The sequence below is a fragment of the Python bivittatus genome, unplaced genomic scaffold, assembly GCF_059951505.1.
Source record: "Python bivittatus isolate LINGU-HERP-01145 unplaced genomic scaffold, Pbiv_v1 ctg000430_np1212, whole genome shotgun sequence".
NCBI lineage: Eukaryota > Metazoa > Chordata > Lepidosauria > Squamata > Pythonidae > Python > Python bivittatus.
Genome location: NW_028277071.1, coordinates 3325183 through 3397271, shown reverse-complemented (window position 1 = coordinate 3397271; position 72089 = coordinate 3325183). Strand labels below are relative to the sequence as shown.

Below are 72089 nucleotides of genomic sequence, written 5' to 3'. Positions count from 1 at the left end.
CAGTCTGGGAAGATTCTTGCTAGAGGTCATAGCTAATAAACACTGCTGAACTCAATCTGCATGGTCTCCTGGAGTTCCTTGGGCTAGGCCTGACATCAATCTTCCCAGACTGAAAATTAGTTCCCACAGTCATCCAGTGAAAACAAGTGAATTCCTTGGGGAGGTGCCAGCCTCATCCTCTTATCTCTTCCTCGCCCCTCAGGAGACGAAAGAGGATGTTTCTCTCCCTGAGTGTGGCCTTCATAATTCCATTCCATCACACCTGGATGTTTCAAAGTCTTTGTTCTGAGATCGAATACTCCCTTTGGATGCTTGAAATATTTGCAATTGATAGAATTATCCCATGTTTCATTACACCATTTTGCCAAGAAAACGGTTAATCTTGCACACTGTTCAAAATATTTCAGTGATATTCTTAGATATATTCAATCTGTTTTAGGACAAATGGTGGTAAATATATCTCTTACCCTCCTGTGGAAGGACAGACAAAAGGAAGATAAAAACTTATACAAACTAATATAAAGTAAGAAAAAGAAAAGAAAAAGAAAGAAGTCAGAAAGAAAGCTAAAAGTGCAAGAAAAGAGTGAAAGAAAAATAGAAAATAAATTAAAAAATACAAAGAAATGGCTTCCAATTTTATTTACAGCAGTTATAAGTACAATTATAAATTTACCTCTTACTCTAAGGTTACAGTATAACTCTCTTCTTTCTATAATCTATCCTGTCGAATCATCAAAACTAGAAATTGTAAGTTAATTTTTTCTGTTTTATACAAAAAGTCCCTAAGGGGGTTCCAGTCAAAAATAAATGAAGATATTATCTTTTCTCTGAAGAGAAGCTAAGAGGGCCTTTGCACAGCTTCGTGTGGTGCATCAGTTGTGCCTGTTCCTGGATCAGGAGGTTCTGCTCACAGTCACTCATGCCCTAGTCACCTCCTGATTGGACTACTCTAATGCGCTTTACATGGGGCTGCCCTTGAAGAATATCTAGAAGCTTCAGTTGGTGCAGAATGCAGCAACATAGGCAATTATGTATGCTCCTAGAACATCACATGTCACACCTCTGCCCTGTGAGTGACATTGGCTGGTAGTTTGCTTCTGGGTCCAATTCAAGGTGTTGGTTTTAATCTTTCAAGCCCTTCATGGCATAGGGCCAGGCTATGAGGGACCACCTGTTCCCAATTACATCAGTCTGTCCCATTACATCTGGCAAAGAAGGCATCCTGTAGTTACCAGCTGCCAAGGACTTATATTTGGTGGGTCCCAGGAGGTGGGCCACCTCTGCCATGGCACCTGGCTTGTGGAACATTCTACCCCCAATGTTCAGTTGGCTCCATTCCTCTTGATCTTCCGTAAGTCCCTCAAGACCTGGTTATGTCACCAGGCCTGGGGATCCCAGGGAACTGGAGACATGTTCAAATGGCTCTCTTACTGAAGTGGATATATTCACTCTCTCCATGCCTGGGGTTTGTATATTTTAATTTTAATAATATTTACTTTTTAACACTGACTTTTTATATATTTATATGATTGTTTTCATATATGTGCTGTTTTTATTGCGAGATGGGCAGCTGTATAAATTTGATTAAGAAATAAACAAAATAAAAAATGTTTGAACTGGAGACCAGTAGATATTATATTGAAGCATAAATTGGTTTATCAACCATTCTGGAGGCAAAGACAAAAGTTGGGAAAACTTACAGCACATTATAAGTTTATGAGGAATTGAGCATACATATGGTATTTGATTTGATATAAACTACAGCAAGTATTGGACTGGATATAATGCATCATAAGATCAGTGAAACAATTAGGGTGTAATTATGAGGTACTGGGGCCAGGACTGCAAAAACAGTGGAGTTTCGGAGAAACAAAGAAGTAGTATTTCTACATACACACATACACACACATACACACACACACACACACACACAGAGGGATGCAAATTGCACACTGTACATATATTTCATGAAATACTACCTCTTTGCTCCTTCACAACTGTGTGCGTGCATGCACACAGACGCACACAGACACACAACACTGTGCATATATTTCATAAAATACTACCTCTTGGTTCCTTCATACATGCGCACACATAAAAAAAATATGAAATAATCACATATAATTTGTTTTCTGTAGGAAAATATACAATGTTCTTAATTCCACTTAAATAATAATACTGTGTAAATTAGAAGGTCCTAGGGATCTGAAGGCTTTATACGTTGTAACAAGCACATTGAATTCTACCTGGAAGCCTAGTAGAAGCCAGGGTAACTCATGGAGGACTGATAAGAAATTACCACAACATGGCAGGTCCACTTGATACAAGCTGTAGTTTTTGATTGATCTTCAGTGAATGTATGTATCTTTCAATGAAACAATGTCATGGAATTATATTTCCTCTTTCTTGCCTCTCATTAACTGCTTTTTATTGTTCAGATCAGGCCTTAGTAGAATAACAAAGCATTTGCGGAAAAAGATGCAGCCCAGTAAGCCTGCACTGGAAGAGAGTATGGAAAAGATCTCCACAGCCACCATGTATTTCCCCTTGGTGCTCAGATACGTAGGGAAAAAGGACAGCCAAACGCTGCAAAAACACAACAAGCTGAAAGAGATAAACTTGGTCTCATTAAAACTGTCCGGTAAATGCCGGGCTTGGAAAGCCACACTGAAGCCAACAATGGCAAGGAAAAGCAGGTAGAGCAAGACACAGTAAAACATGAGAGTAGAGCCTTCGTTGCATCCCAGGATGATTTCCTCTGCCACTAAGTTCATATCAGCATCTGGGTATGGGGGTGAGATTACAAGCCATGCAGTGCAAACAACGACTTGAATGAGGGAGCAGGAAACAACAATGTAATTATCCAGTCGTTTGCCCAGCCATCTCCTCATCTTGGATCCTGGCACTGAAGCCATGAAAGCTAAAGTCACAATGATGGTTTTGGCCAATACAGAAGAAATGGCCACTGAGAAGACGATCCCAAAAGCAGTTTGTCGGAAAAGGCAGGTCACCTTTTCAGGGTGTCCAATGAATAATAAACTGCAAAGGAACGAGAGCACAAGAGAGACGAGGAGAATGTAGGTGATGTTCCGGTTATTGGCCTTGACTATGGGGGTGTCCTGATATTTGAGGAAGATCCCAAGCACCACAGTGGCAATGCAAGCAAAGACAATTGCCGTAGTAGCCAAACTGGTCCCTAAGGGGTCTTCATAAGACAGGAAAACGATATGTTTTGGAAGGCAGGAGTCATGGTTGCTGGTTGGATACTCTCCTTCTGGGCATGGAAAACAATCATCCATGTCTGCAAAAGAAATTGCTATTATTACAATATAGAAGTTTCTGCATTAATCAAGACGTGGCTAATACTGAATGAAGTAAGAAGTTTAGCCCACTGGGTCCTGGTTCCTACTTCAATGGGAGGCTGCCAGGGAGTTACGGAGCTACTGGCTACACTGAAGACACTAATAAACTACTTATGTAATAAATCAGTGAACCTGCATAGAATAGGACTCAAGTCAAATTGTTGTTTACTCTTGTGTCTCTTTGATTAATGTACTGAATATTTGAGCTGATACACATCTGGACCAATATAATTTTGTAATTGTTATGATTCAGCGTAAAGTTCATCAGATTAAATTAAGGTGGTATGTGAAGCCATAGATGTTTCTTCATGGGATATGGAAAATACAGATGATGAAAGCAACATTTTTAGAAGCCAACCATGCATACCAATGGTTGAATTCTTACCTTTTTGTGAATATATATCCCAGACATATTATCTAATGTAGCATTTTCAAAATACAACATGGGAACATATTCTGGAGGGGAAGATACTACAGGAGAAATTTCTGTCACAAATTTTCACAAAGATGTATTTAAAATTGGAGACAAGCCCATAATTAAATTGAAACACAGACTGTTGACTTATTGTATTGATTTAGAGGCAGGCATAAGAGTCTTTATATAGAGTTATGCAAATTGGAAATTGCCCATGATTGGACACACAAGTAAATTTATTTACTTATTAATTTAGTTAAATGTATTGGCTGCCCAGTTCTGGTGGACTGTAGGCATCATACAAAACTAAAAAACAAACAAACATAAAAACAGCTAGAAACATTAAATCAACAGGCAGCCCAGACTAAAATACTCTCATAACAAAATTCACAAAACAAAATGGGGACCATTAAACAGTGACAAACATCAATCCCTGGCCTGGTACCAAAGCCAGGTCTTCAAGGCTTTCCGGAACCCTAGGAGAGAGGGTACCATCCTTATCTCTGGGGGGGGGGGTCGTATTCCAGAAGGTGGGGGTCCCAACAGAGAACACATGCTTCCTCGGTCCTATGAGTTGGCAACATTTAATGGAGAGGACCAGGAGCACACCCACTCTGCTGGAACATACCGGGTGGGCAGGAACGACTGGAGATAAGCAGTCTGTCAGGTGTCCAGGCTCTAGGCCATACAGAGCTTTATTGGTAATAACCAGCACCCTGAATTGCTCTCAGAAGCCAACTGGCAGCCAATGCAGCTTGCATACCAGTGGTGAGACATGGGCACATTGAGAGGAGCCCATTGCTACTCAAACTACTGCATTTTGAACTAGCTTCCAGGTGGTCTTCAAGGGCAGCCCCATGTGGAGCACATTGCAGGAATCCCAATGTGAGGTGATCAGCAATTGATTGGATATGGCAGCCAGAGGGTGATTTAGTGAGGGCATAATTAAGAGAAAATGAGGCAGGGCTGCAATGCAGTGGTGGTTTTGAGAGAACAAAGAAGCAGTATTCCATGAATTTAGGGATTTTTTTTATTTATTGTTAAACTGTTACTGTTAAACTGTTCTTAGTTCCCAGAGCCTATGTTTAGCTAAATGTGTTTTTTCCTACTTTTATTAGAATTCCTTGGCTATTTATTTATTTATTTATTTATTTATTTATTTATTTATTTACTTACTTATTTATTTATTTATTTAATGGCTATGCTCACATGGTATGTTTTTACTCCAGTCATTTGGAAAGGAACTAGGGAGAGGATGGAATGTTTTGCTTTATTTCACTCATCCCCATCAGCACCAATTTTTCTCCTATATTACATAACTGAGACACTTTCTCTTCAATTATCTTCCACACAGGTTTCCATGGAATGTTCATTGTTATAAGCTGCACACAGCTTACCTTTCTGATTTGTCATCTTCCCTTCTGGACATGAATGGCACTCATAGCAGCAAAAGGGTTTTCCTTCTATCTTGGTCCTACTAGAGCCTGAATGACAATTGTCATTACACAGGGAACGGGGTCTTTCCTGAATGATGAAGATGAATAGATTAAGAATTACTTTGGCATTCCATGGGGGCATTAGTCCTTGCAAAGAAGACACACTTAAATGGATAAAAACTAGCTAGCTTCCTTTCCACCATACTGTGGAGATCTTTGTAAAATATTTCCATGGGCTTAAGCTTTTCTCCTTTAAGGTTTCGTGTACAATAACTTCAGCAATATTTATTTACTTTTAAATGATGTTGGCTGACATCTAATATGTTCTTTCTCATTTTTATTATTTCTGCCTTCTGATGTGCAAAAATGGAGTTCAATTTTATTCAAACCATGTGTTAGCTCCTACTTTTTCTATATCAAATGTGGTGGGTTGAACCCAGACATTGTGGGTTTTCAAAGAAATTGTTTTGATGACATGCTACAATTGACTGATCACTATGTACTAAAGACCAGTAAAGCCAGTTGGATTAATCTGCCTCACCCAGGTAGGCATTTTAAAGTCCTCTTCTTTTGATGAGCAAGATTTTTAGCTCAAACCACCATTCCCAAACACCAGAAAGAACAAACATGAACATATTTGAATGCCCACCCAGCAGCTGTTTTGTTTCTCCTTTTTAATTTCATTGAAAGAGAAATTGTTTGTTTACTTTAATCACCTGGAGAATTCTATTTTCTGACTGGAATACATAGTGATAGTATAAGAAACAGCAACAATCTGTTTAAGCAAATTGGATGATTTAATGTTAATGCCAATACCCTCTTGTTTCAATGAAGCCCACTAAACCAAACCTTGTACCATTTATTGTCTGACTCACTTATGGGATACAGGTCTTTCTCCAACTTTATGTTTTGTTTTGTTTTGTTTTGCTAGCTAGAATAAAGACAATGTAGAATAAATCCATTGATATTAAGAGGCATATATTCCAGCCTTCCTCACAGCTCCCCCATTAGGAATTTGAGACTTTGGATTAAGCAGCATAATGCCCTTCTTCTGAAGTTATTTACAAGGTTGTCAATATACTGTCATTGAAGACCAAATTGGAGAGCACATCCCAATTCAAAACACAAGTTTGATACTTCAATGAGACTTCACTGCTTCAGTAGCTGAACAAGGAATCACTTATGTACCTTCAAAATGTGGACTAAACGGTCCCCAGATCTGTACAAAATATATACCTGGTTAAATCTTGTGGGCCATACAATGGAGTCCTTATGAATGTTGAGTGATCTGGAAGAGAAAGAGTTTGGGTCTACCTCTCCAACTTTGACTTTTGTAAATGTGTTATTTGAGTATGTGACCCAGTTGAAAATATCAAATCCAGCAATTATATGCCCATTGTTATCAAAGGAAATATTTTCTCCAGCACTGTTTTTGAAGAAGGCACTTCTCATAAACTTGTGGAACTAAATTGGGGAGAAGGTAGAGAGACAAGACACCATGAGATATCGTTTAGAATAGTCCTTTCACAGTTTAAAACTGTGGGTAATGGTCTAGAGAAAAACATTGCTGCAGAGGACAAGCATTAAACATGCTAGAAATGGGTTTACACTGATAGCACTCATTCTAATTCAAAGAAAGGGAAGGAGAAGGAGAAGGAGAAGGAGAAGGAGAAGGAGAAGGAGAAGGAGAAGGAGAAGGAGAAGGAGAAGGAGAAGGAGAAGGAGAAGGAGAAGGAGAAGGAGAAGGAGGAGAAGGGATATGTGGAGAACGAGGCAGTGTCCAAGTGAGCTGTCCAAATAGTGTGGTGACACCATCAGAGAAGTCAGGGTGAAAGGTTTGGGACAGTAATTGCCTGTAATATAAAAAAAATTGCTCTGTTCAGGTATGTTGGGGGAGATGGGCAGCATATAAATTTAATGAATGAATGAATGAATGAATGAATGAATGAATGAATGAATGAATGAATGAATGAATAAAAATGCTCACTCTCTCTTTAAAGTCAGAAACTGTGATGGAATGGCATGGGACTGGAAGGGGGGTAAAGAACATGATCTTGTCTCCAGAGCAACGCTCTGGAGATAAGAGGCGAAAGCTGACGCACCCCTAACATTCCAGGAGATAGTGAATTCCTGTTCCTGGGAACTGCTGGCCAGTCTGAGAAGATTCTGTAAACAAGCACTAGCTAATAAACCTTGCTGATTGAACCTGCACGGTCTCCAGGAGTTCCTTGGGCTAGGCCTGACATCAATCTTCTCAGACTGACCAGCAGATCCCAGGAACAGGAATTCACTATCTCCTGGAATGTTAGGGGTGCGTCAGCTTTCTTATCTCCAGTGTGTTGCTCTGGAGACGAGATCATGTTCTTTACCCCCCTTCCAGTCCCATGCCATTCCATCACAGAAACCATACTACCAAAATATGTTGTTTTCCATTAAATTTGGTCAGTAGAAACTTTACAATACAAAAATAATAAAATATTAATAGTACAGAGGCTAAGCAACAGAAGAAAATGCCTCTGAAGCTGTCCTTTTACACTGTTTTATACAGTAACATAAAATGTCTATTCAAACAAAAAAAAATATGGAACTCTTTTGGGGACAGAAATATTGAATATGGATCTTTTGCACATTTTATCTATTCTTAACATTCCAGTTGTACCTATAAATATTCTGAAAAAAAAATTCTAAAAACAATAACAACAACAAAAGCCCTTGTTATTTCTTTAATTATTCATCCTAACCAGTCCTTCAGGAATGTATCTGATTTCCTTCGGAAGACATTCTAACTAGTGATGATCATTAAGTCTTGTGATAAGGACCTCCATGGATCAATTATGAGCTCAGAGAAGAAATGCTTTTCCTTTAGGTCTGTCTTCATTCTTCTTCCTGGCATTTACATTGGACAACCTCTGGTCATAATGTTGTATTGCTTCCCTGGGTCTGACATTCTATCATCTACTCAAGATAACTCTTCTATATTGTTCTGCAAAATACCTTCCATGGTTCTTCATTTAATCGACCTTGTCTTATCCATTTCACCTTTGCTCTTTGTTTTGACTGGGATGAAATCATTGCATGCAAAGCATATGCCATAATGTAAACTGCATTGTAGATGCTATAACTGTGGCCAGACATGCTTGTGTCAAACAAAGTCCCAGGTAGAGCCTCCAACTTTTCATCCCCAGAGCAGATATTGTCAGCCTCTTTGTCTAGAGTGGAATCTGAGAAATCACAATTAAATGCATCTTTCCAGAAGACTCTGATAAAGCCATCTCTATTTTCTGAGAGAGGGTTTCTTTCCTTCAGAAATTTCAAGAATCCTCTAGGATAATTTGTATGGCTAGCAAATGATAGAGCCCCATGGAGGAAATGTATGTCCCAATCTCTTTGAAACCCAGGAGATGCAAAATCCATCTGGGCAATCATAATCCACACTCGGCTCTCAGCTGTTATATCATAAAATTGTGCAAAGTGGAAAATTAATCTTAAGATACTGATAGTATGTATTTCACCTTGTATAATAACAGTATTGGCAGTACTTCCTGTGACAAGATGTGAAGTTCCAAACCATTCCATTGCTGTTTCAACAATGTCACTTGAAAAAGACATTTTGGGCATTGTTTCTAAGAACTCCACACAAATACCCTGTAAAGAAAATATGGGAAGTATATCCTGTTTAAAAATCTCCCCATTGTCATCATCAAAAGCAACCACACCAATCCAGGTCCACTTGAAGTGCAGCAGCAACTCAAGAATCCCCATATACTGATGGGTCCCATTTGGAAACATCTGGTGGAAGAAATCTTCTTTGGTTTTGTCATTTATTATTGGAGATGAGCCATATAAGATCTTAAGAAAGAATAGATAGAAGGAGATGAGACATCATGGTGATAAATTGTATGGTGTACTCATTTGAAAGATACTGGTTGTTTTGCTATATAAATTTGCCATGCAAAAATTATTGCTGATTCACTGTATACATTTTTAAAAATCCCACCTTTGAATGCATGGATTGTACTGGACTGAATCCAAAATGGAACCAAGATAATACAAAACCATATGCAATCTATACAGTCTTCTGAGATGCTGGTGGGGAAGCTAAGGATCAATATTATTCTTTTAATTCAGCAGCAGATCTTATCCCAGCCTTGGTTCTTCTTAAAATGATCATCCTGCATATAACATGAACATTTCTGGTGGTGCTGACTTCTCTCAGTTGCTGAGATGTTACTCCAATATCTGGGCTGCCAAGATCCAGATAACCATTTGATGGCAGCAAAAGATTATGGTTTTCTGTGTTTGTTTTTCTGTATTTTTGTTACTACCTACTGCTTATCTGGATTATGCAGCTCAGATATGGTAAAACTATCTTAGAATTTAAGGTGAGGCAGTTGTGAAGGAAGAAGCAGGATAATAAATTTGATAGTATGCTCACTTGAAAGATAGTCTCCTGGAAATGTTTTGGTTTCCCTCCCTGTTTACATTTCTTGTTGCAGTTTTATATATTTCTTATATAATGGGGAGTAAAAGAAAATGTGCCTTCTGGAGAAACTATTTTTGAATACTACTATGTCAAGAAATACTAAGATTTGTAAAGTCCCTCAAGGAAGGCTCTTAAGCAAATGTATTCCTGGGGTAAGAGGATGGGTTTAGGCATGGATAGTTCAATAGAGAATGAACTCATGATAAATGCATCATGGCCTAATGGCTAATGTATAAAGTATTATTATTAATAAAGTGATCACCCTTCACATATAGATTAAACAACCACTCTGCCAGTTCTTCAGGAAAAAGCCATATAGCTAAATAAGGAGATTGTCCATTTTCTAACATCCATGCCCAAGCCATACTTAAAATTTTAAATCTTGTTCTTCCTCACTGTCATTCCATGCGTACAACTTACCTGTGGAATTTTGTAGGTGCTGAGGATGTTTGTCATGTGGAGACAGACTTCAGAATTAGGTCCCCCAATGACTCCCACGATGCCACTGTGACGATCACATTTGTAATTAGGGATGAATTTGTCCTGCGTGGAGAGAAGTTCCAGAGAGGCAAGATAGGTCCACCTTGCGAAAAAATAGCTGTTTAAGATGTGGAAGCCCAAACTGACATTGGGTAAGAGTTGGGGATTCTCACTGATTTCCTTCACAGCAAATTCCAAGGCCAGGATGTGCTGGTAATTCTGAGTAAACATCCTATAGGAAAAGAAATTGTTTCAGTTAGGTCAATTTTCTAAATGAAAATGCTCATTTCATCTAGACATAGTGCTATGAAAAATCAATCCATGGAAAACAAGGCACTTCATGTCACCTCCATGGAACAATTAGGAAAATATTTTCCCATACAAAATGAGATTTGAATATTATTACATAATAATGTCACTCTCACTGATACACATGCTCACTTTCACAAACCAATTTGTAACATGCTATATTTTCTTTAGAGATATTATAGTGGTACCTACTAAACATGAAAGCATTATGAGTTAAAGAGCATTAACCTCTTTCATTTTTGCAAACTTTGAACAATATAACCAAAGCAGTCAAACTGGTTCTGTCTTTACTGTAGAGAATGTCTATAATTTAGGGCAGAATGACCTTCTTCCCGTTCCAAGAGACACATTCCATTAGGATGTATTTTACTGTCTTACCTTTCATGGTCCAATTGTTTCTTTCATAATATTTTGTTTTGTTTTTGGTGCCTTTGAGTCAGTGTTGACTCCTGGCAACTGCTTTTTCTTGGCAAGGTTTTTTGGAAATGCTTTGCTATTGCCCCCTTCCTAGGGCTGAGAGAGAGAGTGACTGGCCCAAGGTCACACAGCTGGCTTCGTGCCTAAGGCAGGACTATAATTCCCAGTCTGGTTTCTAGCCTGGTGCTTTAACCACTACACCAGGCTGGCTCCTTTCTCATAATCTACATTCTGTGTATTTTTTTCATGCTTCAATTGGATTTAGTGAGATATAGAGTTACTATTGTCATTATGGGGACTAGACTTCCTATCAAATTTTACAATTTCACCCTCATTCCTCCTATTTCTCTTTTGCCCTCTCCCTAGCATACATTCATCTATCACTGAGCTTGTGAAGTAAATGAAAAGCAGCTAAGACTACTTTTGTGCTGCTCTGAAAAGCAGCTGAAGAGTTATTCCCCATCACTCAGGAAAAATAAGATATAAGAGTCAGAAGACATGGACAAAAGCATACACTTGCATTGCCTAAAAGGCTGAAAAGGTTTCGCAGAGCATTCTGTTGCCTTTTCACCTCCAAGTTGCAGCTATAAGTGAGAACCCTACAAATAACTTGAATGACTTGGGAAGTTTAGCTGCATTTTATGTGTTAAACCTAAACTACTTACACAAGGTCATCAAAGCGCTCCTCAGAAGGCTGCTTCTGAAAGCTGATTGGACTTGAAAAAATGTAGATCTGAGAGAAAATGCCCGCAATGATGAAATTGCCTGGCTGGTAATACTTGTGGAGAATAGAAAGAGGGTCACCAACATGACATTTAGCAATAGAAACCGTACTTGAGGCATGAGGCAGAGCCCCTATAGCCATCATCAGTGCCACAAATAACATGACTTGGTCTGAGAGCGTTCCTGCCTTCTTCCACCATATCTGTTCCCTTATTAACATTTAAATACCACTCATTCCAGTGACATAGCTCAGCTGATCTAAAACCAGACCTGTGCAATATCTACCACTAATAATGACAGTAGCATAGCTCTGCCTGTCACTAGCTTCAATTCTTGGTGAGACATGAAGTATTAGTATCTTTAACTGTTGATTTATCCTCCTGTCCCGAGGGAATGTTCATGCACCAGGAAGAGATAGCATTAACCATGGTTATTTCATAATTATGGTCAGATCGGGGAATAATGACCAATTTGACATTTTGAATTTAATAAAAAAAAAAAAATCAGAAGTCAACGTGTTGATGTTTATCACAGCTCAGCTGGTATCTCCCAAATCCTACTTTATGAACTCATGAGAAACACTAAGTGTGTAATTTCCCTTATTAAGGTAAATCCAGAAAAGGAAAAAAAGGGGGAGGGGACATATTTATTTTTTTGTTTCCATTTCCCCTTGTAGGATAAATCTTTACCATTTTGAGTTTGGGACAGTATTCAGTTTGGATATATGGAGCTCAGGTGGACCATATCAGCAGTCTTATTGCAAACATCAAATTAATAATACTGTCTCAAGACATATGAAGGTCTTTGTGTTTAGCTATACTTAAATATATATCTTCTATCAGTGGTTAATTGACACAGGAGTTGTTGGCAATTTCCTCGAGCAACAAAAATGGATATCTGGATTCCCATGACTTCCTACTTAGATGCACAGGATTCATTAAAGGCCCTAACAGACGATGCCATTCAAGAAAGCTGAGTCTGAGGATACCCAATCAATCAAATGAAATCAAATTTATTTATGGTCAATGCCCAGTAATATACATATACATGCACAGCAATATAAATACACAGCAACAATGACCAAAAGCCATAAAAGCAGTGTATTGGCCATATAAAATGCAAAAAATCAAAACTTAAAAAATAAGGGAAAAAATCTAGCTTTTTTTACATATCCAACAAGCATGATAAAATGACCCTTTTTGTTGTTCACATTTCCAACATTAATTTGACATGCCTCTATACATTCTAGACAATTTCTAGACTCCAGGGGCCATGGGTTTTTTGCAACAGAAGTAGGTCATATGTACAAACTAAATCCAGAAAAAAAGGAGTCAGCCATTTTGATCTTCCACCCCTCAGTACTCCAGAACACCAGGGAAGTCCATTATGGTAAGTTCTTCGTTAATCCACTGAGTGTCTAAGAAGTTGAGCAGGTACCACTAGGCCTGTGTATGCCCATACTAATGGGAGGACTGGAGGGAGAAGAAATAAAGTTGTCCTCAGCAGAAAGAGTTTGTGAGGAAAATAAGTTCTTAGAGGCTTCAGATGAATGGAGTGCCTTAATAAAATTGAAGTATAAATGAATGTGCAGCAACCTTGAAGCTGGTTGTAAAGAGTTTTTCCAGCTGGTGTGAACTTGGCTGGTTGTAAAAAGCTTCATCACAAAGTGTTATCACAAACATCCCCATAGCAAACAATGTTTTAAAGGAGGATGTGTTCTTCCTGTCATTTGGCACCTTGAACTAATTTGTTTCTTCTTCTTACTGATGCTATTGTTTTCTTTGTAGATAATAGATAAGACGGGGGATGCAGCGGCGCAGCGGCTTAATGACGCTGAAAGTTGCCGGCCAGAAATGGTCGACGCTTCAGCGGTTCGAGTCCAGCCTTCGCGTTAGCAGGGTGAGCTCCTGTTTCCTCCCCAGTTCCTGTAAACCCAACAGTTCAAAAACTCATGTGAGTAGATAAATGGGTACTCTCACTCCGGTGGGAGGAAAAATGCTGGCGGCGCCTTGCAAAAAAGGAGTCGGGAGCAGTTGCCGGTAAGCGCAAAAAACTGCGCATGCCCAAAAAGGGCGCGAAGCAATGGAAACCCCGCCTCCTGTGTTCGCCAGCTGGGCTCTGCTCTAGGAAGGAGGCTCTGGCAAACCACTTCCGAAAAACAATTGCCTTGAAAACTGCAAGGAATCGTCCAAGCAGTCACTGGAGAGTCGGTAACGACTGAGCGCAGATAAAAAAAAAAAAAAATAGATAAGAAGAGGGGCAGAAAGAAACTTGAGATTTGTTGTTTACTTATGTATGCCTGCATCGTCATATGAATATGCATGTGTATGCATTCTTTTCCCTTCCTCTTTTTTGAAATGTATAAATATCAAAGTATCTCTTTTGCCTGTAGGGGAATGTCTCCCCCTTGTCAGGTTCAGCCTGGCATGGCACACGCCATTCAAGCTAGCCGCCATTCCGCCTAGCTAATTTCAAATTGCCTAGTCAGTTTCCTTGCCTCAGACACAGGTGATCGAAAGAGGAAGTGCAAACTGCAAGTAAACTGCCGACAGGTGGCGGCAAGCAACCCGCGGCAGGAATCACTTTGCAACAAATGGGACTTCCCCCAACTGCTGCAGCCAAGCAGCCAACAATGAAGACAAAGAACTCTGCAGCTCAAGCCAAGTTCAACCGCCCATCAAGAGCAATTATTAGTCGCGCAAGCAAGGCAGCCAAAAACAAAGGACCCTGGCTGAACCTGCCATCGGCTCGAGGCGGGGAGAGCCGAAGGCAGGCAGGGACAGTCAGGGGTGGTCAGCAGGTAGGACTTGCAAAGCGCAGGAAACAGGGAGGCTATAAAATGCTATGTAACCTGTGCCAAGCCAACCCTGGCTTTGTTTGTAACCACATGCATTACACCTGAGTAAATTGCTTTTGTATGAGCCTGCGTCTCATGGAATCTTTATTCAGCAATGAATGCGGCAACTCTTACACCACTAATCCTTAGGGAGATTCCCTCCAGGGTGCACAATCTAATAAACCCTACAGTGAAGCCTTGATTATTTTGCATTTGAGTCCTGCATTTTGATTCCACAAGTTAATTCATGTCCATAAATGCCAGGCCTTGTCTCAATGGAGATCATAGAAAATGAACTGCTTTCTCTACTGCCAAGGTTGAAGATAAGACAAGGGAATTTGCATTCAGCCTGGAGAGGCATTTAATGGTTTACAGCCTTAGTGGAAAAAGGTTTCATATTTAAATCTGTGAATACCCAAGGAGGATAAATATCCAATGATGGGAGGGAAACCTATGTTCTTAAGCACATTGATTGAAATTCTAAAACACTGAAAAAGAGATGTATTCTTTCTCAAGTTGATACAGCCCTTATATAACAATGCTCCCTTGGAATAAAACTGTTTAATTCTTTGAGGTCCAGGCAAATTCTCATATCTTCATCTTTCTTGTGAACTGTGACCATGGGATGAAACTATTCAGTTGTGTTTATTTCCATTATGCCCAGGCCTGTTTCAATTCTGTTCTCAATACTATTGTACATCTCTCATAACATATATTACTGGCTGTGTATCTTTATTAAGAGCAATGTGATGAGTTTATAGGGACCGGAGGACATTCAGCACCAATAAACTCATATTCATATATATTTAACCATAAAGGAATGTCCCTCACCCTCTTTCCTGTTATGGTTCTATCTTCATGATTGATGATTTGTAACTTTTATCCTTCAGACAGCACATTTTTTTATGGCAAACAATAGACCACAAAAAAAAAACAAAAAAAAAAAACAGGTGTATTATTACTCATAACAAGGTAAAACCAGGAAAAAAGGAGAAGAAAAAAAAAGAAAAGCAAAAGACCTTTAGGACATGCCACCTTGCAGAAGGAACAGAACTTTCAGTTTGCAGTTCTAAATTAGGCCAATTTTTGCAGTTGTGATATGTTTAAACTCAAGTGTGGAATGTCAGTTATCCACGCATAAATATAATCATCTCATTTATCATAATCAAATAAGAAAAAGCAAATGGTTCATGTTTACCTCACCATTTCAGTAACATAACTAGGGTCTTATAAAGGAAACTGGGCACACAAATATCATAGGATGAAGAAACAAAAGAAAAAAGAAAAAAGGAAGAATTATCTGGCCCACATAATATTTCCCATTTTTTTCCATGTATCCTTGTGAGAAGATGAGGACTTACTTCCAATCAAATGAAAAAAGATTATGAGCTAGTATTGCAACACTGATGAAGGTGCATGAAAGGACAATAGGCTGGACACATAGCCTTGCTTTCCTGTGTTGGTCTGAGGGTGGGGATAAACCCTGGATCAAGGATCAGGCTGGCAACAGAATGGGAGATGCATCTGTGTGCAAGGCTTGTGGAGAAGCTGGAGTCAAGCACTGGGTGTGCCTGGATCAGCAGTTATCTATGCCCCTATTCCTTTGCCCATGACTCTCATGATTCGGATGGCTTGGAAAAAAACAGACCAAGCACCAATGGATGACTAGGAATACGACACTATAATTTGTGTATTGAGGTCATTTTATTTAAAGCTGCTATAGATCAGCAAGTTAGTGTATTCTCTAAATTTTTCCACTAAAAAAAATGAGAAAGAAGGAAAGAAAATGAAAACACTGTTTCAGGGGAATAGGTGGTTCATTGTTTATATTTTGTTTATTAGAGTTGCGGTGGATATCTCTGGTGGGCCATCATTTGTTTGGACAATTTTAATTGGGGGTCCAAGGTAGGGGACTTAAGTAAGTGCCTGAAGCAATCAGAAAGGATAAGTGGATTCCCATGAATTGCCATGGCTTTAACCTGAACCAGTTCCAGTTTGTGAGTGGTCTTAAGTGAACATGTCTTCTATTGAAACAATATCATAGATTTATATTTCTTCTTTCTTGCCTTTCATTAACTGCTTTTTATTATTCAGATCAGGCCTTAGTAGAATAACAAAGCATTTGGGGAAAAAGATGCAGCCCAGTAAGCCTGCACTGGAAGAGAGTATGGAAAAGATCTCCACAGCCACCATGTATTTCCCCTTGGTGCTCAGATATGTAGGGAAAAAGGACAGCCAGACGCTGCAAAAACACAACAAGCTGAAAAAGATAAACTTGGTCTCATTAAAACTGTCCGGTAAATGCCGGGCTTGGAAAGCTACACTGAAGCCAACAATGGCAAGGAAAAGCAGGTAGAGCAAGACACAGTAAAACATGAGAGTAGAGCCTTCGTTGCATCCCAGGATGATTTCCTCTGCCACTAAGTTCATATCAGCATCTGGGTATGGGGGTGAGGTTAAAAGCCATACAGTACAAACAACGACTTGAATGAGGGAGCAGGAAACAACAATGTAATTATCCAATCGCTTCCCCAGCCATCTCCTCATCTTGGATCCTGGCACTGAAGCCATGAAAGCTAAAATCACAATGATGGTTTTGGCCAGTACACAAGAAATGGCCACTGAGAAGACAATCCCAAAAGCAGTTTGTCGGAAAAGGCAGGTCACCTTTTCAGGGTGTCCAATGAATAATAAACTGCAAAGGAACGAGAGCACAAGGGAGACAAGGAGAACGTAGGTGATGTTCCGGTTGTTGGCCTTGACTATGGGGGTGTCCTGGTATTTGATGAAGATCCCAAGCACCACAGTGGCAATGCAAGCAAGGACAATTGCCGTAGCAGCCAAACTAGTCCCTAAGGGGTCTTCATAAGACAGGAAAACGATATGTTTTGGAAAGCAGGAGTCATGGTTGCTATTTGGATACTCTCCTTCTGGGCATGGAAAACAATCATCCATGTCTACAAAAGAAAATGCTATTATTATCCTTTAGAAGATTCTGAATTAATCAAGACATGGCTAAAAGTGACTGAAGTAAGAGGGTTAAGACAGTGGGCCCTGGTCAATGCTTTGATGAGAGGCTGCCTAGGAGTTGTAAAGCTATTGGGGCAGACTGAAGACATTAATAATCACTTCTGTAAAAAAGGTCAATGAACCTGCATAAAATTGCACTCAACTCAAAGTGACATTTACTTTTGTCCCTCTTTGATTCATCTACCGAATATTAAAGCTGATGCACAAATGGACCAATGTAATTTTTTAATTATTATGATTCAATTTAAAGTTCAGCAGATTAAATCATGGTTGTGCTTACAGCTATAAATATGGGAACATGGACTTATACAGATTAAAATCTATATGTGATTGGAAAGAGCCAATGTCCAAGCAAAGGATTTAATTGGATATAGCAACACATTAAGCGTAGGCAGATCCTTAGTTTGCAGAGTCTGTGATCGCTCATAGGATCTCCTCCTGGTTTTATCAACATTCCTTGGTCCTCTAACTCTTTTACCATTGAGATGAAGAAGGCTTCTTCTTTCTCAACTCCCTGGGAAGGTAATTAGGAAGAGGGTGGGAAGTTTTGTTTTATTTCACTCAACTAAGCCAGCACCTTATTTTCTCCTTCTGTACAGGCCTGGAACTCCTTCTCCTAAATAGTCTTCCATCCTGATTTGAATGGATTAGTTTATTCTATAAAGATAATATACCTTACCTTTCTGATTTGTAATCTTCCCTTCTGGACATGGAAGGCACTTGTAGCAGCAATATGGCTTTCCTTCTATTTTAGTCCTACTTGAGCCTGAATGACATTTGTTGTTACACAGGGAATGAGGTCTTTTCTGTTAGAAGAAGATGAAAACATTAAATAATCAATTTGGTGCTTTTGACAAACTATAACAGTACTGGTCTTTGCAAATAAGGTACACATTAAAGGAATAAAAAAGAACCAAGTTCCTTTCCACCAGACTGTAGCAGTCTCTGGAAAGTATTTCCATGGCTTTAATTTTTGCTTTTTTTTCTTAATTCATTGGAAGACATTAAGGTTTTATGTACAACAATATTTGAATAATTTTGTTTTCTTTGAAGTGCTTTTGGCTGACGTATAATAGGCTCTTTCTCCTTTTAATTATGTTTGCTTTCTAATATACTTCCTAGAAAAAGCAACTTGAATTTTACTCAGGGAATACTTTATTTGCTATTTTTTCTATACAAAAGGTAGTAGATCGAATCCAGATACTATAGGTTCTCAGATAACTTATTTTGAGGATGCACTATGATTATACTCAATGTACTAAAGGTTTTGAAGGCCAATGGGATTAATTTGCTCTACACTAGAATGAACTTTTGAGCAGCTAAGCCACCTTCTTTAGACCAGCAAAATATTTAAATCAAATCAACTTCCCCATTTCCAGAAAGCACAAACGTTAGTAATTTTAATTACTACTACCACCCTACTACCACCCTGCCATCTCTTCAGTGCTACTGAAACTCAAAAAAAAGTATCAGGCAAAGATGCATGGTGGTCCCACTGCTATTTAACTTCTACATTAACTCCACAGTGGCCATCTCTTATTACATGGACTTTCACTCCCCAGAATTTGCTGAAAGAGGTATTTATATTCCATCTTATGCAGTCAATGCAGTAATAATATTAAAAATATCTAGCCATACAAGAGCACTGAGGGCCCTAGCACAGTGTTGTAAGGAAGATCAGTGGGAAATCAATTATCAAAAAACTCAGCCTCATGGGATTTGCCAAAAGGCCCAAAGAATATTGCTGGAACATCAGTGGTCACAAGATTGAGCAGATGTCCTTTTTGAAATACTTGGGGGTACTCTGCATTCTGCTGGAATAGGAAAGCCCACGGTGACCACATTACTGAAAATGCACAGAGGAGTTCATCAGAAATCTTTCTATATCTGAAGTAAAGGGGCGGCCATAATATATCTGCAGCTTTCAAATTATTGGAAGCCAGGCTGTTACCACGGCTTTGCTAGGGTGCCCAGTTGGGTCACTGCTCTAATTCTGTACCACTGAAGCTTGTACATTCCAAAATTTTAAGAACAGGCCTTCAAGTTCCTAACTGTGTCTCTAATGCCACCTTCTGACTACAGACAGGCTTTGGAAGGTGGAGTTGGCCATACTTAACTATTAACTCAGACTATCTATCTTTCCCTTGGTTTTGTTTTTTTTTTTAATCATGCCTATATTATTTTTATAAATGACTCAAGGCAGCAAACATACCTAGTACTCCTTCCTCCTCCTATTTTCCCCACAACAACAACCCTGTGAGGTGAGTTGGGCTAGAAGAGAGCGACTGGCCCAAAGTCACCCAGCCGGTTTTCATGCCTAAGGCAGGACTGGAAATCACAGTCTCCTGGTTTCTTGGTGCCTTAAGCACTAGACCAAACTGGTTCTAACTGATGTCTTCTACTCTAGATGAAAACAGGTAGCGGTGACCCAGATCTCATCCTTGGGCCTATCTCCAGGTCTTCTACTCAGCTAGAGTTATGATTAGGCCAAACCACTTATCAAAAAGTGTGTAACAGTGTAGAGAGCAAGGGAGATGCCCTTGACAGAACTACACAAGAACCATTACCTAAGCAAAGAGGGCTGAAATGTTTTTTTAAGTCCTGAGAAGTAAGATCATATTTGGAAGTGGCCCAGACAAAGGTCTCCCTGATTCACTGGAGGATAAGAAGGAGGGGAGGGATAGCCCAATAAGATTTGCAAGATTCTGTTGTTATAGCCTATCTCCATAAGGTCGAGTACTCCTGTGAAGTAACTTTTCTGGTCTGGTCTACCTAGTGGGGCTGACAAAGAGATGGAGAGTATCAGTCTGACCTAGCCAGCACCCCAAACATTCTTGCCAGAGAATCCCTTAGGGCCTCTGCCTCCCTACAGCATACCTTAGTAAGCTGGAAGTCCCTAAGCACAGAAGGGTCTTCGCTCTGACACAATCTCAGGCCCCCCCTCAGCCATCTTTATGGACCAATACAGAAACACGCTCTGGAGCAGCAATGCCCTTGCAACTCTGGATACATGAGATTTGTTGTTCCTAAGCATGGGCATCTCTAGTCCCCGTACTACAGAGACATTAGCACTAGTCTCATCCTACCATTACTACAGAAATACACCACATACAGTGTTGCCAGCTTTGCCAGCAGAGCTCAAAATTCAATGGATGATGACTTCTGGGTTGTGCTCAGGACTCAGCACTGTAAAGTAGACTCTGTGTGCACCTAGTGTGCCATATTAGATAAAGATGTAGTCTCTGACAGATTGTGTTCCTAGATGCTCCCCTAGGTTCCCCTGTGTTCCCACCCATTCTTTTTAGGTTCTCACATCTGATATTTTTTCTACGTTATAAGTCTTATATGTGTGTGTGTGTGTTTACTTTTACACTTTATATGGCTTTTTTATTCAACTTTTTAAAGATGGTGATCTTTTACATCTTTATGCCTTTTATACCAATACCTTTTCCATTTTTATCTTGTTACCTGATCTTACCTATTGTACTTTTTATGTTTCTTCATAGGTGAACAAGTCAACAATATTCAGAATGTAGATTAAACTAACCCCAGATCTGTACAAAATATATACCTGGCTAAATCTTCTGGGCCATATAATGGAATCCTCATGAATGCTGAGCACTTTAGAAGAGAAGGAGTTTGGGTCTGCCCATCCAACTTTGACTTTTGTAAATGTGTTATTTGAGTATGTGACCCAGTTGAAAATATCAAATCCAGCAACTATATGCCCTTTGTCATCAAAGGAAATGTTTTCTCCAGCACTGTTTTTAAAGAAAGCACTTCTCATAAACCTGTGGAACTAAATTGGGGAGAAGGTAGAGAGAAAATGATGCCATGAGACACCCTTCGTAATAGTCCTAACACAGTTGGAAACTGTGGGTAATGGTCTAGAGAAAAAATGTTGCTGTGGAGGTCAATATTAAACATGCTACAGGTAGATTTACACTGATAGCACTCATTCCAATTCGGAGAAGGAGAAGGAGAAGGGGGAAGGGGGAAGGGGGAAGAAAAAACTATTGAGTGAGCTGTTGAGGCAGTGTGGTGATATTAACAGACAAGGTGGGGTGACACATTTGGGAAAGTAGATATCTTTAATGTGGTAGAGGTTGTTCTGTTTAGGACTGTCCACCCTCTTTGTTCTCTTTAAAGTCAGAAACCATGCTACTGAAATGTGTTCTTTTCCCTCAAATTGAAGTTAGGCAAATTTTGCAATACAAAAACCATAATATATTCATAGTATAGAAGATAAGCAGGTGGGAAAAAATGCCCCTGAAGCTCTATTTCTTTTTACAGTAATATAAAATTATGCACAGGCAGAAAAAAGAGAAATACACTATTGTGGGCACAGAAATATTGACTGAAAGGCTTTTATATTGGTCTGCAAAATACCTGCCATGGCTCTTCATTTAATCGATCTTGTCTTATCTCTTTTATCTTGACTCTTTGTTTTGATCTGGATGAAAATATTGCATGCAAAGCATGTGCCATGATGTAAACTGCATTGTAGATGCTATAACTGTGGCCAGACATGCTTGTGTCAAACAGGGTCCCAGGTAGAGCCTCCAACCTTTCCTCCCCTGTACATTTCTCCTCATCTGTCTCTTCTAGAGTGGAATTTGAGAAATGACAGTTAAATGCATCTTTCCAGAAGACTCTGATAAAGCCATCTCTGTTTTCTGAGAGAGGGTTTCTTTCCTTCAGAAATTTCAGGAATCCTTTAGGGTAATTGGTATGAATAGCAAATGACAGAGCCCCATGGAGGCAATGAATGTCCCAATCTCTTAGAAAACCAGGAGATGCAAAAGCCATCTGGGCTGTCATAATCCATACTCGGCTCTCAATTGGTATATCATAAAATTGTGCAAAGTGGAAAATTGATCTTAAGACACTAATAGTATGTATTTCACCTTGTATAATAACAGTATTGGCAGTACTTCCCGTGACAATATGTGATGTTGCAAACCATTCCATTGCTGCTTCAGCAACATCACCTGAAAAAGACATTTTGGGCATTGTCTCTAAGAAATCCACACAGATACCCTTTTCAGAATAGATGGGAAGTATATTCTGCTTAAATATTTCTCCATTGTCATCATTATATGCAACTACACCAATCCAGGTCCACTTGAAGTGCAGCAGCAACTCAAGAATCCCCATATACTGATGGGTCCCATTTGGAAACATCTGGTGGAAGAAATCTTCTTTGGTTTTGTCATTTATTATTGGAGATGAACCATAAATGATCTTAGGATAGAAATACATGACAGAAGGTGAGACATCATGACACTCAATCTTATGGTAGATTCAGTTGAATGGTAACACACTAGAAAAAAGTTTACTTTCCATTCTTTTTTGTGTTGCATTTTGCTGAACTTTTATGTATTTCCTATTATAATGGACAGTAAAAGCAAACATTCGTTCTGCAAAAATCTTTGTTGAATACAAGTATGGCAAGAAGTACTATGGTTTTCCAAGTCCTTCAATGAAGGCTGTTAAGCAAATGAATTCCTGGGATAACAGCATGGACTGACGTAGGGATGGCTGGACAGAGAATGAGCTTAGTTATTATAAAGGCATCGTTCTGACCCTTCACATACATACATAGATTAAACAACCACCAAGTCAGTTCTACAGAAAAAAGTCACATAGTTTAATAAAGAAAATAAATTTTCTAACAACCATTCAGAAAACCATATTTAAACTTAAGGAAACTTGTTCTTCCTCATCATATTTCCATGTGTACAACTTACCTGTGGAACTTTGTAGGTGCTCAGGATGTTTGTCATGTGGAGACAGACTTGCGAATTAGGTCCCCCAATGACTCCCACAATGTTATTATGAATGTCACACTTGTAGTTAGGAATGAATCTGTCCTTTGTGGACAGAAGTTCCATTGAGGCAAGATAGGTCCATCTTGCAAAAAAATGGCTATTTAAAATGTGGAAGCCCAAACTGACATTGGGTAAGAGTTGGTTATTCTCATTGATTTCTTTCACAGCAAATGCCAAGGCCAGGATGTGCTGGTAATTCTGAGTGAACATCCTATAGGAAAAGAAATTGTTTCAGTTAGGTCAGTTTTCTAGATGGTAATGCTCATTCTATCTAGAAATATTCTATGAAAAGTTGATCCATTGAAAACAAGGCACTTCATGTCAACTGAATGGAACAAGTTTTGGAAATTATGAAGATATTTCCATATACAAAACTAGATTTGAAAAATATTAAATAGGAGAGTCACTCTTACAGTTACACATGCTCAGTTTTCGAAACCAGTGTGAAACATACTGTATTTTCTTTAGGGATATTACAGTGCTTTCTCCTAAACATGAAAACATTAAGAGCTAAAGACAGAGTTCCTTTGAGTTCTTTCACTATTGCAAGCTTTCATTTATCATCTGTCTACCATCTGTCTATCATCTGTCTATCATTGTCTGTCTGTCTTTCTATCTATTTATACTATTTGTATAGCCACCCATCTCATATATTTTAACAATGTAATTTCTATGATGTAGGGCTGTTCTCGCACTTAGACTAAATACGATGTTTGGCTGTCTTACCTTTCATGGTCCTATCATCACTCTCACAATCCACAGCTTCTGTATTTTCTTATGCTTCAGTTGAATCCATTGAAATTAATCAATTATGGAGATATTCTTACCAGTATGGTGACTAAATGGTTGAATGACTCCCCCCCCCCACACACACACACACAATTGCCCCATTTCTGCTTTACATCTCTACACACCTTTAGTGCTTTCATCTCTGAGCATCTTGGGAATCACTCCAGCAAAGCTGGAAACAAATGAAAATTACCAGATGAGGACAAAAGCATACACTTGATGTGCATGAAGGCTAGGAAAGATTCCTCATAACCTTTTTTCCTTCATGGTTCCTTCCCCCTTCTCCTCAAATTACCATTAATTTATATAAATTAGCTTTAGGTGAACTTAAATAACTTGAATAACTTGAGAACTTTATCTGGATGGACATATCATGTACTTTATGGGTTAAAACTAAAGTACTTACACAAGGTCATCAAAGCGCTCCTCAGAAGGTTGCTTCTGAAAGCTGATTGGACTTGAAAAAATGTAGATCTGAGAGAAAATGCCTGCAATGATGAAATTGCCTGGCTGGTAATACTTGTGGAGAATAGAAAGAGGGTCACCAACGTGACATTTAGCAATAGAAACCGTACTTGAGGCACGAGGCAGAGCCCCTATAGTTAACATCAGTGCCACAAATAACACGACTTGGTCTGAGAGACTTCCTGCCTTCTTCCAAAGTGTCTGTTCCCTCACTGACATTTGAATACTGCTGATTCGAAAGGCAACACTCAGCTCATCTAAAGGCAGAACTGTACAATATTTACTATCAGGGATCACAGTGGTGAAACTCTGCCTGTCACCAGCTTCAACTCCATGTGAGACATGAAGCATTAGTATAACCATTGAATTATCCTCCTGTCCTAAGGGAATGTTCATTGGCTAAGAAGAGATAGCATTAAACACAGTTATTTCATAATTATAATCAGATGAGGGAATAATGGCCAATTTACAATTTTGAGTTCACTAAAAAGTTTTCAGAGTTCAGCATATTGATGTTTATGACAGTTCAGCTAGTATCTCTCCAGTCTTACTTCCTGAACTCATGAGAAACAGCAGGTCTGCAATTTCCTTTATTAAGGTAGATCCAGAAAAGAAACAATAAGTTTTTTTTTTAAGCCTTTTTAAAGAGCCATGCACAAGAAGAAGGAAAAATATTTATTTATTTGTTTACTTATTTACTTATTTATTTATTTATTTTTATTTCTTCTTGCTATTTCCAGTTCTGGACAATTTTCAGTTTTGGCACATTTTGAATCTCAGGTGGACCAAATCAGTGATCTTCCTACAAATGTAGGTAGCTCATTGATCATGTTGCCTCAAGACCTCTGCAGTTCTTTGTGTTTGGTTGAACATTTGAAAAGCTATTTCTTTGATCATATAAATGGAAACATTCCCCAAGAAAGATTATAAAATGAAAAAAAAAAAAATCAGCATCTGGGCTTGATGACTCAATTCCCTGTTTGCCTCTCCATGTCTGATTCTGCAAAGCAGTAGAAAGAGACCCAGGGATCATTCTTTGCCTCCACACAGGTCTCCACCCGTATGATGACCAGCAGACAGGGTGGCTGGATGGTATTTTGCTGCTATACCCTCCTGATCATGGGCCAGCAGGAAAGATTAGGCTATATTACAAGAAGATATTTGGGGATGTAAGATTACTGATCAGATTAAACCATTTCACTGGAAAAGAAGATTCATTTGCACAGGATTTGGCTGCTCACGTGGCTTTAAGATGTCTGGTTGCTGTCTCAGGTTCATCCTATTCTGGATCTGTCAAAGTGGTTAATCGGCATAGGAGTTGCTGGCAACATAGCAACAGAGATGGATATGTGGAGTCCCATGACTCCCTACTCAAATGTGCAGGGGTCATTAAGGGCCCAAACACATCATGCCATTCAATTCAACTGAATCTCAGCATGCTACCCTAATCCATCAAATCAAGCCACGCCACATTTAATTATAGTGAATGACCAGCAAGGTAAAAACAAAACAAAAGAGAAGCAATGCTCAAATACAACAGAAGCAGTGGGCTTTAATTCTTTAGACACTCTTAATAGCCTAACTGGACAGTGGTGTGAGGAGCTGTGCTGTTGCCATAGGGATGGGAACAGTTATAGATCAGTTCCAGACCCCGAATATTTGGAATGCATATTTGAATAGAGAGAAATAGGGGCCAAGACAGGGGTCCACCACTTACCATTTCCTTCCAAGATCCCCAGTGGTAATAGGTCACTACTGGAGATATTTCAACTTTTTGTTTGGTTATTTAATGGTTACTGTGCCCACTTTGTGGTCCATTTAATCTTGTGGCTGTTTCAAAGCAAACTGAGCAGGGGCTAGAGTCTTAAAAAAGTAGAAAAGAGAAATGGTTGCTGTCTGGAGAAAGCCAAACTTTAACTGAGTTAAATAGACAAGTGCTTCTTAAACTCTCTGTGTTGAAGGACAAATTTATGGTCTACATCTTGTTACTCAAGAGAGGTCCACTGATCATGTGTTTAGATGTCATGGTAATGTCAAATTGCTATAAAAATCTCTGAACACTTACTCTCAAATTCTCTAATAACTTCATCATGGATCAGTACCAAACAGTTCACATACCAACACCTGTCCATGAATCATATTTGGAGTAGCACTGAAATAGACTAGATGAGATTAATACAGAATCAATTGTGTTCAACCCTCAGGCACCCCAGTATGTAATTTCACCACCAGGATCACCTTTTGCCTTACCACTTTATATACAGTTGAAAATACTTAGCAAGCTGGACTAAGCCTCATCCATACTGATTTCAAGGCCCCTGGAATGATGTACTTTGCTGTGAGGATATCATTTGGAAGGGGAAAAATAAATGACAAAGCAGAAAAGTGGAATGTGTCATTGGAGTCAATTTTGGTAAAACATCACCTGCCATTATTGTGGCTGTATTTGGGTGATCCCAACTCAGTCCAGAGAGGAATTTTTCCAATGTATCCCAAAGGGCATTCATCAAGCAAAATATCATTCGAGGGGGAAGATAAACATTAAGAATTAGAGGATCTTGATCAGGCAAATTAATAATAAATGCTGAAATTAAATTCTCACAAGATTCAAGGTGGATATTTGTGGAATCAAGGTTGTCAACATATTAAGGCCCCCTCTCAAAGGACCCTCTAGAAGGCCCTCTCTGGAAGTTGTAGAGGTCCTGTTTTTGCTTTTAGAGAATATCCAATGAAACCTTACAGATCCAGAGAATCTAGGACTAACAGAATTAGGCCATAGGTACAAATTATATCGAGAAAAACAAACAAACAAAAAGGAGTCATCCATTTTGGTCTTCCATCCCACAATATTCCAGGAAACCAGGGAAGTCCCTTATGACTAGTTCTTCATCCAAATATAGAGTGTCCAAGAAATTGAATAGTCATCACTAGGCATATGGATCCCAATGCTAAGGGAAGGAATGGAAGGAAGGTAAAGTCAGTTATCCCCAGCACCTGAACGATAATGATCTACAGAAGTTTTGGGTTCAGAAGACATGGTGTTAAGCATCCATTATTTTCTAACCAGAACTATGGAGGGATAGGAAACCCCCAAATTTTTCAAGTGCCTGATAGGATTGCATGGTATGAAAGATACGTCGCTTTCAAGATATGGTATGAAAGATGAATAGACTTAGCCTCTTTTAGATGGCACATATTTTCATAGCAAGCAATAGGTCTCAGAGAAGCACCAGATGTATTATTCCTCATAACAAGGTAAATCCAGGAAAAAAGGAAAAGAAAAAAAGAGCAAGAGCCAGTTTGGTCTAGTGGTTAAGGCACCAGGCTAGCAAGCAGGGGGTTGTGAGTTCTAGTCCTGCCTTAGGCATGAAAGCCAGCTGGGTGACTTTGGCCAATCACTGTCTCTCAGCCCAACTCACCTCATTGGGTTGTTGTGGTGGGGAAACTAGGAGGAGGAAGGAGTATTAGGTATGTTCACCGCCTTGAGATATTTATAAAAAAAATAAAGGTGGGATAAAAAATCTAAAACAAACAAAAAAAGACCTTTAGGACATGCCACCTGGCAGAAGGAATACATCATTCAGTTTGCAGTTCTAAATTAGGCCAATTTTTGCAGTTGTGACATGTTTAAACTCAAGTGGGGAATGTCAATTATCCTAGCATAAATATAATTTTTATCAAACTCTCATAAGACATATTAAATGGTTCGTGTTTAGCTTACCATTTCAGTAACATAACTATGATCTTACAAAAGAAAGTGGGCACACAAACATCATAGGATAAAAAAAAAAAAAAAAGAATTATCTGGCCCACATAATATTTCCCATTTTTTCCCAAGTACTCTTGTGAGAAGATGAGGACTGACTTCCAATCAAGTGAAAAAAGATTATGAGCTAGTATTGCAACACTGATGAAGGTGCATGAAGGGAGAATAGACTGCTCACATAGCCCTGCTTTCCTGTGTTGGTTTGTGGGTGGGGACAGACCCTGGATCAAGGATCCTGTAGAATGGGAGATGCATCTGTGTGCAAGGCTTGTGGAGAAGCTGGAGAAGCACTGGGTGTGCCTGGATCAGCAGTTATCTATGGCCCTATTCCTTTGCCCATGACTCTCATGATTCGGATGGCTTGAAAAAAAACAGACCAAGCACCAATGGGATGACTAGGAATACGACACTATAATTGGTGTATTGAGGTCATTTTATTTAAAGCTGCTATAGATCAGCAAGTTAGTGTATTCCCTAAATTTTTCCACTAAAAAAAATGAGAAAGAAGGAAAGAAAATGAAAACACTGTTTCAGGGGAATAGGTGGTTCATTGTTTATATTTTGTTTATTAGAGTTGCGGTGGATATCTCTGGTGGGCCATCATTTGTTTGGACGATTTTAATTGGGGGTCCAAAGTAGGGGACTTAAGTAAGTGCCTGAAGCAATCAGAAAGGATAAGTGGATTCCCATGAATTGCCATGGCTTTAACCTGAACCAGTTCCAGTTTGTGAGTGGTCTTAAGTGAACATGTCTTCTATTGAAACAATATCATAGATTTATATTTCTTCTTTCTTGCCTTTCATTAACTGCTTTTTATTATTCAGATCAGGCCTTAGTAGAATAACAAAGCATTTGGGGAAAAAGATGCAGCCCAGTAAGCCTGCACTGGAAGAGAGTATGGAAAAGATCTCCACAGCCACCATGTATTTCCCCTTGGTGCTCAGATATGTAGGGAAAAAGGACAGCCAGACGCTGCAAAAACACAACAAGCTGAAAAAGATAAACTTGGTCTCATTATAACTGTCCGGTAAATGCCGGGCTTGGAAAGCCACACTGAAGCCAACAATGGCAAGGAAAAGCAGGTAGAGCAAGACACAGTAAAACATGAGAGTAGAGCCTTCGTTGCATCCCAGGATGATTTCCTCTGCCACTAAGTTCATATCAGCATCTGGGTATGGGGGTGAGGTTAAAAGCCATACAGTGCAAACAACAACTTGAATGAGGGAGCAGGAAACAACAATGTAATTATCCAATCGCTTCCCCAGCCATCTCCTCATCTTGGATCCTGGCACTGAAGCCATGAAAACTAAAATTACAATGATGGTTTTGGCCAGTACACAAGAAATGGCCACTGAGAAGACGATCCCAAAAGCAGTTTGTCGGAAAAGGCAGGTCACCTTTTCAGGGTGTCCAATGAATAATAAACTGCAAAGGAATGAGAGCACAAGGGAGACAAGGAGAACATAGGTGATGTTCCGGTTGTTGGCCTTGACTATGGGGGTGTCCTGGTATTTGATGAAGATCCCAAGCACCACAGTGGCAATGCAAGCAAAGAGAATTGCTGTAGTGGCCAAACTGGTCCCTAAAAGGTCTTCATAAGACAGGAAAACGATACATTTTGGAAGGCAGGAGTCATGGTTGTTGTTTGAATACTCTCCTTCTGGGCATGGCAAGCAATCATCCATGTCTGCAAAAGAAAATGCTATTTTACAATGTAGAAGATTCTGCATTAATCAAGATATGGCTAATATTGACTGAAGTAAGAAGTTTGCAATTTTGGGTCCTGGTTTATGCTTCGATGAGAGGCTGCCTGGAAGTTAAAGAGCTATTAGCTAGACAGAAGTCAGTAATAAACCAGTTCTGTAATACTGTCAATGAAACTGCCTAGAATTGGACTCAACTCAACTCTGATTAATCTACTGAATATTAGAACTGATACAAAATTGGACCAAACTAATCTTTTATTGTTTTGATTATTTTATAGTTCAAAATATTAAAATAAAGAGCACAAGAAACCATAGATGCCTCTGCATGTGACAGGGGAAAGGTGGATGGTGGAAGCAAAATTTTTAGAAGGCAGACTTCCATCTCAATGGTTGGCAATTGCTCTTTGTAAATATATATCAGAGATTTATTATCTCTATGTACTATTTTCAAAATACCACACAGGAACAGATTCCCATACCACAGATTCTGGAGGGGAATTACTGGAAGAAATTTCCCAGTAAAATCTCACAGGTTTTCTAAAGAGTTTGTTTAAAACTGGAGACCAGCCCACAATTTCGTTGCATGTTTATATTACTGGAGGTAGCCTGGCTAACCTAAGAAGGAGGGAGATGCAAGCCCTCAATACAGATTTATGCAAATTAGAATATGCACATGATTGGATAGAGCAGCAAAGTTTTTATTTGGATAGAACAGCAGATCAGGTCTTTAGTGAGGATGTTAGGGCAGAACTACAAAGGCCATGCTGCTTTTGAGAGAACAAGTAGACAGTATTTCATGAACTTAGTTTCCTTGTAGACTTATTATTAAACTTCCTTTAGTTTCCAGAGCCTTCCTCCTGGAATTTGTCTGGGTTTTATCAACATTCACTGGCTGGTTGTCTTATTGCCGAGATGAAAAGGTTCATTGTACCTGGGAGGGTAATTAGGGAGAAGATATTTTCCTTTCTTTTCCTCATCCCAGCCAGCCCTTTATTATCTCCGATAGTATGTAACATATACAGTACTACATAATGTTCTGAATTTATTCCATGCAGGTTTCCATGGAATGGTTAATTTTCGTGAACTGAACATACCTTACCTTTCTGACTTGCAATCTTCCCTTCTGGACATGGAAGGCAGTCATAGCAGCAAAATGGCTTTCCTTCTATTTTGGCCCTACTCAAACCGGAATGACAATTGTCATTGCACTGGGAACGGGGTCTTTTCTGAGTAAAGGAGATGAAAAATTAAAGAATCAGTTTGGTGGTTTTGGCATGCCCTGGGAGCATTGCTCTTACTGAAGCACAGATACATATTTTATATGTTAAAGTTAAAATTTGTAGAGTTTTCACTTGGGCAGCTATTCCAGTTTTCACCAAGCCTTGCCCTACTTCTCTTTTCATAGTCAGCCAGAATCATCAAGGTAGTGCCATACCACACTTTAAAGCAATTTCAATTCAAAACATGACTTCAGTATCTGAATAGGGCTATTGATGTTACAGTAGAAACAGCAGGGCACCACTTTTTGAATATTCAGAATGTGGAGTAAATTATGCCCAAATCTATGCACAATACTCTATGTATCTGTTTAAATCTTCTGGGCCATACAATGGAGTCCTTTTGAATGTTCAGCAATTTGGGTCACAGAGACATAGCAGCATAACACTCTTCTTCTGAAGTTATTCAGAAGGATGTCAAGATACTGACATCTAATTGCACACTAAACTCTAGAGCACATCCTAATTCAAAGTACAAGTACAATATCAGAATAAGGTTACAGTTCCAATAGATGAACAAGTCAACAGTTTTCGAATATTCAGAATGTAAGTTAAACTATCCCCGGATCTGTACAAAATATATACCTGATTAAATCTTGTGGGCCATACAATGGAGTCCTCGTGGATGTTGAGTGATTTGGAAGAGAAAGAATTTGGGTCTACCCATCCAGCTTTGATTTTTATAAATGAGTTGTTTGAGTATGTGACCCAGTTGAAAATATCAAATCCAGAAATTATATGGCCATTGTCATCAAAGGAAATATTTTCTCCAGCACTGTTTTTAAACAAAGTGCTTCTCATAAGCTTGTGGAGCTAAATTGGGAAGAAGGTGGAGAGAAAATTATGTCATGGGGCAACCTTCATAATAATCCTAACACAATTAAAAACTAAGGTGAATGATTTTGAGGGGGAAAAATATACAGAAACATGGCAAAGGCAGAGGAGAAGGAGAAGGAGAAGGAGAAGGAGAAGGAGAAGGAGAAGGAGAAGGAGAAGGAGAAGGAGAAGGAGAAGGAGAAGGAGAAGGAGAAGGAGAAGGAGAAGGAGAAGGAGAAGGAGGCAACATTCAAGTCAGTTGCCGGGGCAGTGTGGGAGTTTGGGAGACATATTTGGGGGAGTAATTGCTTTTAACATAGGAGAAATTGCTCTGTTCAAGTGTGCTCTCTTTCTTTCTTTCTTTCTTTCTTTCTTTCTTTCTTTCTTTCTTTCTTTCTTTCTTTCTTTCTTTCTTTCTTGTCAGAAACATGCTACTAAAAGGAGCGATTTTCCAATAAATGTTGGCAGTGGAAACTTCTCAGTTAAAAAACAATAACATATTAATAGTACAAAAGATTTACATCATGTTTACAGTAACAGAAACAATATGTACTGTGCAAATAGACACACATTCACAAAACAAAAATAAAAATAAATACCTAATACTAACATTTTAAACATCTCATGTTCTTAACATTCTGAATACATTATACATACTCAGAAACTATATATTTAAAAAGGAAAAGGGAAAAAAAACACAAAGAGAAACATGTTCCTTCTTTAACTATTTAAACATAATGTGTCTTTAATTTATGTAATTTCCCCAAAAAAGATAGCCATCATTACATCTTGGGATTTTTGATGAAGCATTACATATGGAGGTATTTATGAGCTATGAGAAGAACTGCATTTTTTGTCTCTTTTATATCTCTTTCCTGACACTTAAGTGGGTAACATCTTGTCCCAATACTCTACTGTTGCCAAATATTTAATTGTCTACTAAAATGAGCTTTTCTACATTTCGTTGGAAGATACCTGCCAGGACTCCTCAAGTAGATATTCTTGTCTCATGCTTTTTATCTTTGCTGTCTCTTTTGACTTGGATGAATTTAGGGCATGCAAAGCATATGCCATGATGTAAACTGCATTGTAGACGCTATAACTGTGGCCAGACATGCTTGTATCAAACACGGTCCCAGGTAGAGCCTCCAGCTTTTCCTCCCCAGAACAAATGTCCTGAGCCTTCTTATCTAGACTGGAATCTGAGAAATGACAGTTAAATGCATCTTTCCAGAAGACTCTGATAAAGCCATCTCTATTTTCTGAGAGAGGGTTTCTTTCCTTCAGAAATTTCAGGAATCCTCTAGGGTAATTGGTATGAATGGCAAATGATAGAGCCCCATGGAGGAAATGTATGTCCCAATCTCTTACAAAACCAGGAGATGCAAAATCCATCTGGGCTGTCATAATCCACACTCGGCTCTCAATTGTCACATCATAAAATTGTGAAAAGTGGAAAATTGTTCTTAAGACACTAATAGTTTGTATTTCACCTTGTACAATAATGACATTGGCAGTACTTCCTCTGACAATACGAGAAGTCCCAAACCATTCCATTGCTGTTTCAGCAATGTCACCCGAAAAACTAATTTTGGGCATTGTTTCTAAGAAATCCACACAGACACCCTGCTGAGAATACATGGGAAGTATATCCTGTACAAATAACTCTTCACTGTCATCATCAAAAGCAATCACACCAATCCAGGTCCACTTGAAATGCAGCAGCAACTCAAGAATCCCCATATACTGATGGGTCCCATTTGGAAACATCTGGTGGAAGAAATCTTCTTTGGTTTTGTCATCTATTATTGGAGAAAATCCATATAAGATCTTGAGAAAAAAAATAAATGGGAGGAGGTCAGACACAATCAAAATGAATCTTCTCATACATTTAGTAGAAAGACAGATCATTAGAACTGGTTTCATTCTTTTTCCCTTTCCTTTTTTTTTTTTCTGATCAGTTTATATTTCTTATTATAAATCTTCACCAAAGCAACATATTCTTCTAGACAACTGCCATTTCAGGAAATATTATGATTTATTAAGAAGTTTTGCTGTTGAACAGCATCGACTGCAATCTTTAAGCGTACATTTGGACTTTTCAAAGCTTTTTTCAAAACTCCAAATCAGTGCTTTTCAGCAAATGTAGAATCCATAGTGACATATGGATGGGTTACTGCAAAATATTCTCATTTATTATAAATACAGCAAGGTGCCCTAACATTTTCAGTACCGAAATATACATTGATCAAGTACCTTCTCAGTGCTTCATAAATAGGTCACCTAGCAAACTAATGAGGTTTCCATTTTCTATCGATACAAAAGTATCCATGATGGACCTGAACCTTTAATATCTTTTTCTACCTGTGGAATCTTGTAGGTGCTCAGGATGTTTGTCATGTGGAGACAGACTTGAAAATTAGGTCCACCAATGACTCCCACAATGTTAATGTGAATGTCACATTTGTAGTTAGGGATGAATTTGTCTTGCGTGGATAGAAGTTCCATTGAGGCAAGATAGGTCCATCTTGGCAAAAAATAGCTGTTTAAAATGTGGAAGCCCAAACTGACATTGGGTAAAAGTTGGGGATTCTCATTGATTTCCTTCACAGCAAATGCCAAGGCCAGGATGTGCTGGTAATTCTGAGTGAACATCCTACATTAAGAGCAATAGGTTTCAGGTTATCACATGCTTTAGATCTTATTACTGATTCTATCTAGATATGGTCATTCTCATAGTTGGCCCCTTGAAAATAGGAGACTTACTGTACAGAATAAGTTTCAGGAATTCTGAGGAAACATTCACACTTGGGAGTAGATTTGGAAAAGATTAAAAACCATCCTGACACATATACATGGTCAATTTTGTAAGGTGTTTGAAACATTATTTGTTAAAATATACATTAACAGTGTCAATCCATGCCAATGGATTAAATTTACCACAGAAACGTAACAACATTTTCCATACATTGAAAAGACATAATGCAAAGATTGTTTGCCTACAAGAAACACATTTAAAAACAGGACACATGCTTCTGTTAAAGCAAAGGATATTGGGACAAGAATATATAACTGCTGGACAGACTAAAAAAAAGAAATAGTAATTTATATGAAATCGCCTGCCTGGGAAAGTTTGGGGCAATTTAAAGACAAAGCAGGGAGAATATTAATCTTACAAATATGAAAAGAAGATAAAGCAATCATGCTGGCTTCTATATAGGCTCCAAATAAAAATAAAGAACAGATGTAACAAATTAGCAGATGTAAAAAAAAGGAAGTCAGAAATGTAATAGCTTGTTTACTCTTTTTTTCTTTGCCTTCTTTTTCTCTTATTTAATTTTTAATATTTTAATTTTGTTAAACTTGTTTTGTCCAACCATTATATGTATATGTATATGTATATGTATATGTATATGTATATGTACGTATATGTATATGTATCCCCTTTCACCCTTATGGGTGGTATGTGTCTTCCTCAATCTCAGGTCCTCTTTGAGAGGCCTCAGAGTTTGAGGGTTCTGCATAGTACCTAAACTGTTCCTAGCACTGCACTCTTCTGGACAGAGAGCTCAAATGTTGTTCCTGGGATCTGTTGGAGCTACTCTCCCAGCTTAGCAGTCACAGCCCCAAGTACTCCTACCACCACTGGGACCACTTTGGCCTTGACTTTCCACATCCTCTCTAGTTCCTCCTTCAGGCCCTGGTACTTCTCCAGCTTCTCATACTGCTTCTTCCTCATGTTGTTGTCCCTTGGCCCTGCTACATTTATCACCACCGCTGTCTTCTGGTCCTCGTCTGTTACCACAATGTCTGGTTGATTGGCCAGTACCTGCCCGTCCATCTGGATCTAGAAGTCTCACAGGATCTCAGCCCTGTTAATTTCCATGGCATTCTGTGGAATGCCCCATCTGGACCTGGGAGAGTCTGGTGTATATATATTTGTACACACAACCCCCCACCCCAAGCAATTTAGCTTAAGACTGAAACCTTTTATATATATACATATATACATATATACATATATACATATATACATATATACATATATACATATATACATATATACATATATACATATACATATACATATACATATACATATACATATACATATACATATATATAAACACCTTGATGTGTTTGCAGCATGTTCTTCTTTTCTTCTTTTTCAATGTTCTATTTAACTTTGAATGAAAAAAAACCCAAATAATTATAATGCTTATAACACTGATATCCTAAATAACATAAGAAAAAGAAAAGAAAAAGAAAAAAAAAGGAAAATAACACTGTATTTATCACTAGGGGGACTTATGCTCTTGAGAAATAGTAAAGCTCTCCTGTCTGCCTGTCGATCAGTCTGTCTGCCTTTCTATTTATGTATCCATCAGTCTGTCCATCCTAAGGGTCAGCCAGGAGCACTTTGGTGCTCTGGGAAGTTGCTGAGATTCTTTCTACTATGAGAAACTGTTGAAACTTTATTATGCCCCCCCCTTTCCCCACAACCCCAACTTCTTAAAAAGAACTTCTGCTCTGACCACATTATAAAATTAAGAAATGGAGGCCAGGAAAGATACACACATGGAAACCTATATATCCTAAAAGTTTGAAAACCATCTGCCATCCTCTTCTCTTCTTTTTATCCCCAAGTTGGAGCTTTAGATGAAACCCCTAAAGCAGTGTTGTCCAAACTTGGCCACTTTAAGATGAGTGGACTTCAACTCCCAGAATTCCCCAGCCAGCATGAAGTCCACTCATCTTAAAGTGGCCAAGTTTGGACAACACTGCCCTAAAAGAAGGTAACTAACTTAAATATCATGCAAACATTACCTGGAAACCCAGAAGATGTGTTATATTATTCAGCCTAAAGTACTTACAGAAGGTCATCAAAAGGTTCATCTGAAGGCTGCTTCTGAAAAGTTACTGGACTTGAAAAAATGTAGACTTGAGACATAATGCTAGCAATGATGAAATCCCCAGGCTGATAAAACTTGTAAAGAATATCCAGAGGTGCACTAACAGGACACTTAGCCAGGGGAATCTTACTATGGTCATAAGGCACTACTCCTAGGCCTGTCATCAGTGCCAGAAATAACATGGCTTCAGCTGAGATTCTTCCTGCTTTATCCCAGTCTGTCCCCTCACTGATATTTGACTATTGATAATTCATATGGCAACACTCAGCTGATCAAAAGCCAAAACTGTACAATATCAGCTATCAATAACCAGACTAGTACAGTGTTGCCTGTCTCATCCCTCATTAAAAGGGAGACATGACATGATTGATCATATCAATAAAACATGAGATATTAGTATAGTTAACTGTTGAATTATCCTCTTGTCCCGAGGGAATGTCCATAGGCCAGGAAGATACTGTATAGGATTAATTATGGTTATTTCATAATTATGGTTAGATGAGGGAATATTGACTAACTTGTAATTCTGAGTTTAGTATAACATTTTCAGAAGTCAACATGTTGATGTTTATGACAGCTCAGCTGGTATCTTTCCTGTCTTATTTTCTAAACTCATGAGAAACAGCAGGTGCATAATTGCCCTTATTAATGTAAATCCAGAAAAGAAACAATAAGTAAAAAAAAAAAGCCTGTTGAAAGAGCCATGCACAAGGAAAAAAGATGTATGTATGTATGTATGTATGTATGTATGTATGTATGTATGTATGTATTTATTTATTTATTTATTTATTTTTCTCCTTGCTATTTCCAGTTTTGGACAATTTTCAATTTTGGCACATTTTGAATCTCAGGCGTACCACATCAGTGATCTTCCTACAAATGTAGGTAGCTCATTGATCATGTTGCCTCTGCAGTTCTTTCTGTTTGGTTGAACATTTGAAAAACTATTTCTTTGATCATATAAATGGAAACAGTCCCCAAGAAAGATTATAAAATGAAAAAACAAAATCAGCATCTGGGCTTGATGACTCAATTCCCTGTTTGCCTTTCCATGTCTGATTCTGCAAAGCAGTAGAAAGAGACCCAGGGATCATTCTTTGCCTCCACACAGGTCTCCACCCATATGACGATCAGCAGACAGGGTGGCTGGACGGTATTTTGCTGCTATACCCTCCTGATCATGGGCCAGCAGGAAAGATTAGGCTATATTACAAGAAGATATTTGGGGATGTAAGATTACTGATCAGATTAAACCATTTCACTGGAAAAGAAGATTCATTTGCACAGGATTTGGCTGCTCACGTGGCTTTAAGATGTCTGGTTGCTGTCTCAGGTTCATCCTATTCTGGATCTGTCAAAGTGGTTAATCGGCATAGGAGCTGCTGGCAACATAGCAACAGAAATGGATATGTGGGGTCCCATGACTCCCTACTCAAATATGCAGGGGTCATTAAGGGCCCAAACACATCATGCCATTCAATGCAACTGAATCTCAGCATGCTACCCTAATCCATCAAATCAAGCCACATTTAATTATAGTGAATGACCAGCAAGGTAAAAACAAAACAAAAGAGAAGCAATGTTCAAATACAACAGAAGCAGTGGGCTTTAATTCTTTAGACACTCTTAATAGCCTAACTGGACAGTGGTGTAAGGAGCTGTGCTGTTGCCATAGGGATGGGAACAGTTATAGATCAGTTCCAGACCCCGAATATTTGGAATGCATATTTGAATAGAGAGAAATAGGGGCCAAGACAGGGGTCCACCACTTACCATTTCCTTCCAAGATCCCCAGTGGTAATAGGTCACTACTGGATCTTTTCCAACTATTTGCCTGGTTATTTCGTTTAAGAATCTCTAAATGGGAGACCAGGAGACAGGGAGAACTGCTGTGGAGGATCTCATATGGACACTGGGGTGCAGACAGGTCCTGTAATGGTTTGTGGAAATGACCTTGGGAGATAGGAGAGAGACATAGACTAAACAATGGTCAGGCAAGCAGTAGCGGAGTCCACAGAAGGAATGGGGCCATGGCAAACCTTTCAGAAGGGACATTTCCTAGTTTCTTGGACTGTAAAGGTGAAGGGGGAAAGATGTACTTTCAGACTTGCAAGTTAGAGCTAGTACTTTTAGAATGATGTACTTTTCTGTGAGGGTATCCTTTGGATATCCCAACTCAGTTCAGATAGTTACTTTTCCAATTTATCCCAGAGACCATTCATCAAGCAAATTATCATGCAAGATGGGGCGGGGGGGGGGGGGAGAATAAGCATTAAGAATGAGAAGGTCTGGACAGACAAATTAATTATAAATTTTGAAATTAAGTTCTCACAAGGTTCAAGTCAGATATTTGTGGAATCAAGGTTGTTTGAGATCAGCATACCAAAGTCTCCTCTGGAAATCCTGTTGCTGCTTTTAGAGAATGTCCAATGAAACCTTGCAGATCCAGAGTCTCCAGAGACTGTGTTTTTTGCAACAGAATTAGGTTATATGTCCAAATTAAATTCAGGAAAAAAAGGAGTCATCCATTTTGAACTTCTATTCCTCAATACTCCAGAAAACCAGGAAGTCCATTATGGTGAGTTCTTAGTTAATCCACTGAGTGTCTAAGAGGTTGAGCAGGCCTGTGTATCCCCAATGGGAGGACTGGAGGGAGGGTAAAGTGAGTTGTCCTCAGCAGAAAGTGTTAATTTGTGTTCATAAATGTCAGGCATTTTCTCAATGGAGCTGATAGAAAAATGAACTCCTTTCTCTACTGCCAAGGTTAAAAATAAGACAAGGCAACTTACATTCAGCCTGGAGAGGCATTTGATGGCAGGATATATGCAGATTGACAACCTTATTTGAAATAGATTTCATATTATATCTGTGAATACCCAAGTGGGATAAACATCCAATGATGGAAGGAAAAGCCACATTTTTAAGGGCACTGATTGAAATCCTAAAGTACTGAAAAAAAGATGTATTGTTTCTCAACTGATATAGCCTGGAAGCCAAATACCCTAAACTAGGTCAACTCTTGGCAATGAAGAAGTTGGCTTAGATAATGTCAAGCAGTAATATTCTGAGGTCTGTTCCCAGGTTGCTTATCAGAGTACTAAACCCAATAGCCTGACAATGGGGGTGAGGAGGCTGCCTCTTTAATGCCTCTGGTATAAGCATTTATGTTATTCTGCAAATCATCTCTTTTGTCAGAAACAAAAACACCTATATCTACATCTATCTTTCTTCTTCTCCTACCAATTTATGTTTCATGTTCATATGATTTTTCAGTGTATTTGGAAACTGTGCAGTACTGGCAATCTTTATTGTAATTTATTTTATTGATCAACCTTGCAGTTTAGCTCTGTAGTTCAGAATGGTTCCTGGCGGTTAACAACAAAACAATAAAATAAAATAACTACATATAATACTGTTTGATAGTATCACAGTGTACGGTACAGTATATAGATATATGGATGTATAATTCTTTCTGCACTCTCTTTTGAATGGCGGCAGAATCTTATATGATAACTTTTGCTTGCATTTAACTCCACCGCTATTTGAGAAGTGTTTCATTTAACAATGAAAGGGGAAAGGTCTCCTTTGATCAAAGTGGAAAATTAATTCTGTATTTGATATTATTAAATGGGTCACATTCCCAAATCAGTCCTTTATTAGAGAAAGATGGAAAGATAGATCCCATGGCTCAACCAGAAATGTTCTCATCATTTCTGCAGATGACATACTCTGGCCCACCATGTTTAACCAGGTAGGTCATATTTCAGAAAATATGAATGCCCCATTCTTAGCAACTACAAGGGTGTATGAATGTAGTTTCCTTGATTAGCCAAGGTTGTCCATGTATGGTCATCTGTTTGGACAGGATATTGCATCATTATCCTAAATAGATAGCATGTCAGAAGGATATTAATTTCTGAATGCTTCATTAAACAGAGAATACACTAATAATTCACTAAAATATCATATTTACTGATAAGCAGCATTTTATATCACAATAAAACAGCAAGTGAAATGCAATTAATCCTAATACAGTGCCTGGTCTCATTTACCAACAGACACATCCTCTTTCCCTGTGCAACAGCAAATGCCCTCCAGGTTATAGAAAGACCAAAATTAAAGAGAAGTCATTTTGTTGTTATGAATGACTTCCATGTGCAAAAGGGAAGATTTCAAACCAAAATGCTAATAAAATATCCTTCTTTGGCTGTGGCTAAACTAGTGAAATGTGTGTTTGTTTGCTCTTGTGTAAATCACCATATTATGGTGAGGTGGCCAGGACCAAGATATCAAGATGAATCTCATTTCACTCATTGGCAGAGCATAAATGCAATGTATCAATATAAAATGGTGAGAGGGAAAAAGAAATGGCAAAAGAGGAAGGGAGGAAGGAAGGAAGGAAGGAAGGAAGGAAGGAAGGAAGGAAGGAAGGAAGGAAGGAAGGGAGGGAGGGAGGGAGGGAGGGAGGGAGGGAGGGAGGAAGGAAGGAAGGAAGGAAGGAAGGAAGGAAGGAAGGAAGGAAGGAAGGAAGGAAGGAAGGAAGGAAGGAAGGAAGGAAGGCAGGCAGGCAGGCAGGCAAGCAGGCAGGCTGGCTTTATTGGATGTATTGCTGCAGCTCAAAGTATTGATTTGTCTAACCTTTTTTATAATTAATTGATGTAAAAGTCATTAATGGACAAATAAGACTATGTGTTTTGGTGAGAGGAACAATTATATCAGTATATGTAGCACAATACTTCAAGAGAGATGTGGGAAACTTCAGCATACTAAAAGATGCTATATCTGATTTGTTCTTAAACCATTGTTGATTATGATTTTTCATCCAATGCAGCACTGGAATGAGTAACTTTCTTCCTTGAGAGAAAACACTGGGTTCCTTAGACAAAAGGACATTCCTCAAATGGAGAGAACTGGGGGCATCAGTAGATATATATAAATATAAATGTATTTGAAAGTACATTGATTTGAGCTTAATTGTTGAATCCTGTACTGAAAATATAAATACCTTGTTTCTTCCCCTTCCCCCTTCCAGACATGGATGAATGTTTTAATTGCCCAGAAGATCACTATCCAAGCAATAAAAATGATGGCTGCATTCCAAAGGTTATAAGCTTTTTGTCTTATAAGAAGCCCTTGGGAATCAGTTTGGCCACTGTGGCATTTGTCTTTACTTTTTTAACATCATTGATTCTTGGAATTTTCTTTAAGTATAAAGACACTTCTATTATCAAAGCCAACAACCGTAACCTTACTTATACCCTTCTAATAGCACTCTTGCTCTCCTTTCTATGTCCTTTTCTGGTTTTCAACCAGACAAGCGGGCATGTCCCTTTCAACAAATTGCTCTTGGCATCATCTTCTCCATGGCAGTTTCTTGCATATTGGCCAAAACAATCATTGTGGTGCTTGCTTTCCTGGCTACCAAGCCAGTATCTAGAATGATGAAATTGGGAGGGGGGGGGAGGATGAGCCTTTCCATTATTGTTTAATGCTTCTTTGTTCAAATAACTGTCTGTACCATATGGGTGGCAGCTTATCCCCCTTTTCCAGATTTCGATGTGCATCCATAAAGGAAGACTTTGTACTAGAATGCAATGACGTTTCCCCTCCAGTGTTCCATTGTGTCTTGGGACTGATGGGCTTCCTGGCCATTGTTGGCTTCACTGTGGCTTCCCTAAGCAGAAATCTACCAGACACTTTTAATGAAGCCAAGTTCATCACCTTCAGCATGCTGCTGTTTTGCAGTGTTTGGATATCTTTTACTCCAACTTACCTGAGCACTAAATGAAAATCAAGGACCAAATCATATCAATTAGATTAATAGGCAACCCTTTAATATGACAATCATTCCATTTTATGCTCCAACCACCGAGTTATTGCTGCCCAAGGGGCGCACACCAGTTACTGAAAGCAAAGGTTCACATACTTTTGCCACACACAAATAGATAACTTTGGATCCTTTTCCTCAATAAATAAAGGGACAAGTGTAATGTTTTCCATTCATTTGTTTCATTGGGTTTCTTTACCTAGTTTTAGGACTTGTGTGAAGTCCACATAATGTTTTAGGTCATATTTATGCAGAAATATTGAAAATTCAAATGAGTTCACAAACTTTTAAGCATCACTGTATCTTTCAGAGTGTCAAGAATTAAGCTAAGCTGACGAGTGAGGGAAAGCTAGGGAAGTCACAAACATGGCCTATTCAGTCTGCCACTGGAGTGCTCATAAGCTGGCATGCCAGGTGTGGTACCACAATTATTCTCCTGATTTGCTGAAGGATTTGGAGAACAAGAAATAGCAGAATATCAAGAGGCACTCTGAAAATGCTCACCTGCTTTTTTGGGGAGCATAAATCCACCACAACAGGCTCAACCCCCATTCCTGAGCCCCATTTCCTCTTCACTCTATCTTACTATACTTCAAGGTTGATGTCCTTCTAGAGCTTAAGTTATTGTTGTAGTCCTACTTTTCAAGGTAACTCCTGTATTAATGAAAGGGTTGGGCAAAATGACCCCAACAGATGCATTTTTATTCTTTTATTTTTCTCTAACTATGTTTTGTTTTTTTCTTCTGTGGCTTCCCCCAGTTCCTACTTCATGTCTTAGTTCCAAAGGTTCATAGCAGTGCAGCAGTGTCTACTGAGATATGATAATCATGTTTCCTTCGGATATTTTTCAAAGTGCTATTGGAAGCAATAGTACTAATTACTAATTAAGTATAGTCATTGTCCCTTCTTCTCCATGTCTCAAGGGAATTCCAGCAGACACTGACAAAACTATGACCCCAGAGTAAGATATTACAGTACATTAATATCTGCTCAGAAATACAGAACTGCATGTAGGAAAAAGAAGAAGGAGGAGGACGATTTGTGCTTGATCTGTGATACTTCATTGTCTTCACTTCAGATAATGTTCATGAGGCACCAACCCAATAACTCAGTTGCATGGTAACACAGGAGGTACCATTTCATTCTAAAATGATCATATATTATAGTCAGTTGGTAATATTTAGAACACTGGTTTTACTCTTTTTTCCAAACATGGTGTTCATTTCTCCCATTCGCAATTGCAACTTCAGTGGTCCTCTTCCAATTGTTCACAAGTATTATCAGCCTGGAGACTTAATCATTGCTGCTATTATTTATCAGGTCTTCTTTCTTTCAAACAAGATCACTTTTCAAAGCGTTCCTTCTCATGAAGTGCTTGATCAATACATGTAAGTATCCTCCTCCTCCTCCTCCTCCCCCCTGCATTGCCACCTAAACACTGTATTTTCTTTCTGTCAGTTTTCTGCTCAGATGTACCGGTTGCTAGTTGGTTGGTATGACTAGTTCCAATGGCCATATTTAGCCACTTTTAACTCTGAAGCTAACAGAAACTGAGCTTCCCCTAACACTGAAGTGTGAGTTAAGGAAATTACTATGGATTTGAACCATAATCTATATGAATTACGTTTTTCCCCAGGAAACTTCCTTCCTGCAAGAAAGTCCTCCATTGAAAGTAAAAAGCTTGACTAATCTAGGCTTTGCAGATGCCCTCTGGTTGTTCCTGAGATTTTCTTCCTTTCATCTCATCCACAAATGAAGCAGGAAACCCTCAATTGCCTTTGAGAAACTATTTCATTCTCTTACAAGTCTCAGGTGGGAAAATGGAACTGCCTTCCCACCCTTAGAAAAAGACACACAAAATACATATAGAACTGAAATCAAATGCTATCTTAGCTCAGTGTTTCCTACCCCCACCACCACATCAGTTGTACCCAGTCCATAGAATGTAGGGCTCTTTTTTAAAGGCCAAATTTCAGGTGTCCAGAGCTGAGGGTATGTGTGAATATACATAACAAAAATAGCAACTGTGTGATTCTAAAGCAAGGAGATATTGACTTACTTTGTAACTCTCACTGAAGGTTTGTCACCCATAATTACCAACACACTTTGGCTCTGGCATTTGCTGTAAAGGAGATCAATGAACATTCTGAGATTTTACCCAATGTTAGCCTCGGTTTCCACATCGCTACCGACTATCAGGAGGAAAGTTCAACTTATCTTTTAGCCCTGGAATTTCTATCTACAAAAGACAAATTTATCCCCAACTACAAGTGTAATGACCAGACCAATACAATAGCTGTCATTGGAGGACCCCGTTCTCAGACCTGCCTCAACATGGCAACCATTCTGTGCAACTACAAATTTCCCCAGGTGAGAAACAAAAACAGAGCAAGATGTGAAGTTCATTTGCTGTTTATTAAATTCAGGCACCAGATCTCCATGAAAACTCTTTTTAGAAAGATCCCAGAAGCATGAAACTTTTGAGGCAAGATGAGAAATTCTAGAGATATAAAGAATATCACCAAAGGGCTGTCCCTTTTAAATTCATGAGCAGTACTTAACTTCCAGATGTCAAGTTGTAAAACTGTAGTTTTAAGGAACCCTCTTTTGATATCCCACTCAGATCCAGAGATTGGGTTAAATAAACAGACATTCATTGCACATTTTTTTAAAAGAAAGTTCTTTTTTGCCTTTGTTCTTCTTTCTTCCCATCATTTAGATCACATATGGATCAACTCCTTTCATGAAATATGAAACAGGAGCACTGTTTGTCAAATGGATGTTCCCAGATGAGATCCACCAGCTGAATGGAATACTACACTTACTATTACATTTTGGATGGACCTGGGTTGGGCTGATTTCTCTATATGAGGAAGATAGAGAAAGGTTCATTCAAAACCATCTTTCCATGTTTTCAGAGAGAGGAATCTGCTTTGATTTTATAGAATGTATGGCCAAAATGATGTATGGAAGTGAAGCAGCTGAACTGATGGAAAAGGCAGATAAGGTATACAAAGTGATCATGGGGAGTACAGTCATTGCAGTGATCTTGAATGCTGAAAATACAGGAATGGTGGCTTTGAGAGTAATGATCTATGTTTTAGATTCTGATGATATTCCTAAGGAGAGAAAAGCCAAAGTTTGGATCATGACAGCCCAGATGGAATTCACCTCCATCCTTATGCAAAGACAGCTGCCCATTGATTTTCTCCATGGTGCTATTTCCTTTGCAATTCACTCCAAGGAGCTGACAGGATTTCAAAAATTTTTGCGGAAGAGAAACCCAAACTTTGAAAAAGAAGATGGCTTTATTAGGGATTTCTGGAAAGATGCATTTGTATGCTCATTCTCCAGTGAGATGATGGATGGGAATGCTGAAAGAACATGCACTGGAGAAGAGAAGCTGGAGACTCTTCCTAATTCTGTGTTTGAGACCACCATGAGAGGTCTGAGTTACAGCATCTACAATGCGGTCTATGTTGTGGCACATGCTCTGAGGGCCATGTGCTCCTCCAAACCCAAAGGGGGTCGAATAATTGATGGAAGAAGATGGAAGCTGTTCCTTCAATCTCCATGGCAGGTAATGTTGGCTAATGCAAAATGTGTCAAGGTCATCATGTCATGTCCACAATACCAGAGAAGGAGATTGTTTTGTTTTGTTTTGTTTTTGTACTTATTTGGAAGGATATTTAATGGATAGTTTTGAATGCTATTTGGAAGTACTTGGTACTGTCATATGAAAAAAAGAAAAGAAAAAATACTTTATTTTTCAAAATTTAATTTAATGTTCAAGTGATTTGTGCAGTACCAGATAGAATTCGGAATTTCTTTAAATTATACGGTTAAAAATATATAAGATATGAACCTTGGAAACTATTTTCATGTATGAAATGACCTATACCAGAACTTATTCAATCCATTATATCTGAGGATTTCAAATGTAAACCTCAAAAGCTGCTTTGTTACTCAGTAGTGTTAATATTCCTTACAAACTTAATTTCAGAGAGACTAAGACTCAAAGGGAATAAAAAGAAAAATGACAACAAATCTTGTGAAAATATGAATTGTTTTAGTTCGAGTCGATAGCAAATCTGTTAATCAATTACATGAAGGAAATTTCCATTTCAATTTGTTTAATATTATCTTTCCTTTTTTGTTGTTTAAAAAAAGTGACCCCTTAGATGGAAGGAAAGGGCATTTTGGCCTAACATTTTCTATGATGGAGAATTTTATCTTATCTACATTTTATACCAGCAAATTGAATTCACAATTCCTGAAATGCTCAGTTGATCAAAGCACAGTGATCTGCCAGATTTCTCCCTTTTTCAATTTTCTGTTGGAATTCTCATCTGACAGTTTTTCAACTGAAAAACAGGCAACAGAGTAGAAAATGCATCTTGGAACACACTTCTTTTCCGATGTTAAACAGTGTAGATTGATGCAAAAGTTTACTTTCCATTGAGCATAGGTCAAACTGAAAGAACTGAAATTTGTCCTTATAATTCAAGGAATCCAATTAATATTTCTATTTCTTTGTTTCTTCATTCAGCTCCACCATTTTGTGCAGCAGGTCTCCTTCAACAACAGCGCTGGGGATGAGGTTTCTTTTGGCCCCAATGGGGAAATAGGAACTGGATTTGACATTTTCAGTTGGATCACGTTCCCAAACCAGACCTTTCTGAGAGTCCAAGTTGGAAAAATTGATCCCATGGCGCCCGCAAACAACCTTCTAACCATTTCGGACAAGGATGCTGCTTGGCCCCACATATTTAACCAGGTGTGTCTCATTTTTCAATGTTTATGAAATCATTCATCCATTGACCCATGTCAATACATGATTTAAAAAAACAACAACATGTGGATTAAGTTGTTCAGCAGCCTCAGACTCTTCCCCCCCCCCCTTTTTTTTGGGTGTGTGTGTGAAATGAATGTAAACTACTGAATTAAAACAGGTGGGTTAAGGTTTCTATACCCACAATATTTCTTTAGTTCTTAGTATGCAAGATGTGTTTCTAACTGCTTGAGTAAAATAATGACACTCTAGAAATGTATATAGCTTAGCAGAAACAAAGCATTTACTTAAAGAGAAAGAAACTGTTTTTAAAATGGCATACCCATGGTTCATGATTTCATCTCCTTAGAGCTAAATTTGAAATTGCCTCCCCAGGAAGAAATGAAATAGGGAGCAGAAACTCTTTGTTCGTGGAATATATAACATGATCAAAGAGTATCTGCTGGAGATTCTATCTATCTCTCTGATTAGCTAACTGGTTATGCTAATCCAAGTAGAGGAGTATGATTGCATGCTATCCATCAAAGTCAATAAAAAAGGGTGTGGGAGGAAGATATGTTTAAAAATAAAACATGTGCCAATCAATGGGGGAAGGAATATGACACAGAAAACTGCTTTCTGACCTGATTCCACATTTCTAAGAGAGAACTCTGAATTTGATTTATAAATGGCATTATACCCCACTTCAGCTTAATAATTTCACAGAATCATATCCCCAAAATTGTTGAGTCTGTGGACAAAAAGAACCTCTTTTTAATCTTTGGTGCCTGTCCCTAAAGGAAGCATCTTGTGGAAACAGGTGAGTGAGGCAATGATCGCTATTATCTGCAAATCGTTTAAGAGAAGACCAAAGCCATTTCTTCTCAATCTGCTCCAAGCTTCAAAGAAACCAACTAAAGCTCAGAAAACTTAAGTTACCCTGCTATTAGCAGCCTGATTGAAAATAGCTCATTTAGGATTTCTGATTGCTGCCATGAAAAGTCCATAAAGTTAAAATAAAACATGGCATTGGGAATCAATGGAAAAGTAAAGATATACAACTTCAGTAGCATCATTTCATACATTTTATTAGAAAAGACAATAAAGATAAGATTCTTCTGTCATTTATTCTGTTGATTTCACAGTAGTGTGTTTTTCTAACTATCATTAATTAGAATTTGTTTTGTATCTTTATTCTATATGACGTCACCACATTGCACCAAGCACAGCAAGAGCTCTTGGTAAGAATATGAACCCCCACACCCACACCCTGGGGGGGGGGGGGAAGGAATCTTAAGGAAAGTGTGTCTCAAGGGCTCCAGAATTACTAGCTTTCCCACACCAGCTTCGGAACAGGTCTTTAGAATACTATGTTTGGCACAATCACACTTTTAGTGTAATAGGTGTGAGATAAAAAAATGTTAAGGCAGTGTTTCTCAACCTCAGCAACTTGAAGAGGTGTGGACTTCAACTCCCAGAATTCCCCAGGTAGCATGTTGCATTTGGGAGCTGAAGTCCACACCTCTTCATGTTGCTGAGGCTTGAGAAACATGAAGTTAAATGATTCAGTGGTGAATTTAAAACAAAAGAAACCTTGAAAATGGAACACTAAGGTTTGGATTAGAATATGAAGAGTTTGGATATCTATAACTGATGTAAGGAACATTCCCAAAACATAAATTCTTCATGTGAAAGAATTCTGATTTTATTTATTAACAGGCATTACCTCTTTCCATCTGTAATGAGAAATGTCCTTTGGGCCGTAGCAAGATAAAAGTGGAAGGGAAATTATCTTGCTGCTATCACTGCAGACTGTGTCCAGAAGGGAAGATAGCTGACCAACTGGGTAAGTGAAGGAATCTATATTATATATATCAATGATTTAATAAATATAAATGGGGTCTAAATTTTTAATCAATATTAAGGGGACTGAACATTTGGAGCTTTACCTCAAGTTGCATAATTAAGCACTGAAAAACCGGAACTACATCTTAATAGTTCAGTGAGATATTTGATGATAAGATGAATCAGTTCATTCTAAATAGCTTAATCTTCATTAAGGATCAATACATTTCTAAGATTTGGATTGTCTCTTCTAATGTTTTCTTGAAGAATTAGAAAGAGGTTTGGAGGAAACCAATGCTTATTGGTAGACAATCCACAATGCTTCCTTTCTATCTTCATTTTGGAAGCAAAGGTAACATTGCATTAAGCTTGACTCTAATAATTCTATCCATGCCACATTTTTCCTTTTGTTTCTACTGTTTTTGCTTCCTATTCTACCCAGTTTCCCTTGATGTGGGCTATAATAGAGAGTAGAAAGATCATATTTAGTTTTAGAGATAGCTGTATAACTCAGGGCATATTGAAACGGAACACTGCAACACATTATACATTGCATTATAAATTATTTTAAGAAAAAATTATATGAACTCCTATGTAAGTCATATTCCTTAGTGAATGTAATCTGTGATTAATTCTTCATGTTGAAAATCCATAGTGATTCCATGAACAAGGTTTTTTTTTTCCCCACCGTAGACCTAGATGACTGTTTCCCATGTCCAGAGGATCAATATCCAAACAAGGATCAGGAGAGTTGCCTTCCAAAAAGTATAACTTACCTGTCTTTCCAAGAGCCTTTGGGCATTTCCTTGATAATGATCGCAGTCTCCTTTTCTGTCACCTCAGCTGTGGTGCTGGGGATCTTCATTAAACACCAGGACACTCCTATTGTCAAAGCCAACAACAGGAACCTCACCTACATTCTTCTCATTGCTCTCCTCCTCTCCTTCCTTTGCACTTTGCTCTTCATTGGGCAACCTGACCAAGTGAAATGCCTCTTGCGACAAATGGCTTTTGGCATCATCTTCTCAGTCGCCCTTTCGAGTATTCTTGGTAAAACAATCATAGTTGTTCTAGCTTTCATGGCCACCAAGCCCGGCTCAAAAATGAGGAAGTGGGTGGGGAAAAGGCTGGCCAACACAATTGTCCTATCTTGCTTAATGGCTCAATTCACTATTTGTGTAGTGTGGCTGGCACTTTCTCCCCCATTCCCAGGTTCTGACATGCATTCAGTGGATGAAGAAATTGTTCTGGAATGTAATGAAGGTTCAACTACAATGTTTTACAGCGTCCTTGGCTTTATGGGGTTCTTGACCACTATGAGCTTCACGGTGGCCTTCCTAGCCAGGAAGTTACCTGACAGCTTCAACGAAGCCAAATTTATCACCTTCAGTATGTTGGTCTTCTGTAGTGTCTGGATATCATTTGTTCCCACCTATCTGAGCACCAAAGGGAAATATATGGTGGCAGTAGAGATATTTTCCATTCTGGCTTCAGCAGCAGGATTATTGGGCTGCATTTTTTCCCCCAAATTGTATATCATTATTCTGAGACCTGATCTGAATAAGAAGGAGCAATTAATAAAGAAATGAAACTTATTTTTATCCCATTCTTCTCTCCAGCGGCACATCAAGGTGACATACAAGGCAGTAGCTATACAGATAACTTCCAAGTTCACTACAGAACCTAGTGAGCTGCCCTGGATCTTTTCTTTGAAATGGTAGGTAATTATTCTGAGCCCATATCTGAATCATTTTCAGTGTTGTCCAGTGAAACTTGTTCCTGTTCCATAACATCACTTAGTCTATGAATAATAGAAGAGATCTTTAAAATTAACTTTTGACAAAAAATTCTCAATGCATCATTTGTTAAAAGATTTTGCTCCCTTCTGCTTTATCAGGCCATGTTTAAGTATTCTTCCCCTTTAATTGTAATCTTTATTTCCTTCAAGTGCACTCTCCTGTCTATCCTTCAAAGTCCCATCTTATCATGTTATTTTTTCTACTGGATGCAAAAGCATGAATAGTTGGTCAACCATAAAAAGCTGTATTACGGCTGTGAGCTTAGATGGTATCCCTTGACTTCCAGCTGCTCAACTTATAAGCTGACTGCAAAACCTTGGTTCCTGTGGTCTACTTATGAGGAACGGCTGTCTGAAGTGGCGTGGACAATCTCATGATCTCTCCTTCCTCCAGAGAGATTTTGCCAGCTATGATCCTGCATCCAGCTGCTGATGTCTGCCATAAATGCCATCCCAGTTCGGCAGGGATGTCTAGCTCAGCATGGTACTTACTGGAAGTCCTCCAAGAAGGCAATGAAAAGCTTCAAGAAGGAGATGGAAAAAGATGAAATCTTGAATATACAAACAAAACCAGCAGATTTCCTGGTAACAAAAAAGGATATACAAAGGACAGAGCAGAAGAGTGTCATGGATAACCTTTCTCTATTGGATGTAGAAATGGGATTTGTTAATGTTGTCAGCGATTTTGTGAGAAGAGGCAAAGACAGAATGAAAAGAAACCAAGAGTTTGGACATTAATTAAGGGACTAAAGATTAAGATTGTTGGCAGCAAGGGGAAGGAATATGAAGTTGGTTTATCTAACCAAGGTTAAAATAGATAGGTTGCTATTTGTGGAAAATTATAATGGATTTTTTCTGACCAGGACTGGACAATGATGTTTTAAGGATTTGTTTATAGGTAAGTGTTTTATAGGAAAGAGTTCATTTGCTGTATTTTAAGTTAATCTGACTAAGGTTAAAACAGTTTTGTTGTTATCTATGGTAACTTTCATAGGATTTTTCAATTGAGTAGATTTGAATGATGAGGTTTGGGGGATTTGTTTAACGATAGAAACTGAGATGTAAATGTAAAAGGAAGAAATTCAAGTGGGTTTATTGGATCAAGTGTATAATATATAGATCATTATTTCTGGTAACCCTTTATGGACTTTTGCTGATTAGGATAGATGATGAGTTCTTAAAGATTTCTCTATAGAGAACGAGGGGATGAAGAATTTGTTTGTTGTATTTGAAGAGATAGTGATAAGTTGTTAAAGTTGTTTATACTTGCTGGGAAGAAGGGGGACATTACTTCTTTTTTCTTTTCTTTCTTAAGGTTTTTTTTTTGCACTTTTTTATTTTTACTTTTTTATTTTTTATACTTAATATTAATTTTATCTTTATGCCATAATCTTTAATAAAAATTATTTTAAAAAAGAATAGAATAGAATAGTAGTGAAGAAGATGTGAAAATAATTTTTAGTGATATAATGTGCATTCATATCAAAATAAAAGTGTTTGCATCCCACAGCCCATAAGCATTATACTACTCCTGCCAAAAAGAAAGAAAAACACTCTTCTGTATCACCCATAACAATGAAAGCATCCTTGGTGTGGGTGGGGCCAAATGTTTCTCCTCTTTTGGTACATTTTCAGATGTTGCTAGGAAAAAACTAAGGGGTAACATGAGTGCCTTATGTTATGGGAGTACCATTAAAAGCCCTCCCAATATTCCCCTAATCATTTTTTTTTTTAACTATAGAAAATCCACACTAATATTCCCTGTCCCAATCCTGAAAACTTGAGAGACACTTTGGTGTAATGTGTGTGGTGCTCAGCTTAAACTGGGAAACTATAGGTTCCAGTCTTCCTCCAGATATGAAAGTCTAGTATTATGTTGTTGCGGGAACCGAGGAAAGAAGTTGGGAACTAAGGAAAGAAGTTGGAGGAAGAAGAAGATGGTGTTGGAGAACTGCTTCTCAGCTTCCCTGAAGTAATTGAACTTAGTGATGATGACAACCGCCCTGCCATTGTCAACTTGTTCAATTTTGATGTCACTGTTATTCTTGAGCCCCAAGGTCTTATGCAAAAAGTTGATCAAAGACACTCTGATCATCAGTATATGCTAACAGGGGACCCCAAATGCAGAAAGAATTGGTTTCCAGCTGAAAAGGACGTAACAGAAAGGGAGACGTGGCTATCATTCAAAGTGTGAAGGTTTTACAGACACGTTCTTTGAAATGCAACATAGGAGCTTTGATATACGAGAGGTACCAGATCTCTAATTGTCATTTCAGTAAGATGTAGAAGGTGGGAGAGAAAAAAGAACCACCGCAAACACATCTTTGAACATACAATTTCAGCTAAGGGCATAAATTCTACAGGCATTTTATAATGGACAGCCTGTATTGGCACACATTCCATATGTAACGGAGCTACCAAAGATGTATGCATGCAAAAGAATGGTTACCAGATCCTAGGAACATAGAGGTGCAGGCCAGACTGTTATAGAAGAGATTCCTTCATACAGGGAAAGGGGATGGGTGAGAAAGAAAACTCAGAGTATCTCTGCCCAAATTATGTTAGGGATACGTTGATCCATAAAATAGCTTTGGCAGGCTTTCAAGATGTTCTTCCCTTACTTCACTAACAATAAAGGTCATTCCAGAAATCCAAGTGATCCTTGTTTCCTGAGTTTTGAAAGCTGGACAATATGCATTATGGCTGTATATGTTGAGCAGAATGGATATGCAGCAGTACTCCTGTTGTGCAGAATGGAGCAATACTTCCAGGAAAGTGTGTGCCCAGGAAAAATACACATCAACATGAAAGATTTACAAAATGCAATGTCCACTTCTTTGTTCCCCAAAGAAATCCAGCCAGAAAATATATACTAACTGGTATTTATTGATAAAAAATGCAAAATTCCATAAAATGCAAATAGCATACAAAATATAGGAAAAACACATCTTCTCATGTATTTTAGCATCCAAGACTTATTAACAACATAAGCTTAACAAAGTCTCTAGCTAAAAACTCTCAGAGAAGAGGTACACTACTTGGTTATTAGTTACAACTACATAACCCATAAAAATGACTACATGGTGGCTAACACTATACTGAAACTGTACTAAGAGGCTGGGCATATGATCCTCCCATTATATTGCCACTATGTGCCCCCAACTGGTAACTAGCATACACACGCCAACAGTAAATATCAGTACACGTGCTAACACACAAGTCATACGATCTCTCTCTAGACACAACATTTCTGTGGAGATAACGAGCTGAATCCTTTCCCATGAAAAAATCTTAACAGTATATGATTCTCCCTGACTTGGAGAAATAGGAGAGCTTCTGTAAGCTTCTCTCAGCACAGTGTCAGAATGCAGGGAACAATCAGCTACTTAGGAATGACTCCATCACTTATCAGCCAGAATAGGTGCAAGAGAAGTCAGCTGACGAGGGCCTCGAACACAACAGCCACCAGCCTGAGGACATTTGGAGAAATTTGGAGAGCCAAACAGACCCCCACTGGTTGGCTGCTTAAAAAAGGGAAGTCAACAGCTTGAGTCCCCCTCACTTCCAATTGCTAGACTTTGTTAGAAATATTTGCACCAATTTCAGATTCATGGTCTACTTTAGGTGAAATTTATGTGCTTCCAGAACCTCAGCTCTTTGACTGAAAAACGACTGAGTAACCTCCATGACACCTGGGCCCTTGGACTGTTCTAGTGTGCACTTATTCATGTCTGACTCAGCTTTGGACTAAACTCTCTTTCGTTATTGATTATGTGACATTCAGTCATTGTTGACTCTTACGAACTGCATAGATTTTCTCCATATCTATCTATCCCTAACCTGTTCTTTGAGGACTCCCAAGGGTGCACTCATCACCACTGTAACTGACTCCATCCACCTTGTTGCTGGTTGTCCTTTTCTTTCCTTCCATGTTTCCCAGCATTAGAGACTTCTCCAGAGAGCTAGATCTTCACGTAATATGTCAGAACTAGGATAATTTGACCCTGGTCATTTGTGCCTTGAGTGAGAACTGGGGGTCAATTTGTTTGAGGATCCATCAGTTTGTTTTCTTGGCTGTCCACAGTATTCTCAGGAAACTTTTCCAACATCAAAGTTCAAAAATGTCAACACTGTTCCTATCCTGTTTCTTCCAACTCCAATTTTTTCCCATAGTGTGCCACAGGGAATGCCATGGAATGCACAGTTCTGATCTTGGTAAACACAGAGACATCACAGCATTCGAATATCTTTACCAAGGCCTTCATGGCTGCTCTACCAAGTGTTAGTCTATGGCATATGTCTTGACTGCTGGTTCCTTTACTGTTGATGGTTGATCCTAAAAGGCAGAAGCTATCCATCACTTTGATATCTTCATTGTCAGTTCTAAGGCTGGTTTTGTACCTGTTGTCATTAGTTTGGTCTTCTTTATATTTAATTTTAGTCCCATTTTTTTCACTGTGCTACTTGACTTTAATTACTAGAGCTTGAAGATGTAATTAAATTTTCAGATGTGATGGTAGTGTCATCACCATAATAGAGATTATTGATGTTTCTTCCTCCAATTTTAGAACCACACTCATCTTCTTTCAATCCAGCTTCCATTAATATATATTCAGCAGATAGGCTGAATAAATAAGGAGAGAGGATACAGCCTTGTCACACTCCTTGCCAACCTGGAGCTGGTCTCTTTCACCATGTTTTGTCCATACTGTGACTTCCTGATCTGTATATAAGTTTCTCATGAGACAATGAGATATTCTGGGATTCCCGTTTTTCTGAGCACATTCCACAACTTGATGTGATCAACACAATTGAATGCCTTCAATGAAGTACAAAAGAATGACTTCTTTTGGTATTCTTTGGCATTCTCAATTATCCAGCATGCATCAACAGTAACGCCTTGTGTTCCTCGGCATTTTCTAAAGCCTGCTTGAACATCTGGCATCCCTTTTTTCATGCAGGGCTCTAATCTGTGTTATAGCATTATTTTGTTAGTGTGTGAAATTAATGATATTGTATGCTAGTTTGCACACACCGGTAACTCACCTTTTTTTGGAAATGGAATGTAGACTGGCCTCTTCCAATCTTTTGGCCACTATGTCATTCTTCAGATTTGCTGGCATAGCTTGGTTAGAACCTTGACTGATTCTTCTTCTGCTTCTTGCTATATTTCTGTGGGTATTCCATCAGTTCCTGTACCCTTCCGACTTAGTAATGATGGGAGTGCAGATCTAACTTCTTCTGTACCTCTGTAACTCTAACTTCTTTTGTAAGAAGAGAATATCTTCTAAGTTATCTTGGATTTTGACATCTCTGCTGTACAGTGTTTCAGTATACCCTTTCCATCTCAGTTTGATCTCCTTTGAGTCAGTTACTATCTGTTCATTGGCACCCTTTAGCATACCAATTTGAAGTTGGAACCTCCTTCTGAGTTCAGAGATCTTTTGAAAGATTTTCATTGTTTTTCCATGTCTGTTTCCATCTTCAATATCTTTACAGATGTTGTTGTAATACTGCTTCTTGTCTCTTCTAACGGCTCTCTGAACTCTTTCTGTTCCTTTCTGAGAACTTAGTCTTCCTTGGCTTAGTCTTCTCTTCTTGGCAATTTCAGTGGTTTGTTCTGATATCCGGTTTGCTTTCTTCTCTTTCTTCGTTTTTGGCAGGCTCTTTGTCTCTTTTTACATTCATCCTTAATGACTTCTATAAGTTCATTCCATAATTTCTCTGGTCTCTGTTGATAAGATTCAGGACTTCAGAGTGATTCCTGATGTTCTCCTTGAAAATGGTGGATATATGTTCAAGATCATATTGTGGAAACCAACTGGCTTTCTTCTTCTTCTTCTTTAGCTTGACTTGGAACTTGCACATGATCAGTTTGTGAACTATTCCAGAGTCAGCACCTGGACATGTCTTTGATGGTATAATTGAGCTCCTCCACTTCCTTTTAGCAAAATAAAGTTAATTTAAATTCTATATACTCTATCTGGTGTATATAGAGCATCATTTTGGTTGTCTGAAGACAGTGTTAGCTATGAAGAGATTATTGGAGTGGCAGAAATTGATCAGTTGGTCTCCTGCTGCATTTCAGTTCTTAAGCCGTATGATCCAAATACATTTTCCACTTTCATGTTTCCAACTTTGGCATCCCAGTCCCCAATCTCAAGTAGCACATCTTGCTTGCATGTTCTGTTGATACCAGTTTGAACCAATCATAAAACTCATCAATCTCCAACTATTGGTTGGAGCATAAAGTTGAAGGTCATCATATTAAAGGGTTGTCCACCAGATCTAATTGATATTGTTTGATCATTGATTATATTGTAGCCAAGTACTGTTCTTGCTATACCCTTCCTAACATTAAAAGCATGCCATTTCTCTTTGTTTTTCATGTCCTGAGTAATAAACAGTATAATCTTCTGACTGAAAGTGTCCCAAATCAATCCATCTCAATTTGTTGATGCCTAAGATGCCAATTTGTAGTCACTTCATTTCATCTTTCACTGTGCTGAGCTCACTGTGGTTTACCGTTGCCTTCTCCCAGGCAATATGAATTAATGCCTTTGCCATTGTCACTAACATGATCATCTGCCTCCAGCATCTTCCTGTATCACTGCTGCCAAGTATAAGGTGCCTGCTTGCTGGAATTACTTCCACACCTTGGGCGATCCTGCTGGAAATATGGACTTTTGGCATACACTCCTGACGTTCTTCACTCATCCCCCCCAGGGATACCACCCTGCCATGATGAGGCAGCATGGCATGACTTGGCGGCGGGTGGGGGATGACACTCCCTTTTCTACCCAGATTTATTTGTTTGTTTATTTATAGAACATATATGGCTTCCTATTTCATATTATGATCCTCAGCAGCTCACCACAGCTCATAAAAGTAGGAATTTATTTATTTATTTATTTAAAAACCACCCTTCCCACCAGGCCCCGGACCAATCCACAGACTGGCAGGGTTTTCTCAGTCCTTCAAGGTAGATCATACTAGGAAATGAAACTTATGCAGGCCGTACTACTTTTATCATAAGGTTATACATGTAGTCCTTGCCTAACAACCATTCATTTAGCAACCGTTCCAAGTTACAGCAATGCTGAACAAATGGTAGTTATGCCTGGTCCCCAGGTTACCGCCTTTGCATCTTCCCTTTGGTCACATGATCAAAATTCAGGCACTTGGCAGCCTGCCTGCACTTAACACTGGAGGGGAGTTTCAACTCCCTCAACCCACCTGTCTATCCCCCATCTCTAAACAGCACCCCGTGCCCTCTACCACCCTGCTGTCCTGGGCTCCATTGGCTCTGCCACCCTGGGCTCTGCTCAATTTGGGCAACATGCAATCATCAGCGGCCTTCTCACAAGGCTTTGAAAACTTCCAAAGCCCCAGGAGAAAGCCGCACCAGATTTGGACAAGGTTCCATGCCTTGATAGTGGCTCTTCCTCTTTTATATATGGAAGGATTCACAAATACCTACAGGGGAAGAATGGATTATTAAATTAATGGACTTGGCTCAAATGGCAAAGTTAACAGCATTAATAAGAGACAATACTGTTTCCAAATTTGTCTCCTCATGGCAACCCTTCTTAGATTACGTGCTTGGGTGGGAAAAAAATGAAGCTTTGATTGTGGGATTTAATGATTAGATGGTTTGTGCTGATGGAAATCATGTGAATTTAGATTAATTAGTGGTAAGAGATTAACCTTTTTTCAATTTGTATTTATATCTGTGTTGGAGATAGTCGGAAGTCACTTTCCATTTCATTTTTCTACATGTTTTCTATCTTAGCTTTTGTCTTTTTCTTTTACTTCTATTTTCTTTCTTTGCTAAACTTTCTGATTTGTATTTTAACTGTGCTTTTTATATATCTCAACAAAAGTTTTTACAAAAAAAATAGATAGTGGCTCTTCCTCCTGTCCCTCAAGAAGAATTCTTCTGCCCATTACAGAATGTGACTAAGGCTAGAGACAGCTATAAACTCAGGGCTTATTGAAACTGGACATTGCAGCACATTATAAATGGTATTACAAATTATTTTAAGTAAAAAAAAAAAAAGAACCCCTAGGTAAGTTGCACTATGTTTGTGGATCCAGTCTGTGATTAATTCTTCATGCTTAAAATCAATAGGGCTTCTATGAACAGTTTTCTTTTGCGTGTGTGTGTTTTTTTTCCCAGACTTAGATTACTGTTTCCCATGTTCAGTGGGTCAGTATACAAGCAAAGTTTCAGACAGTTGCCTTCAAAAAAGTATAATTGTCTTCACAAGAGCCTTTGGGCCTTTCTTTAGACAAAACTATGGTGCCAGATTACATTAATATCTGCTAAAAAGAGGCAGAGAAAGTTTCATATCTGATCTCTGATGTTTGATTGTCTTCCCGTCTCAGAGTATCTTAATTACACTAGGGATTAGCTGATCTATAGAATAGTCTTGACAGGTTTCTAAGATTCTTTTCCCTTATTCCACTAACAAGAAAGGTCATTCCAGATATCCAAGTGATTCTTATTTCTTGAGTTACCAACTTTGAAACTGACGGCTGTATGTCGTCATCTTCTCTAATTTGGAGGACTCTGAGGAAGAGGTGCTTGCGCCAGCAAATTGTTGGGGAACAATCATCCACTTGAGACTGACTCCCCAACTAAACAGCCAGAGAAGGCACTAGAGAAGTCAGCTAATGAAGGCCTGGAACACAAACAGCCGCCCCTTACTTCTAATGTGTTGCACTTTTTACCTCTCTCAGTTGCACTTTTAACAATCCAAGTTGCTTAGTTTTTAATTGATTCATTGGCGTTACAGGTCGCTTCAGTTGTGATCAACTCCAAGTGATATACATACCTCCCATTTGTAATTATGTTTAAAATAATATAGCAATTACAGAGAGAAACCTGACAACTACCCCATACTTATACATTTCTCATATTAATCAGATGACACATTACAAGGGGGGATAGCATTACAGCATCCCAACCCTCAAGGTCTACAGGAACAGTCAGAAGTTCATGGCTTTCCTGAATTCCAGTTGGGTTGGGGACATTCAAACCTCCAGAGGAATGCTGTTCCACAGATGGGAGAGAGCAGTTGGAAAGGCCTATCTCTGTCCTCCTGACTGATGGCAGTCCCTAAGAGAAGTGGTACAGAATGAATACATTCTTCCAGACCTCATTGGCCAGGCAGATGCAATTGGGAATAGGTGGTCAAAAGATACCTAGATCAGGAGCAATGGACAGCTTTAATGGTGACAGCGAGCAACTTGAATTGCAACCAGTGTAATCAGTGGTAATTAATGTAGCTTTTGAAGTAGTGGTGTTATAGCAATTAAAGACATGAAATTAGTGAATCTCTGTTTCTATTTGTAACCCTACCTGTACTCTGGTTCTTACCCCTACCCCTACAAGTACATCAACATCTTACTAAGGACATGCTTTGATTAAGGGGAACTTTAGCTCTTGCCTCTGCCTCTATCTCTGTCACTGTCTCCATCTCCATCTCCATCTCCATCACCATCACCATCACCATCTCCATCACCATTTCCATCCCCATCCCCATCCCCATCCCCATCCCCATCCCCATCCCCATCCCCATCCCCATCCCATCTCCATCCCATCTCCATCTCCATCTCCATCTCCATCTCCATCTCCATCTCCATCTCCATCTCCATCTCCATCTCCATCTATCTCCATCTCCATCTCCATCTCCATCTATCTCCATCTCCATCTCCATCTCCATCCCTACCTTTACTCCTATCCCTTAATCTACATCTACAATATCTTTATCTGTATCTGGAGGAAGACACAACAGTCCTTCAGTCCATTACAAACACATTCTTGGATGACAAGCAGTTTAGGAATCCAGATAAGGCCCTTGTAATATCAAACTGACATTGGGTATGTCATGACATCATTGTGCAAATGCTGCAAACTTTGGTTACTCTGAGTTATGATGGAAAAGGATGCAAGCATGTAACTTAAACTTGCTGTATGGCAAGATACTATAACGTGTCCCTCTTCTTTTAAATGGAGATTCCAGTGAAAGAGAGGCAAATCAGGAGGTTAAAGAACATAGATAGATGAGATGAAAGATAGATGAAGACAGATACACAGATGGGTAGGCAGGTCTGCTCTTTAGGTACTTCATTAGAGATTTCACCCTCAGTGCTGATCCTCATTTCTAACTGACTCATGCCAAGACAACAGCATTATCTCCCTCTTTCAAACCATCCTTGATCGAAGCAAACATGCTATACTGCCACTTTTCGTTGAGGACACTGCATTAAGCTGAGGGACTGACAAAATGACCTCAGAAAATGAACTTCTATTCTTTTTAAACTTAGTTTTGAATCAAGAATGTTCAGAACCGGATTCTAGATATGTATCCGCCCAACATGGCAGTGTCTCTGGAATAAAGAATCTCCCTTTTTTCTTCTTTTGTGCATATGGCGGTCCCCTCATTTTCTGCTTCATATCTAAGTTTTTGGTCCAAAAGCTACTACAATGCAAAACTGTTTGACATGTTAAAAAGCATTTTTAAAATATGCCTTGTAATGTGATCCTTTCTTGAATTTTTGCAAAGATACTTGTATTTATGCCCCAAACAACAAAGCTTTAATCTATTCTATAGACTGTCTGAAAGCTTGGTTTTCTTAAATGTGATGAAAAGCTCTTTTCACCTGGGATACATCCTCAACAACTTTTTAATCTTCTGCATTATTTACTTATATTTCTGAAACATCACATCTTGCTATTGCTTGTTTAAATGGGTTTACAAAGCAGCATGAGAAAAAAAATAATAAACAAGTTTATAACCTATTTTAGTAATATCTACAGTATAATGTTTTCCATGTTTACATGGAAGTCAATCTCATTGTGTTCTGTGGAGAAAGCATGCAGGGGTTGATACTGTGAGATTTCTAGCCAGGAATTAGCCAAAGACTTCGAGGAAGTAATTATCAATTTAAGTATAGTCATTGTCCTTTCTCCCCCATGTCTTGGGGAATCCCAGTAGCCACTGATGAAACAATGGTTCCTGATTACATAAATGTTAGAAAATAATTGTCTGATTTCTGATACTGGATTGTCTTCACCTCATATTATAACCATGAGTGACTGGTTAGTTCAGACCCTGCTTCTGAGAAACATGGGATCTACTGTTTCGTCTCTAAATAACCATCGTTTATATTGAGATGATTATATTCAGAACACTAGTGTTAAGTTTTCTTCCTATGCTGATGGGCATTTCTCCTGTTCTTCACTGCAATATCAGTGGTCCTCTTCCAATTGTTCACAAGTATTATCAGTCCGGAGACCTCATTGTTGCTGCCATTATTTTTCAACTCTTCTTTCTTTCAAATGACATCACTTTTCAAAGTCTTCCTTCTCATGAAGTGCTTGATCAGTACCTGTAAGTACCATAGTTTAATCACCAACAATACCAGCCCCCGCCCCAGCCCCAGCTGCTTTTCTCTAAAGTTGTTTCGTTTCTTTCACTTTTTGTGCTCAAATGTATTACGAGTTGCACTTTCCCTAGTGAGCCATTTCTAAATTCTTAGGATTACGCACATTTAACCTTTCCTAACATTGGAATGTAAAGTGAGACAAATATTTCTGATGTACACCCACAAAACTTTATGGATTGTACTATACACAAACACACACACCCAGCAAATTTCAAGACCTCTCCCTTCCATCACCACCATGATTAATCATGAGGCCATAGCATTACCAGTCTAGGACATTCAGATACCCTCAAAAGAGACTCTGGGTATTCTAACTCATCTTAAGCTTCGTCTTCTTCATCTCACCCAGGTGGTGAAGTAAGAAATCCTCAGGTCCCCTTCAGAAATTATTTCAAACTTTTAAAAGTCTATGGTGGGTTATTTAACTTGACTTAGGAGCCATACAAAAATACTGGGCAAAATGCAATGTTCTGCTCATAAATTGAAATCACATGCAACTTCTCCCCCTTCCATTCACACTCAGTTGGAATAGTACTGCATCTCCAAGCAATCCCAAAAGAGCAATCTCAATCAATTTAGAAATTTCCCAGAATGGGAATCCTAAAGAGAGAAGAGACCAGGCTAAAACTGCTCTCTTCTCTCAAACGGAGGTAACCCCTCTCGGTCAGGGTTTGCACACCCATACAGTGCTGGGCTATTGTTTTATAAAGACAAAATTCCAGGTATCCAGTGGAATGATTAGCACCATTTCTTTTTTCTGTGCATGAATATATGTAACAATAAAATGTGGTACCTGCTGGATTTTATAGCAGAAATATATTGACCTAGTTTATAATCCTCCTGAAGGTTCCTCACTCATAACTACCAGCACATTTTGGCTCTGGCATTTGCTGTAAAGGAGATCAATGAACATTCCCAGCTCTTGCAAAATGTTACCCTTGGCTTCCATGTTGCTAGTGATAATTTTGAGGAAAGGTCAACTTACCTTTTAGCAATGGAATTTCTATCTACAAAAGACAGATTTGTCCCTAACTACAGGTGTGATATCCAGAACAATGCAGTAGCACTCATTGGAGGACCCCGTACTAAGACCTGTCTCAACATGGCAACCATGCTGTACAACTACAAGTTTCCACAGGTGAGACCGAGAAGTAGCTCAAGGTAGCAGATATTAAGTACTTATTTATTCAGATGTTGCTTCAGACAGAACCAAGGATAATAATGATAAAATATCTTTTGATGTTTCATTTTCTTCTGTGTTCATGAAATGTTCTCCTGATACAAGAAAGGAAATGCTCTTTATTTACCTCAGGTAGGAATAGTACACCTATTTTTTTCACTGGATCTTCAGTACTTGGGCCTTTTTCTGCTTTTTTTTTTCCTGTCTCCAACATTGTTGAGATCCTCCTAATAAATTTTCCCAGGTATTTCCTAGAAGCATGAAATTTTGAGGCAAGAATATGAGCAACTTTGATCTATGAAATGAATTCAAGAAATTGGTTTATGCTAGGATTTGGGGATTGCTTTCAGAAATTCAAAACGTGTCAATCAACAGATGCATATTGGAATCATTTTTCCTCCTCTTTTTGGGATAAAAGCTATTTATGTTCTTGTCTCTCCCCCCAACACACACAATTAGGTAGCATATGGATCAGCTGCATTGATGAATAATGAAGCAGAAACAGTTTTCTTCAGATGGATGTTTCCAGATGAGATCCACCAATTTAATGGCATATTACACTTACTGTTGCATTTTGGATGGACCTGGGTTGGGTTAGTTTACTTTGATGAGGAAGATAAAGAGAGATTCATTCGAAATAGGCTTTCTATGTTTTCTGAGAGAGGGATCTGCTTTGACTTTATAGAATGTATCCCCAAAATGATGTATGGAAATGAAGCTGCTGAAATGATTGAAGAGACAGATAAATTGTACAAAGCCATCATGCAGAGTACTGTCAGTGCTGTGATCTTGAATGGAGAAATTTGGACCATACTGACTTTGAGATTAATGGTCTATCTTTTAGATTCTGATGATATTCCAAAGGAGAGAAAAGCCAAAGTTTGGATCATGACAGCCCAGATGGAATTCACCTCCATTCTTATGCAAAGACAATTGCCCATTGATTTTCTCCATGGTGCTCTTTCCTTTGCAATTCACTCAAAGGAGGTGACAGGATTCCAAGAATTTATGTGGAAGAGAAACCCAAACTTTGAAAAAGAAGATGGCTTTATTAGGGATTTCTGGAAAGACGCATTTGAATGCTCATTCTCCAGTGAGATGATGGATGGGAATGCTGAAAGGATCTGCACTGCAGAAGAGAAGATGGAGACTCTTTCTCAATCTGTCTTTGAAATGAGCATGACTGGCCACAGCTACAGTATCTACAATGCAGTCTATGCTGTGGTACATGCTCTGCGGGCCATGCGCTCCTCCAAACTCAAAAAGGGTCAAATAATTGATGGGAGAAGATGGAAGCTGTTGCTTCAATCACCATGGCAGGTAATGTTGGCTAATGCAGAATTCAGGAAGGTCATCATGACATGTGCTCAGTACCAGAGTATATATCAGGGAGAGATTTCTTCCTTAAAATAGCTGAAGGATTCTTAAACTTAAAATGTCACAGAGATCATATATTATTTCAATATAATTTTGAATGTAATCAGGGAGTACTTGGCAGGATAAAATAAAATAATAATAATAATAATAACAACAATGAGAAAAAAACCCTACTATCTTTTTCTGATGCTGTTTCAAATGTTCATCACAGTCATCAACAGAACTTGAGAAGTAAGTCTTGTAAAATGTATGGAAGGTCAGAAATATATCATGGATGAACACTTGAAAGTATTTAAATTTATGAAGTCAAATTGATATATATGTTCATAACATTTTGCAATTTTCAATGTAAAATCTTTATCTTTTCAATGAACAGCATTCTTATTCATGGCCACCTTGATTCTGAGTGATTTAGTTTTGATTTTGTCCACATTTTATACCAGCAAAATCATTTCACAATTCCTGGAATATTCTATTGATTAGAGTAAAGAGATATCTTCAGTTTCTTCCTTTCCAAATTTATTGATGTAGCTGTCATCTCACAGCATGCAAGCTGAAATGCATTGATTAGGTAATAGCATACAAAATGGATGTGATAGAGATAGTTGTTCTCCGATATGAAATAGTGTAGATACAATTTTGAGAGATCGTTTTTCATTGAGCATAGGCCAACCTGAAAGGTTGTCAAATAGTTTGAGTTGGGTACCCATGTAAATGCCTCAGTAAATACAATCAATAAGAATAAGAAAGGGACAAATCAACAACTTTCACGTAACCTCTTCCTTCTTCTTTTTCTTCATTCAGCTGCACCATTTTTTGCAGCAGGTCTCCTTTAACAACAGTGCTGGGGAACAGATCTCTTTTGGACCAAAGGGAGAATTCCTAACTGGATTTGATGTTCTCAATTGGGTCACATTCCCAAACAAGTCCTTTCTGAGAGTCCATGTGGGAAAGATCGACCCCACAGCTCCCCCAGACAATCTTCTCACCATTTCTGGCAAGGATATCATTTGGCCCAACATCTTCAACCAGGCGTGTCTCATCTTTCACTTTTTGTGAATTAATTTAGCTTTTGAACATATCTTTGCGGGGGAAAAAAGGAATTGGATGAATCACTTCATTATCCTTAGACGATTGTACTAAGAGAGACTTGTAATGTTATTTATTAACAGACAATACCTCTTTCCATGTGCAATGACCCATGTCATTTAGGCTATAGCAAGCTAAAAATAGAAGGGAAATCATCTTGCTGCTATGACTGTGTGCTGTGCCCAGAAGGGAAGATCACCAACCAAATGGGTAAGTGAAGGAAAGTAGAATATATTGATTATTGAATAAATATTATGGGGATTGCAGATTGTGAGCTTTGTATCAGGTTGAGTCATTCAGGAATGTAAAATCTAAGGTAATTTTTTGTAGTTCAAGATGGAGATAGTTGAGGATGCATCCAATAAGATCATTCTATATAATGTCAACTTTGTTGTGAATCAATAGTGTTATTTGATTTGGATGGTTTTTTTAATGATTTTCCTGCAAACTCATTTGCAGGAAGGCCCCCTTTGTTGATAGATTTAGTAAGTCTGAGTGAAGCTAAATTACTGATTATTTTATCTATACACTAGAATTATGCTGTACTATGCTATACTATGCATACTGTTTTCTTTACAGTGTTCAGGGAAAGTTTTGTAACTAGTTTCTACTGGTTTTTATTTCATACTCTAGCCAATTTCTCTCTGTGTGGTGGAGAATAGAGAGTAGAAGTATCACCTTTAATTTTGAGATAGCTGCATAACTGAAGCCTTTTTTACATTAGGCAGCGTAGCTCAGTATAAATTACATTTTCTTAAAAAAAAAAAATCCTGATGGTTTTCTAGAAGGAAAGGATATCTCCAAACTTTTATCACTTATTTTACAACCAAGATAAAACAAAAAACAAAATTAAATTTTGAAAGGAATGAAACGTCTGAATAAATTTTTCATAGTTCTGGTTGGAGATAGCTGAGGGTAAAAACAGTAGGTTAATTCTATATAATATAAACTTTGCTTTGAATCTGTAGTGTTATTAGATTTGGATGGTTCTTTTAATTTTCTTACGGGGGGGGGGATCTCATTTGCAGGGAAGCACCCTTTGTTGATAGATTTAGTAATTTTGAGTAAGTTTGACTCCTGATTATTTTATCTATACACTAGAATTATGCTATGCTATGCTATGGCAACTATACTGTTTTCTTTGCAATCTTCAGGGACAGTTTTGTAACTGGTTTCTACTGGTTTTTATTTCCTAGTCTACCCAGTCTCCTTTGTGTGGTGGAGAAGAGGGAGTAGAGGTATCTGTCAGGCCTAGCCCAAGGAACTCCAGGAGACCATGCAGATTCAGTTCAGCAATGTTTATTAGCTACAACCTCTATCAAGAATCTTCCCAGACTGAAACTCTGTTCCCACAGTAGCTATGGAAACAGAGTGAATTCCTCAGGGAGCTGCCAGCCTCATCCTCTTATCTCTTCCTCGCCCTTCTGGAGACGAAAGAGGATGCTTGCCTCCTTGAGTGTGGCCTTCATAATTCCATTCCATCACAGTATCACATTTAATTTTGAGATAGCTGCATAGCTCAAGCCTTTTTTAAATTAGGCAGTATAGCTCAGTATAAATTATATTTTCTTGAAAAAATAATCCTGATTGTTTTCTAGAAGGAAAGGATATCTCTAAACTTTCAGCACATGTATTAAAACCATAACAACAACAACAACGAAATGCAAAATGAAAATCAAGTTACATTTTAAGTAGTTCCAAAACAAGCATCAAAACATTACCAAGTCATGTTTTGGGCTGTAAAATAAATCTACCATGGATATTAATGGGAACAAACTGTCAACATCCATATCTTAGTTACATATTCTTTCACAAGCTCTTGGAGAACCAGCAACTTTTTTTTTTTTTGGAACCTCTTTTGACAATAATGTGCAAACTTGGCAATGACAGAACCATGATTTTTTAAAAATTTTTAAGAAAGCTTTAGAATAACTTAAAGTTGTATATATTATATAAATCAGAATACTTTAGTTGAACTTAATGCTTAAAATTCATAGTGTTTTTATGAACAAGTTTTTTTTCCCCCTAGATTTAGATGACTGTTTCCCATGTCCAGAGGATCAATATCCAAACAAGGATCAGGAGAGCTGCCTTCCAAAAAGTATATCTTACTTGTCTTTCCAAGAGCCTTTGGGCATTTCCTTGGTAGTGATCGCAGTCTCCTTTTCTGTCATTTTGGCTTTGGTGCTGGGGATCTTCATTAAACAGCAGGACACTCCCATCGTCAAAGCCAACAACAGGAACCTCACCTACATTCTTCTCATTGCTCTCCTCCTCTCCTTCCTTTGTACTTTCCTCTTCATTGGACAACCTGACCAAGGGAAATGTCTCATACGACAAACTGCTTTTAGCATCATCTTCTCAGTCGCCCTTTCCAGTATTCTTGGTAAAACAATCATAGTTGTTCTAGCTTTCATGGCCACCAAGCCAGGCTCCAAAATGAAAAAATGGTTAGGGAAAAGTCTGGGGAACTTTATTGTCCTTTCTTTCTCCCTGGTGCAAACAACAATCTGTCTTGTGTGGCTGGCACTTTCTCCCCCATTCCCAGATTCTGACATGCATTCAGTGGCTGAAGAAATTGTCCTGGAATGTAATGAAGGTTCAGCCATGATGTTTTATTTTGTCTTTGGCTTTATGGGGTTCTTGACTGCTATCAGCTTCACTGTGGCCTTCCTAGCTAGGAATTTACCTGACAGCTTCAATGAAGCCAAATTTATCACCTTCAGCATGTTGGTCTTTTGTAGTGTCTGGGTATCTTTTGTTCCCACCTATCTGAGCACCAAGGGGAAATACATGGTGGCTGTGGAGATCTTCTCCATTTTGGCTTCAGCAGCTGGATTGCTGGGCTGCATCTTTTCTCCCAAATGCTATATCATTATTCTGAGACCTGATTTAAATAAGAAGGAGCAACTAATAAAGAAATGACAATAAATATTTAGCAGACACCTTGAATGAAACCAAATTTGTAACCTCCATCCTACTGGGTTTTTGTAGTGCTTTTGTTTCCTGTGTCCCATCATTTTGCAATACCAAGTTAATATACATGGTGGTAACTATGAAGATCTCTTTTGGGGCAGCTCCTGAACCTAGACAGCTGCTCTGCATCTTTTCTTTCAAACATTAGATAATTTGCTACGCCCTAATAGGAATAATGTGAAACTGGTACTCAAGGTAATAAAATAAATTCTGTGTTAATTGTTATGATGTGTAATAATCTGAAAATGATGGTATTCGTATCTTCCAGTCATGAGCTTCATACCCCGCCCTTTAAAAAAAGTGTCCCTTTGTATCACCCAAAATACCAACATGATCCCCAGTGGGGCAAAAAATTTCTGCTTGTGTTTTGTTTTGTTTTGTTCTGAAAGGTCATTACAAAATTAAGGTGTAAAATAAGTAATCTATCTGCCATGTACGTATATTCATGCACAGAAAAAAGTGCATGAATATACACTTTTGTATATTCATATTAGGTGGTGCTAATTATTCCTTTGGATATCTGAAAATCTGTCTTTGTAAAACAATAGGCCAACACTGTATGGGTGTGGAAACCGTGACCAGGAAGGGTTACCTAAGTTTGAGATAAGGGAGCAGTATTAGCCTAGTTTCTTCTCTCTTTAGTATTCCCATTCTGGGAAATTTCTAAATTCATTGAGATTGCTCTTAGGGGAAACCTAGAGTTTCAGATATAGGAAAAGGATATAAGTGGTATTTTCCTGTGAAGGAAAAAAAGGGTTGGGGGGAATATTGAGAGGGATGTACAGTATGTAAAAGTAAAAAGTGATACCTGTTGGATTTCTAGCATAAATATATTGACCTAGTTTATAACCCTACTGGAAGTTCCTCACTTGTAATTAACAGCACACTTTGGCTTTGGCATTTGCTGCAAAGGAGATCAATGAACATTCCCAGCTCTTGCAAAATGTTACCCTTGGCTTCCATATCTCTAGTCACAATTTTGAGGAGAGGTCAGCTTACCTTTTAGCAATAGAATTTCTATCTACTAAAGACAGATTTGTCCCTAATTACAAGTGTGATATCCAAAACAATGCAGTAGCTCTCATTGGAGGACCCCGTACTAAGACCTGTCTCAACATGGCAACCATGCTGTACAACTACAAGTTTCCACAGCTGAGACAAAGAAGTAGCTCCAAGTAGCAGATGTTAAGTACTTATTCAGATGTTGCTTCAGACAGAACCAGAGATAGTAATGACAAAATTGGTTTTGCGATTTCATTTTCTTCTGTGTTTATGAAATGATTTCCTGATATAAGAAAGGTAATGCTCTTTATTTACCTTAGGATGGAATAGTACACATATTTCTTTCTTAACATCTTCAGAAGTTCCTCTTTTTTCTGTTGTTGTTTTTTTTTTTCCCTGTCTCCAATATTGTTTAGGCCCTCCCAATAAAGTTTCCCAGGTCTTTCCTTAGAAGCATGAAAGTTTGAGGTAGATTGAAAATTTTGAAGGTATATTGATTTGAGCTTAATTGTTGAATCCTGCACTGAAAATATATAGAGACACTCCTATTGTCAAAGCCAACAACCAGAACCTTACTTATACCCTACTAATAGCACTCTTGCTCTCCTTTCTATGTCTTTTTATGTTCATTGCCCAACCAGACAAGCAGGTATGTCCCTTTCGACAAATTCCTTTTGGCATCGTCTTCTCCAATGCAGTTACTGGCGTATTGGCTAAAACAATCATTGTGGTTCTTGCTTTCTTGGCTACCAAGCCGGGATCTAGAATGATGAAATGGGTGGGGAAGGAGACTGAGCCTCTCTATTGTTGTTTAACGGTCCTTTGTTCAAATAACTATCTGTACCATATGAGTGTCAGCTTATCCCCCTTTTCCAGATTTTGATGTGTATCCATAAAGGAAGACTTTGTACTAGAATGCAATGAAGTTTCCCCTCCAATATTCAATTGTGTCTTGGGATTGATGGGCTTCCTGGCCATTGTCAGCTTCACTGTGGCTTCCCTAAGCAGAAATCTACCAGACACTTTTAATGAAGCCAAGTTCATCACCTTCAGCATGTTGCTGTTTTGCCGTGTTTGGATATCTTTTGCTCCAACTTACCTGAGCACCAAAGGAAAATCAATGACCAAATCATATCAATTAGATTGATGGACAACCCTTTAATACGACAATCATTCCAGTTTATGGTCCAACCACCGAGTTATTGCTGCCCAAAGGGGGCACACCAGTTACTGAAAAGCAAAGTTTCATATACTTTTGCCACACAGAAATAAGTAGCTTTGGATCATTTTCCTCAATAAATAAATGAACAAATATAATGTTTTTGACTCATTTGTTCCATTGGGTTCTCTTTATCTAGTTTTAGGACTTGTGTGGAGAACACATAATTTTTAGGTCATATTTATGCAGAAATATTGAAAATTCAAATGAGTTCACAAAGTTTTAAGCACACTGTATCTTTCAGAGTGTCAAGAATTAAGGTAAGGTAAGTGAGGACAGCTAGGGAAGTCACAAACATGGCCTATTCAGTCTGCCATTGGAGTGGTCATAGCTGGCATGCCAGGTGTGGTACCACAAATATTCTCCCAGTTGCTGCAGGATCTGGAGAATAAGAGATAGCAGAATATCAAGGAGCACTCTGAAAATGCTCACCTGCTCTTTGCGGGAGCATAAATCCACCATAACAGGCTGAATCCCCATTCCTGAGCCCCATTCCC

General features: G+C 38.5%; 3 protein-coding genes across 3 annotated transcripts; all 3 read left to right on the top strand.

Moving 5' to 3' along the window:
* Positions 1–46242: 46242 nt before the first annotated feature.
* Positions 46243–51086, top strand: LOC103048646 (vomeronasal type-2 receptor 26-like). Its single transcript, XM_088143999.1, has 4 exons — positions 46243–46461; positions 47431–47658; positions 49372–49498; positions 50191–51086. The coding sequence occupies exons 1-4, from the start codon at positions 46243–46245 to the stop codon at positions 51084–51086; spliced, it is 1470 nt and encodes a 489-aa protein (XP_088000125.1).
* Positions 51087–62521: 11435 nt separating this feature from the next.
* On the top strand, positions 62522–66365 carry LOC112541921 (vomeronasal type-2 receptor 26-like). The gene is made up of 4 exons (XM_088143997.1): positions 62522–62694; positions 63596–63887; positions 64389–65249; positions 66111–66365. Exons 1-4 carry the CDS (start codon positions 62522–62524, stop codon positions 66363–66365), a joined length of 1581 nt encoding a protein of 526 aa, XP_088000123.1.
* Positions 66366–66493: 128 nt separating this feature from the next.
* On the top strand, positions 66494–69320 carry LOC103048875 (vomeronasal type-2 receptor 26-like). The gene is made up of 2 exons (XM_088143996.1): positions 66494–66605; positions 68425–69320. The coding sequence occupies exons 1-2, from the start codon at positions 66494–66496 to the stop codon at positions 69318–69320; spliced, it is 1008 nt and encodes a 335-aa protein (XP_088000122.1).
* The last annotated feature ends 2769 nt before the right edge of the window (positions 69321–72089 follow it).

Coding starts and splice junctions, on each gene's coding strand:
- LOC103048646 (XM_088143999.1), top strand. CDS start 46,243: ATGGATGGGAATGCTGAAAGAACATGCACTGGAGAAGAGAAGCTGGAG. Junction 47,659..49,371: donor GGCCCCACATATTTAACCAG/GTGTGTCTCATT, acceptor ATTTATTAACAG/GCATTACCTCTTTCCATCTG. Junction 49,499..50,190: donor GAAGATAGCTGACCAACTGG/GTAAGTGAAGGA, acceptor TCCCCACCGTAG/ACCTAGATGACTGTTTCCCA.
- LOC112541921 (XM_088143997.1), top strand. CDS start 62,522: ATGGGCATTTCTCCTGTTCTTCACTGCAATATCAGTGGTCCTCTTCCA. Junction 63,888..64,388: donor ACAACTACAAGTTTCCACAG/GTGAGACCGAGA, acceptor ACACACAATTAG/GTAGCATATGGATCAGCTGC. Junction 65,250..66,110: donor TGCTTCAATCACCATGGCAG/GTAATGTTGGCT, acceptor TTCTTCATTCAG/CTGCACCATTTTTTGCAGCA.
- LOC103048875 (XM_088143996.1), top strand. CDS start 66,494: ATGTGCAATGACCCATGTCATTTAGGCTATAGCAAGCTAAAAATAGAA. Junction 66,606..68,424: donor GAAGATCACCAACCAAATGG/GTAAGTGAAGGA, acceptor TTTTCCCCCTAG/ATTTAGATGACTGTTTCCCA.